The sequence below is a fragment of the Synchiropus splendidus genome, chromosome 2, assembly GCF_027744825.2.
Source record: "Synchiropus splendidus isolate RoL2022-P1 chromosome 2, RoL_Sspl_1.0, whole genome shotgun sequence".
Classification (NCBI taxonomy): Eukaryota; Metazoa; Chordata; class Actinopteri; order Syngnathiformes; family Callionymidae; genus Synchiropus; species Synchiropus splendidus.
Genome location: NC_071335.1, coordinates 15,041,072 through 15,111,222, shown reverse-complemented (window position 1 = coordinate 15,111,222; position 70,151 = coordinate 15,041,072). Strand labels below are relative to the sequence as shown.

General features: G+C 42.5%; 5 protein-coding genes across 7 annotated transcripts; all 5 read right to left on the bottom strand.

Annotated features, from left to right (window-relative positions):
• Positions 1-20,140: 20,140 nt before the first annotated feature.
• LOC128754729 (ependymin-like) lies at positions 20,141-22,360 on the bottom strand. Its single transcript, XM_053857560.1, has 6 exons — positions 22,264-22,360; positions 21,648-21,682; positions 21,425-21,559; positions 21,176-21,359; positions 20,587-20,674; positions 20,141-20,348 (listed from the first exon to the last, which is right to left on the bottom strand). The coding sequence occupies exons 1-6, from the start codon at positions 22,337-22,339 to the stop codon at positions 20,198-20,200; spliced, it is 669 nt and encodes a 222-aa protein (XP_053713535.1). The 5' UTR covers positions 22,340-22,360; the 3' UTR covers positions 20,141-20,197.
• A 1,583-nt stretch (positions 22,361-23,943) lies between these two features.
• On the bottom strand, positions 23,944-26,802 carry LOC128754662 (ependymin-like). Its single transcript, XM_053857458.1, has 6 exons — positions 26,705-26,802; positions 26,154-26,188; positions 25,232-25,366; positions 24,983-25,166; positions 24,364-24,451; positions 23,944-24,140 (listed from the first exon to the last, which is right to left on the bottom strand). Exons 1-6 carry the CDS (start codon positions 26,778-26,780, stop codon positions 23,990-23,992), a joined length of 669 nt encoding a protein of 222 aa, XP_053713433.1. The 5' UTR covers positions 26,781-26,802; the 3' UTR covers positions 23,944-23,989.
• A 610-nt stretch (positions 26,803-27,412) lies between these two features.
• LOC128753899 (patatin-like phospholipase domain-containing protein 6) lies at positions 27,413-47,191 on the bottom strand. 3 transcript variants are annotated; one of them, XM_053856077.1, is made up of 35 exons: positions 47,023-47,191; positions 45,424-45,471; positions 44,985-45,072; positions 44,838-44,920; positions 44,669-44,763; positions 44,458-44,598; positions 43,983-44,142; positions 43,811-43,891; positions 43,472-43,600; positions 43,318-43,398; positions 43,086-43,209; positions 42,929-43,003; positions 41,866-41,966; positions 41,361-41,540; positions 40,438-40,515; positions 40,148-40,353; positions 39,937-40,068; positions 39,720-39,843; positions 39,192-39,305; positions 39,045-39,120; positions 38,776-38,925; positions 38,629-38,692; positions 38,265-38,433; positions 37,494-37,676; positions 37,313-37,431; positions 36,875-37,031; positions 36,677-36,793; positions 36,504-36,573; positions 34,576-34,692; positions 30,021-30,169; positions 29,787-29,939; positions 29,594-29,710; positions 29,420-29,507; positions 29,176-29,315; positions 27,413-28,900 (listed from the first exon to the last, which is right to left on the bottom strand). In XM_053856077.1, exons 1-35 carry the CDS (start codon positions 47,068-47,070, stop codon positions 28,832-28,834), a joined length of 4,026 nt encoding a protein of 1,341 aa, XP_053712052.1. In that variant the 5' UTR covers positions 47,071-47,191; the 3' UTR covers positions 27,413-28,831. The 3 variants fall into 3 exon arrangements, with proteins under 3 accessions (XP_053712052.1, XP_053712053.1, XP_053712051.1); XM_053856078.1 differs by having other exon boundaries at positions 42,929-43,000; XM_053856076.1 differs by lacking the exon at positions 34,576-34,692 and adding an exon at positions 32,857-32,973 and having other exon boundaries at positions 27,414-28,900.
• Positions 47,192-52,601: 5,410 nt separating this feature from the next.
• Positions 52,602-55,019, bottom strand: LOC128754384 (ATP synthase subunit d, mitochondrial-like). The gene is made up of 6 exons (XM_053856962.1): positions 54,969-55,019; positions 53,879-54,006; positions 53,548-53,644; positions 53,079-53,150; positions 52,869-52,931; positions 52,602-52,779 (listed from the first exon to the last, which is right to left on the bottom strand). The coding sequence occupies exons 2-6, from the start codon at positions 53,998-54,000 to the stop codon at positions 52,648-52,650; spliced, it is 486 nt and encodes a 161-aa protein (XP_053712937.1). The 5' UTR covers positions 54,001-54,006; positions 54,969-55,019; the 3' UTR covers positions 52,602-52,647.
• Positions 55,020-56,540: 1,521 nt separating this feature from the next.
• On the bottom strand, positions 56,541-57,910 carry LOC128754478 (homeobox protein MSH-C-like). The gene is made up of 2 exons (XM_053857125.1): positions 57,472-57,910; positions 56,541-57,227 (listed from the first exon to the last, which is right to left on the bottom strand). The coding sequence occupies exons 1-2, from the start codon at positions 57,875-57,877 to the stop codon at positions 56,821-56,823; spliced, it is 813 nt and encodes a 270-aa protein (XP_053713100.1). The 5' UTR covers positions 57,878-57,910; the 3' UTR covers positions 56,541-56,820.
• Between the last annotated feature and the right edge of the window lie 12,241 nt (positions 57,911-70,151).

Genomic DNA, 70,151 nt, shown 5'->3' with positions numbered 1-70,151 from the left:
TGCACCACTGACCTTTCTACGGCGCAGACAGCACCACTGCACCCGCGGCTAATCGATCAGTGTATGAGAGTTATTTATGAACAAAATCTATTTTCCTTCTTAAATTTAGTGGGTGTGGCTCATATTCCAGTGCACTCTATAGTCCGGAATTTAAGGTCATTTGAGCCAGGGATATGTGGGAACACTGGGGCCTCCTGAACCAACCTGAAGTGCCAGATTTGGTCCGCTGACCTTATGTTTTGCATGAGTGTTTTAAAGCATGACTTTGACCTCAGTAAAGCAGATGATAATAATACCACCAATAAAAGACAACTAAAGGAACAACTGAATGTTTGAAGTGGACTCTGTCAAATGCCTCATCTCACTGAGCTCCTCAGGAGTCCTGGAAGACAAATGTGGGCCACAAAACAAAAGTGCTGTCTGATCATTCTCCTTCTTCTTTTGGGAAGTGATAAAGGGCAGCCATCACAAGACTTCAGGAGGAAGTACAGTTTAAAAAATGCAGCAGATAAATGAGACATCAAGAGCTTTCGGTGGTTTATAAAATAGCGAAAGCATTTCAAAACCAAAGCTGAAGTGGAGACTTGAAGTCTGACTTCCAAGTGACAGGGGAAGGGAGCCACAAAAGGAAGCCTTTACAAAACAATGAGAGCAGTTTCAATGCAAAAGCGGAGCGAAGCGTGATTAAGCAGGTTGATGTAATTTGCACTTCAGTTTCGCCACAGTTTCTTTCTCTCAAAATTCTAGTTAACCACATAACAAGGACAGATCCAACCGCTATTACTGTCGCAAAAAGTGTTGCGATGTGAGAGCCTGCATTTGTGATCAGACGATAAGAAGAGCATGTTCTGAGGGGTTTTTGAGAGAATATTGCGCCGCGTGAATGATAATCATTTTGCTGTTGGCCGCTCTCACATTGGAATTGAATTTTTTGCTGAGCAGAGAGGGAGTGTTTTTCTGCGTCCTCCGAGGTTCGATATGAATTCCACTGCCTAGTTGAGCGCGCTCCATCATCACAGGCGCTGTTGTTCTTCTTAATTCACACCCCAACCCCCATCTGCCCTCCAAAGGGGTTTTTCATCTGATGCTTATTTAGGTGGGAACAGTCACTTCACGTGTCAAAACACACAGCGATAAGACATTTCAGGAGCCTGCTTTCATCCACCTGATTGAATATGGGTGGTGCTTGAGCGGACCCCTAACCAGGATAATCTCTTAACCGTCCTGTGATATTGAAATCCCTCATCCTTCAAAAGCCAATATTCCAGCTCCAGATAGCTGCTGATGCAGTTTCATATCGGGCAACTTTAAAAACAAATATTGCTGCAGGCATTTACACAGCAGCAGTCAAACAGCTGTTATGAACTCAATAAAAAAGGGAGTGTTTTGATCAAATGAATCAAACCATAAGTGGCTTCACTTCACAGCAAAAGGAAACTTTCTAAAGCTCTGTATTCAGATGCAGGAGATTTGGAAATGAGTCAGATTAATTGTGTTCAACTTTGTTGTGGAGCAATCTGTGAAAAAGACACACTTCAATGAGTATTCTCAAGATCATTATTTTTGACCTTTAGAACAGCATCGCTTCATATTTAACTCACACTCCCATTCACTTTTGAATATGATTAGTTTTCAAACTTGGTTTGTAAACACGGCTGTTCCCTAGTAAAACTGCCATCCCTCCCCGTTTACAGTAAATGCTGGAAATATATGTTGTATTCTTCAAGCCAAAGAAATAAATCAACATAACTGGTTGTCTTTTATCGCAGCTTAACCCGTACGGCAAACCTTAGCGACAATTATCAGTCGACTCAACACGGCAACACGTGAGGCTCAACAACGCTACAAACTCACTGTGACATCCCATGATCACAGCGGAATAACATAAAAAACAAAAGTTACACTCAAAAGCTCAACATTTCCCCTCCCACAGGCGCGTGCAGACATTTCGGTCGCTGGTGATCAAGCCAGAAACACGGCACACGTCACTGACTGTTTGTCTATTTGGACAAAAATATGTTTTCCATGTACAAACAAACGCCTTAGCATGCAACTTGTCAGTAGCCAACTTCATTGAAGGCGAATGGGCACTTTTATCGTGCAAGGAAAAAAAAGGAGGAAAAGACCTAGTGCACCACTATGAGTGCGTGCATCCCATGGCGTTCGCCATTTCTTGAAATGGTGAAAATAAATTGTACATTTTTTTTACAACTTGTCTACTGTGCGTTCCAGTTGTGGTCAGAGCGGATCACATTACCTGAAACTGTGAAGTCGGAGACACCTCACCACTCCCATCTTTAAAGATGGCTTCCCAGTGTCGACAGTAAGTGGAAGCTGTACACTCCATTTGCTGGTACATTTTGTTTTGTACTAAGTCAGTTGTCCTGTGAAAAAGCTGTCAAATGTTTTTGCAACAATGAAATATACCAAAAGAAACAGATGCCTTCTTCTCCTATACTTCATACTTTTATATACTTTATTTCACTTGCAGACTGACCTTACATTTACCCAGCTTGCATTTGAACAAAAGCAATTGGATGTTGCCATCATGTCTTTCGACTGACTCACACCTTCCAAGGTAAATGTGTTGCTATCAACAAATACTATTGTCAACTTATCCTGAGATGTAACAAAAATACTGTGACCATGACTATGACTAAATATATAAAGCACTGTTGTTGATGAATAAAACAAGCTTAAATGGGGTTTTGAATCAAAACAATAACATGCCTAAATATTCATGGGCCTAAACAAGACAAGACTGTCATGGCTGTCTACGGGATCAGACCCAGTTGCTGAATTGTTGCAGGCTGACAGAAGACTCGGGAGAGTGGGGGGTAGATCTAACAAGGTTTATTCACAATTAGGCGAGAACACAAAAGACAAACAGGAACGCTGAATCAAGACCAGTGACACCAGATGACAGAACGGGAAATACACTCAAGCAGAAAGGCAGAAAGAAGCTCAAGCACGCACGGAATTTAGAAATATATAACAGGAGAACGAAAGAATGGAGGGTCGAGAGAGAGAGAGAGAGTTTACCGTGAGGACGCGAAGCAACCATCTGGCAGCGCTGACTGGAAGCCAGGTGTAGAAATCAGTGGAGTCTGATCAGCGGAATGGGATCCAGCTGCGCTGCAGTGAAGCTGAAGAGAGAGAAGGAACAGGAAATGGCAAACAGGAACACAGAAAGTAACAATATAAAAGCACAATAGAAACGAAACATGACATAGACGTCTATATCATCAGTGGCGTCTCACATCTAGTGCTGCAGACATTGCTTTTCAAGTCACAGCTTTATTTAGAAGACACACTCTTGGTTGCAACTTTAGATCCAAAGTTTAACTCATTTCGGTTGACTATGTCTAGACAAAACTCACCATGGATGACCGTCAAAGATTACAGTGCTCATCCATTTAGTCCACTAAAACTGGAGGAGGCCAGATAGAAAGTGATAAAATCTAAACTGATGCCTTAACACTAAGACTAGCCTCAAACTAAAATTGAAAACAGGTCACCGTCACCATGGGGAAACCATGGTGAATATTTAGTAGGTAGGTTTAGCAAGTGACCCAGTCTTGCGACTGCTGTGTAGGGCAGGTAGGAACAGAAGGCGGTTGCATAAACATGGCGGTCGGGCAGTCCGCTGGACAGGAACATGTTGCCGTGAGTGAGACAGGCACGAAGAGGAATCAGCTGAGAATCTTACTGACTGAGCGCACAATGATGATCATGCATGTGCTGTCAGGTGAGCAGGCAGATCCCGAACTGAACCCTGATAAAGGAAGCCATGTTAGAGGCTTGTTTTTTGGTGAGCATGACTGGCAAGTGTTGCAGCAGAATGAACTCATGCATAATTTACCATGCAGATCATGACCGAAACAGATGGTAGAAAGAAAAATGTCCCCTTTTCCGCGCTGTTACAGAGCAGCTCGATGGTCTTTGTCACGCATGTGAGGAGTAACGTGGAGATCACAAGGTTGTTGAAATGAATAATGCAATGCCTCTGTAATTATCTTCACTAGGTATTAATAATTTGCAAAGCTGTATTCGCTGCCTACAAAGAGAACACAATGTTTTGTGATTTTAAAGATGCAAAGTAGTGAGTACTTCCCACGTTTGGCAGTGGTCAGGGAGGGGAAGATGTAAAGCAATGTAACATGAATGGACTTTTAGAGAAATTTGCAGGTGCACGTTTTTTGTTTCAAATGTAGGTGTTAATGGTGTGAATAAGGAAAACAACCATAAACACTTGGGTTAGTCTGTCGAGCTACTGAAGAAACTTTGACAGCATCTGCCACCGGATATGACATTCTTTTCTGTTGTCTGTCTGGGGTCCATCTAATGTAGCAGGTTTACACAAAACCTGATCCATGTAAAAAAATGAAAGTATTTTTCATATTTCGCAGGGTCCAAATTAGAGTGCAGTCTTCAATTTGGATGTTAAAAAATGACAAAACAATATACTTGAAAGCTGACCAAGCAGGAGGATGGAAGCATGTCGACCAGTGACTCCTATGCTCTCTAAGTATTTTCCTGTATTTGTCCTTCAGTCCCGTACCAAATTCACAGTTGTCATTAAAGGGATCCTTTTTTTTTTTTTTTTTTTTTTTTTTTTAAATCTACTCTTTGCCACTTAATTTTACCTGGTCGCATCCTGCTTTTCACATTCAGGATTATTCTATATAGCTCATGAACGGTTTATTCCATCAAAAATTCACAACAATTAAATTCTGCATTTGCGTCATCATAAATTCGCCACTTAACTGCATGCATTTTTATTTTATTTTTTCAATTATACCGTCTTTAACAACCTCTTTCTAAGCTCTTCTCAGTAGGACCATGGAAAGCCCTCAGACACACGATGAGACGGTGTCCTCAGGATGGGTTGGGCCAAAAGCCAACACCCACTGGTGACTGTTCAGAAACGTTTCTCAGTTTGGCTCAACATTTGAATGACTCTGTGCTTATATGAAAGTGATGTATCAAAGTTGGACACTATGCAGATGATGCATTTGTGTATGTGCAGGTAACCAAGTTGATCTCACGATGTCATTCCCACAAGTCCAAGTAATAATAGTTGTCTACCGGAGGAGAGCACAATTAAATCCATGCAGCCTAAAAACCACCCTCGACTGAGTGTTGAATGGAGGAACTTGGCGACAGCTCGCCTCCATTTGGACAGGCCATGTGCCATCGTGGCTCAGCGGACGGCTGCTACTGCAGACGGTTCTGTTTTAGCATCATAAACAACTGGCCAGCGTGGCAGTGTTGTCAATCACAAGTTTTGCAAAACAAATTTTTCCCTTCAGGATTTGAGTTTGCTGAATTGTTCGGTGATTTGTTGCTCTGTTTTGCACTTCATACTTCCAGTGAGTGATCGGAAGAAAACACAGTGTGGATGTGGTACTCCATGGAACAATGTAGACAAAAGTCCCACCTGATATTCATCCAAAGCTGTAATATCACACCCAGCTCAGATCGGGACTTGGCAGCGGCTGAGTCTGTCAGTGTCACTTTGACTGGGTACCACGCCAGCTTCACTCAGAGGATGCGCTCTCTTCCTTAAAATCATTTTGGCAAGGTGATCGTGATAAATTTGGCAGATGAGTAAGAAAACCACGACGAATGGATTTCTCATTTTCTCCCACTGTAATATTGTTTCTAAAGTTCAGTTTGAAACCCTTTTGCAAACCAGCCGAACATAAATGTCTACTTCACACTGCAACCGTGAAAGGAAGCCGATTTATTTCATCATACATCATCTGAAGCAAAGGCCAGCGTCGCTATAGCATCATCTGAAACACCTTGACACTGAACCATTCAAAGAGCTCTGGCGGCCTTGAACAGGAAAAAGGCAGTTCGTAGTATTTCCCATTATAAAGATCTGTCGCTTGTCACCTTCACTTTTTCTGATGACTGACCGTAACTTTCTCATCATAAAGCGGACTCCGAGTGCAGTGGGAGGATTTCTGTGCAAATGCTAGTCAGTTTGCCGCGCACGTTCAACTGGCTGCCATGTGTCAGCGCCGAGGATTTGGCAGAGCTGTGACCTGCATATAAGTATTCTGCTACGCTGTCAGAGTGGGCTCCGTGTGCACTGCCGGTCACTGGCCTCACGTCGCGTCTGGAGCGGCACATGCTGAAGATTTATCGTGAATAGAAATGGCCCCAGCGGCACTCGCTAAATAGTTCTACATTGAATTCAAGGAATGGATACTGTCGAAAGTTAGAAAATGCTTATGGTTTCACAGCATTATTTAGTTGAGTTATTCGTTGGACTTTTCGAATTCTGCTTTTGATCATACAATCCTTGTGTGAGACTGAAACCTAACATTCTGAATCGCAGCACTAACTTTTAGGACCGCCGCAATGGAGGGATGTTTTGACAGTTTTCAGTTATGCATCATGTGATGCTGCATTCAAAAGAGTCAATAACAGAGGTTCAGTTACAGAGTTGGTCTTAGGTGATCTTAGGTGCAACAGAGTGTGGAGGAAACCATGTGGAGACCAGATGAATCTCTCAGAGAATCCTGGTGTGACACTGGGAACCATCTTTGTGAGGACATGACTGACCCTCCTTCCTCCACAGGCTATCACCTCTGATTCTGAGCCGCCCACAGTCAGCTTGGATGTTCCATCTCTTGATCCGTGTTTCCTCTGTAAATGATAAAAGAAAACAGACAAAGGAACGCTGAACCACACACTTTGGGAAGTGAACCGAGAGAGGGAAGCTGTGAGACTACAAAAACGGAGCGTAATTGAGATCCTTATATGCAAACAGGTGGTTGTTTTATGTTTTCATTTTGGGTGATTCTTCAGAGTGAGTAAAGCCTGGAGGGGGGAAGCTGTTTGGAAACCTGTCGGTTTGATGCTACTCCTGATCATCTGTTAGTGTCTCATTTTGAGATGGAAACCAGCCAAATGTTTCACGACTCCTGCAGTTAAAAGATCCTTTCACTACACACCAGACATTGGACAAAAGATATCCATGTCGGTGAGTCTCTAGCGGAAGGACCATGATGATGTATTGAAACTCTTAAAGCCCATGTATGTTCAACGTGACATACAGATCCGGGCGAAGCCTTTTGTCTGTGTGTTGCTGTTACTTCCCGATGCTTAGCTCTAATAAGACGCAAAGAAGACCTTACAATGGCGGAAATTCCCCCAGGTGTGATATATTTACGACCTCACTGACCACTGTTGGAGAATAGTTTGTCTCATTCGTGACATAGTTTGTTAAATGATAGCTAACCATTGCTCCGACAATGCTGCTGTCATAAACTTTTGACTCTGGGCTGCGCCCCCTGGTGGAGGACAACGTCAATACCAACGTAAAGAACACTTGGACGCATGTACTCAGTAACATCATTTGTAAATGCTACATTTTCGCACTGAAAGTGAGCGAATATGGTCTTTCCTGTTCTCCACATGGATCTGTTTACTACCTTCCTCTGTTCTACTCCTCTTCTCTTTGGACTGTCGGACTCTGCAGAGGAGACTATGCTGTCTGGACCAAGTTTTTCCTGGAGCTGTCTCAAGGTTGCACGTTGCACCTTGAAATCAAACTCATAGAGAGAATAAAGACACTGCGTGAGACAGCTGTGCCCTTGAGTTCCTCGATATGTTGGTATCATGACTCATACCATCATGTGGTTCACAGCCTTAATTCTGTGTTCATTCTAGCAGTCAGCCATAAGTACAAGTATTGAATCCCAGGAGCACATCACACAGTATACACTCAGTATACAGTCCACAAGTCTGGACTTTAACGTACATTCACAAAGCCAGGTATCTGATTTGTGTTTTGGCATATGCTGTTAAGGGTTACCCTCTTCATGTCTTCCTTTATCACATCCACAAACCCAGAGGGTTGTCTTTATCTTCTTTAATAACCAGGAATCTCCATTTTGGACTTGGTCATACATGTCACCTTCCTATTCACTCCTCATCAAATAGTTAAACTCCTGCATCTTGACTTTCATCTCACAAAAAAAAAATCCCATCATGGTCTATGGAGACTCCTCAGTAACCACATCTCCATGGAGACCAATCGGCGGTGATTCCATCTCTCACCGAGAATCCAGCTGTCACTCCTGCATGTCCTCCACCTTCACATACCTCTGAGACTCGCTGGTACGTCACCACACTCCCTCGCTCTCTCTGCCATAGCTCTCTCCATCTCATCAAAGACACTGCAGCTCCATCTGTCCTTCTCTGAAGGAGCTTTGTCATCATCTGCGGCGCTGGTGAGGCAGGAATACTGAATGTGGCAGATTGATGTTTCATTCTGTTTGGACCCATTGTTGCAGAGCCAGTTGGGGCTTTCTCAGTTAATATACATTTTGTCCGGCCGGCAGCTGAGACTCTTTTTCCTCCTTGTGTGATTGAGACCGACAAGAGTAAAAAAAAAAAAAGATATTACTCCAACATAATCTTACCTACGTCCTCAGAAGGATGCAATTTGGTGACTCAAAGTTTCCCACTGCTTTCACAGCCGAAGAAAAAGAGCCTAAAAATTAAATGTCAGTTATGTAGCGTCTGGCAAGTACATTTAATAACAGACTGCATAATCACCGGCTGATGTGTCCTTTGCTCCGGACACAATGTAAGCAACAGAAAACCTCAATCAAAAAGTGTAGCTGAAAGCTATTTTTTAATCATAATACGGTGCACTTTATATTGAAATGTATTTTAATTAGTGGTAGGACTTAAATGAGTTAATAACCATTAATTAATTACAATAAAAAAAGGCGTTGAAATACACGTGGCAGCTAGGATGATAACAACAACAACAAACATGGAGGAATCCCTGAACAAAAGCGAACAAAAGCATCTGTTTGCTTTGGTTCAGGGAGGTTTTTCACTGAGTTCGAACAAAAATGTAGATATTTTTTTGCTTCTGATTTTGAACGTAAATCCAGAACTCTTACGCCACCAAAAAAAGCCGGAAAAAACATAACCTGCGCGGAGTGATCAGCTGACCCACGACGCGCTTTGTTATTGTGTATAACGCAGCCTCTATATGCAGACGTGTCCCGTTAGCTACATTTACTGACTGTTTTTTCTTCATATTGAGGTGTAAAACCTTTCCTGTCTCCACACTGGACCGAGTGTCACAGGGGAGGTGCTCGCTCTCCACACCTCCGAGGCTGGAGCGCTCACTCCAGGGTTTGATGTCCTGTTGTGGGCTGGAGCTGGGACAGGGATGAGGCGAGTCTGGAACAGAGCGTGACTTGGTTTATGACTTTGTCACAGCCAAACTGCACAGAAGCGCACATTCAGAGCTGGACACGCACCGGGCACCTCTTCACTTCTGGAGAGACGTCACTCACTCAGCAACCCCTCCCACATGCAGCGGCCACACACATAGAGGAACAGCGCACCTGCAGCAGACACTCTACATTCACTCCTACAAAAGACTATTTTAAGGCTTGGAACACATTGTTTCTTTTTCCATTCATTGTAATGGGAAAAATCGATTCAGATTTCGAACAACTTGCTTCTCGCACGGCCGTCTGGAACGGACTGTGGTCGAGAACCGAGGTACCACTGTATGTTATTGGTACTGAACACATCTGCATGTGTAACTCACAATGATATTATGATATACTATGATATACACTGCTATCTGCTGTTAGGTTACAAGCTGGTGGCTGTTTTTTTTTAATCCACTTGCAGGAGCCTTGTCAGAATCATAATGAAAAAACTTGAAAACAGAGAGTCGTCATGATACGACTTCAACGTTTATGCATGAGTCCGGCAAGTTGTTCCTCTTTAAGCAATGCCGACCAGTTTCGCCTCAAATCTTTCATTGGTTTCGTCACACATTGTCCGACAGCGAGCGATCGGCTCTTCGTGGTGACTCAGCTCTGTTGAGCATATAATGGCTCCATATTTATAAAGTGCTAGCGTCACAGAAAAATGGCTGAAGCTGGAGAACGTTGCCGGTGAAGGCAACCCTGTTGGCGCTCCATTAACCTGTTCACCCCGGGAGCTATTTCCAGAGCAGGAGGTACTAGACAAACATGTCCCGACCAAAATAGAACTTGAACGGATATATGAGGCCTTACAAGTCCTTAATGGCAGCTTATTGATGGGGTGGCTCCATTATTCCCGCCATCACCTGCTCTCTCCTGTTTGTATACCACTGATAATGGCACTTGGTGCTGTTGTTTCATTTTATCTGGCTGACACCGGCATATCATGTCCACAAACATTTCCCGGGGTCAGAGATGTCCAGCTGTGTGGAGACGATTCACTCTATTTGTGCCAGAGAGGAGGATATAGTTTAGTCATTTATGTAAACACCTGCCTCCCTCTGGTTGGTTATCAGTGAAGTGTTTACGCAAGCGTTGCTGTTCACACTGCGGAGGTTTGCACCCCAGAGCCATCATTTACGGAGGGAAGAATGAACGGATGTTCAGAAAAGGTGAGAAATGATTTATACGTCAGTTCACAAATTGTGTTTGCTTCTTTCAAAGGTGGGAAATAGTACGTGATCAGGCAGTCTTTGTCAATCACAGGTGTTCTGATACGTACACTTTATTAAATGTAAAACTCACTAGTTTAAACAAACTACACAGTAGCTTTGGTAATTACTTGTACTTATATACCTTTAACTCAGCATGAAATAAATAAATATATGGAAACAAAATATAATAGTCAAGTCAACAAACAAACAAGTCAGTAGTTGTTTAAAGTTGCTGTTTTATTAAGGGGATGTGGTTTAATTCAACATTTTTATTCCTTGCTGCGGGTAAGAAAGAACACACAAGAAAGAAAAACAAATAAAGGAAACATATGTAAAGAGATAAATATCAGAGACAGAATTCCTAAGGCCACCGTAGAAGGGAGGAGCTGTGGAGAGCATTTTGTTGCTTAATAGTATTGAGAGCGACCCGGAATTTCCACCAGGAACGGGGAGGTGCGGAGTCAAGTGGTTGTTCTCGCCTCTGTCACGCGAGATTCATCAGTCGCACGTTACTTTGTGGATTGAAAGAGGCAATGTCTTTATAGAGTTGATGCTGCTTGTCATAAAGAATGGGCTGACGCCCAACGTCCAAAATGAACGACTCCTCATCCGCTTTGTCACGAAAAAACACTTCTTCTACACATAGAGTTTTATTATGAACATTTCCTGGATTCACATGGCTTTTCACCGGCTAATTTCCTGTCTGAACAAGTTGCTCTGCTGCGGTGCTGTTCGGAGCACCGCAATACTAGATGTAACCAGTTGGAAAAAATGTTAATAAATAAAATAAATGTTACCATGTTGTGTACGTGTGTTGCGTCGTCAGTACGAGCATCTGTTTGCAGCCTGCAAAGAACAAGTGTTGAGATAAAACATGAACTTAAGTGTTTGACACGTGCAATATATGCTATATTTTATGCTTTGCGTGAGATATTAACGGTTATTTTTAGTTTTAAGTAGTGTATGGGTAATGTGCAGATATGTCGTGTATGAGGGTATGATATCAATATAAGATTGTTACGTATACGTATGGTGTTTATGTACATGTTCAACTTTGTTACCCGTAATGTTACGAGACGTCATGTCATGTCATGTCATGTCATGTCATGTCATGTCATGTCATGTCAAGTTTTATGTTTAAATTTAACAGCGTGAACGGGAGCAGACACCAGTGTGGCCAAGCAGTTCAGAAGGAAGGTTAGTGCTTATGTTTGTATTGTATTTGTTGTTGTCCTCTGCAATACCACTATCCGTTAGGCTTAGTTTGGGGAAACTCACTTTTTCGTAAGCTTCCGTATGTTTTGTGGTTTCCTCTTTGTCTGCCCAGGTGTGACAGAGTTTAGTTTTATGTATCTTTTGTAATTATATTTAAAATCCTATCTGGATCTAATAGATAAACAATCCCAAAAGTTTTTTGTTGTCCTTTCCTCACAAACCCATCGCGTAATTGAAGTGAAGCCGCCAGCACTCAGCATCCAAGTGGAAATAGCCAAACAGAAACTTCCATGTACAGATAGGAAACTTCCATAAAAATGATTTAAGGGACATATTTCACAATGGGTGTGGTCTTCTTTTTTCAGCCAAATTTGTAGCTAGAGAAGTTTAACTACAACAAAATGACTGATTTACATCACACTGCAAAAACAAACAAATAAATAAAATCGTGTAACAAATACAATACAGCAAATTGCAGTTTAGCTTTGGCATTCAACAGTTGAAGTCGGTCCAACAGAGAAGTACGTTTGTGAGTCTTATCAGATTGTGAAGTCGACTTCAGGCCCACAAAGTTTCACTGGACACATCAACCACAGCCACCCATTCTGTGTGTTCAGTTAACACCTGTGTCAACACCCACACCCAGCCACTCCAACGCATGACTGATCAGTTGTTTTCCAGCACTGATGGCTCCTGACTTGAACAGGATCTCTCCCCACTAACTGTGGAACCGCTGTCCTGAGAGCAGCCGTGCGTGAATCAACAGAACTGGTCACAACATAGGTTAACCACCACCCACCCACACACACACCCACGGAGCGTCCTGGGTCTGACCTCAGTGACTGACAGGAGCGCCGGGGAATGGGCTGCGCTGGGCGGCATACTAACATCCAAGAGGAGTCTCTCCTGAGTCAAGAGCACCAGCAGGTCAGAGATAATGAACCTGCCTCGTGAATGCAGTGAACAAGACGTTTCCTGCCTTTGTGTTTGTTTGACTCTCGCAGGATTTCATCTCTAAGATGAAGCGGTCAGAAACCTGCAGTCAACGCTGCGATGACATCACGATGTCAGGTCAGCGCTGCCCGTGGCCTTTAGAGAAGAGAAAACTCATAATTCAATTGAAGGATCGGCTTTACAAATACCACTTTTTACGAGAGTAAACTGGGTTCTGCAGGTCTGGTCGTCAGGATCAAAAGTCTGTTTTGCTTCAACAAGTCAATTTCAGCTGCGTTGTTGTGTGCGTGGAGGGAATGAAACTGAACTCCACGATATCTCACTCGCAGTAAATGGAAGTTTGCAACCAAATAGCTTTCTACGTCACTCGCTCGTGTTCCTGCTGAGGGGATTCTGTCTGGATGTTTTCGCTGGAAGTAAATATCATTCACCCTGAGGGTCATGACGACGCAGATATTGACAGACTAACTTCTGAGGCGGCTCTGAATATTTCATCTCTGTGGACGGAGCTAAGTAAAACGCGAGAATTCAGTCACCAGACCTGGATAAGAAGCAAAAATAGTTGTTTGTAAACAATCCGCAGCACTAACTTCCTGGTCGGCGCTGCAGCCTTCAGGGAGTTGTTGGCTTCAATCAGTCCTCTGAGTGCTCTGGTTTCCTCCCTCAATCCATAAAAGTACTGGGATAAATCGCTGACCTTCGTTTTACCACAGGTGTGAGAGTCAGGTGACCTGTGTCCCCTGCCTCATGCTCATCTCAAGCGTTCCACAGTTGTCTGATACTTCATGTACTGTAGTAACGCTCCCATTCCCAGTGTGGGAATAAAGGAGGACGATGGTGATAATTATACATCAGCAACAACAATAACACATTCATTTAATTAGACTCATTCAATTCCGTTTGAATGGAGTCTGTGGAAGAGAGTGCAGGCAGGGACGGATCAGACATTAGAGTGTCAGCCAGTGAGAAGGAGCCTGGGCCTGGACGCTGGGAGTGAGCAGGAATATTCCGTATGGAACTGTGCTACATGCTCTTCAACGTTGGTTCAGAGAAATTTGAACACTAAATAAGTGGGAAACAATTTCTAAATGAGTAAGAAATTTAGCGCAGTGTGATATTCTGAGACGCCGCGATGGTCCTGAGGCGACCTTTGTGTCGGCTGAGCCATGTCTACTTCAGACACCTGGTGAAGCTCGGTAGGTTGGAACAAAAACTCGCGCCACCCTGGGATGAGTCTGTCTCTAACCTGTGAGCTTTACATCAGGGCTTCTTAACCTGTTTGATCTCGGGGCCCACCTTTTCCAGAACAGATGAGCCTAGTACTAGAACTGATTCATTACTCTTCATTTCATTTGAGTTCAATAACCAAATTTATTCGACTTATTCGACACGTAAACAAACCAAACCTCATCTCAAAGATTTATTGGTCAGCAACAGAACCAGGTGCAAGTCATGTTCATCAGATTTACTACAGAAAAAAAAATACACTTGATACAAGAAAATTGTTAACACTGTACGTGATGAATAACCTTCTAAATATAATAAAATAATGTCAAAATATAATAAAATAATGTCAAAATATCATAAAATAAAATATTTTATTTTATTTCCAAAATAAACCCCAAAGAAGTGTAAATGAAAGTATTGCCATAAAATTTTCTATTTATTTTAAAAACTGACTCAAAAGTTGCTTACATTACCTTTAGCATTTTTCTTTCCAAGAACTTCTCCATAGTTGTTGACTATCAGAGATTTGCAGCTGCCAAGTCAATATCATGACACACTACTGCCACCATACGTGGCTGGTGTATTAAAACTGAGCGTCTTGTGGCCCTCACCGCCCAAAGGTGTAAAACAAAAAACTTTTAGCTGCCCTCCAGGGGGCGCTCACGGCCCACCCATGGGCCCCGGTCCTATGGTTGAGAATCACTGCTTTAAATGAAATGATCAGATGAAATGTCACCAAAAATATGTGTTACGTGAAATGATCTTAACATCCATCCATTACGTTCGACCCATACCGTTTAAATGGATAAACACATTCAAGTTCAATCCATCCACCGATCCATGTAATCTGTGATTTAAGATAAAGTAATCCCCTTTAATTTGTTTGGTAAAAGTCACCCTCTGTGACAGATTTTCATGGATCATTGTGATGCTGGGGACAGTCCTGTTCCGCCTCCTCAGCAAGCGCCAACATAATCCACAGGGACTGTTGACAGAGCTCTCACCTTCCCTCCAAGTCCTCAGTTAGAATGAGCTCACCGTCTGTATGTCCTCAACTCTTGTGTTTCCGAACCTAGAACTTCTGACCAGCGCCTTCTTCAGCAGACAGCGTTGCAGGGGAGTCAACTCTTTGCCAGAGAGTGAAAGCCTCCCCCGATTTTCGGGGCTCAGGATGCTAAGTGGCTGACTAATAATTCAAATTATGGAGGTTCGGCGCCAGGCTCCTTCTGCGCTGAGCCAAATCCTAATTCAAAACTCGGCCGCATTGGCAGTGTTGATGTTTTCCTAGTGCCCACATGAGTTCCCCTCGTGGATTTTAGGTAGAATACTGGGAATGAGGTAAAATGGGTAATTCATTTGTCCAGATGGAACAGCTGGACACGACTTCAGGGGGGCAGCTGAGATTCACGCGGCGAACGTCAAGGCAGAACCTGTGAAAAATGGCACGATGCAAAACTTTTGTGACCCCTCAAACATTACCCTCATTCACCAAATGCTGCCACCTATTACGGAAGCAATACATGACAAACGCGGCCAGACAAATGACTCTTCTTTCCTCTCCTGTGAGTTTCCTATGCCTGAGTAATAAGCACTGCAGTGCTGGATTTATTCACACCCTTTTGAAAGCTCTTCAACCCTGCAATCTTGTGAGCAGTAAACAGACACACTCATGCCTCACTCGGTGTGTGTGTACCCACAGTGGCTGAGGCGCTAGCATGGTTAACAGACCAAACACTTTCACTGCAGGTTGGATTTTGAATGTTCCAGTGAGAAACAAGCTTTGTTCGAACATGAGGACAATGATGTTTTGTTCATGTAAGTTGATCAAGTCCCAAAGGTGACCCAAAGTTTTTGCATTAAAAATAATCTCACCACTCTGTAGTCACCGCTGTGAGTTTTTGACAAAAGAAAAACCCATCTTGACGTTGATGTATCTTGAGGTTCAAAAAAACAAGGGCCCTTGCTCCTACGAGAGACAATTGCTCAGGATTTTGTAAACATAAACATGTTTACACTGTTCTCTGAGTCTTTCAGAAAATATTTGTGCTGCACCTCTGTCTCTGTTGCACTGCTGTAAAACCCAGGAAGCTGCTGCTTCATTTGACACCAACAGAGAGGACGTACTGTACTGTTGGTGTTACTTCAATAAAAGTAAAACTAATGTCAATAAAGTTAAGCTCTGCCAACAGTGCCGATCTCCTGGACGACCGGAGACAAGAAGCAGCAGCTGAGACCGGCTGTGGTGTCAGAACTTTAGACATATGGGCAAAAACAACACATTTTTGAGCGCATTAATGTAAATAAAAGATGTGAGGATTTCTTGATTCAAGTTCAGAACATTGCCCAGTTTGTTTCATGAGTCAGTCACCATGCTGGACCCCATTTTCAAAACTAGTATAGGAGTGATCCTCATGTATTTTTTAAGCCAGGTGCACCACTGACCTTTCTACGGTGCAGACAGCACCACTGCACCTGCGGCTTATAGACCAGTGCAGCTCATGTATGAACAAGACCCATTTCACTTCTTAAATTTAGTGGGTGCAGCTCATATTACGATGCACACTATAGTCCGGAATTTACTGTACATTCAATAAATAAAATAAAAAAGTGCTTTGTGGTTGAAATTGAGCTATGTCTAATGCCAACCTGTACAGCTGAGCTCTGACATCAGAGCACTGGCAATGATCCGTTTAATGCCTAAGAATGTGGGAAAATCACCTGAAATGTTATTTTCTGTTATCGATTACAAGAGAAGAAAAAGCCGGCATTTAATTTCAACTGACAAGAAATATGAGCTGGTGATAAACCAGCTCTGAGACTGCTGCAGAAATGTTGAAGTAAAACTGTGACAAATTGTTGTTTATAACAAAAAACCAAAAAAACCTAAATAAATAAACAGAGGAAGCACACTCTTGGCAGGAGTGTCTTCCACGATGATAGACGATGTTGACAACTGTAGCAAAGTAAAAGTACAAATCATTTCCATTATATATAGTGGTGTCAAACATTTTAGTCCCTAAAAAAAGACTTTCTCAAATGAAGTACAGATACTCAAAATCTGGACTCAAACACAGGAACAAGAACAACAAGCTTTCCGATTGGTTGGCTCTTCCTTTTCCCTCCCTAAACTCCACTTTCTTGCCAAGAACAGTACATGCTGTGGGTGTGTCTCAACATTTAGCTCCAGCAAAAGCCCAATTTTCTACCTCCATCTATATGTGTTTTGAGAGCTTTTTCAGCTTCATCTTATACTCTCCACTTGTCTGGGACCATATCGAGTTTAAAGTTTGTTTGCTGTCGATACAAACTGAAATATTAAAAAAGATATTGGAAAGACTTCTTGCCTCAGGCGCTCTGAAGCAGCAGGATTCCTCAGATGACCCCTGACCTCAGGTTCCACGGGACGCTGTTCCAAACTGACACAGCGATGTTTCCTCTGGTTGCAGTAAACAGCTGGCTGACACCTACCTCACTGGCTCCTGCAAAAAACATCAATGATGAAAAGTGATACTTCAGTAATTCAAGCAGTCATTTTGACAGCAACTTTATACAAACAACCTCCTCTTTCTTTTGTTTACTTTGCAGGGATCCTTCTTCCTGTGTAGAACAAGACAAACTGTTGGATAAATAACACTCATGCTTGGTGGACAAGTGAGTTTGACAGACCTTTATGAGGGAATATTTATTATTTATCATCACACGACTGCACTGTGTTGGTTAATATTGAACTGATGGATCTGAGCATCTGGAACAGCTTGAGAAGTCTTGCTTACATAGCAAAAGTTGAGTCTCATGTGCAGTTAAAGATGAAGAAAAGTATTGTTTGGGGCTTCTGTCAGTCAAAATGACCTGCTTTAACATATATTTAAGCTAAAATGACCCTTCATGTTCATGTATTAAGAAGCTATAAACAATGAATTGTCAGATAAATGTCACGCACCTGTGAGTAGTTCAAGGTTACATCTACAAATCTTGGTCCATTAATTGGCAGCTCCACTGATGGCGCATGAAATATGAATAAATGAGTGGATGGAGTGAAAACAGAGTCTGTGGGGAGCTGAGCGAGCACTCTGGAGATGATATCTGTAGTCGGTGAATAATTGTGAGCAGACGTCCATCTTCCTCTCCGCGGTCGCCAGAGAGCTTCATCGCGTTCTCACACAAGGTCAGGTCCACACAGCGGAGACACACACACACACACACACAAAGAGAATATTGTTTGTTCCTTCTCCCTGAACATTAGGCGAGAACTGTGTGCCTTTCTCGCACAGATAACACCTTTTAATGCAGGTTTCCTTTTGCAACATTTATGTCATGAATGAAGTGACACAGTATCTCCACTGTGAAACTGAGCAGCCCTCACCTACTGCTGGACGTTCTGAACGCATTAACCGAAGTTGTGAGGTGACGTACTTCCACTTCTATCAAGAGTATTCATAAATTCATCGACGGAGAACTTTCCCTCACAGCGAGGGCTCAGTCGTGCTATTTAAGCCTCAGTAATTCCTCTCCATAGGAGGCGCTCATTTGCATGTGAGCAAAGCATCAGATGTGGCTGAGAAAGCCTGTAATCACTGAAGCAGCTTGGCTCGATAATCACATCCGCCGGGTCGGTGAGTAGAATTCAGCCGGATTCTCGGCTGATGCCGACTGTGGAGAGCCTTCTCCAGGGACAACAGCGCTTGTTTTTGAGTGACGGCAGAGATGTGGGAGTGAGATTGTACCTGGGCTGACGTGTTTATTCAGCATTAAAGCTACGCCTACGTATGTCAACTTCAACTACTTCCTTAAATAAAAAGCACTTGGCAACAACAAAACATGTGCTGTTTATCAGATGGATTCATAACTATAACAATGTTAAAATGTAGTAGCAATAATAATAATAATTTATAGAAAATATATTCTGGTAGTTACTTCTATTATTACTCTTTACTTTTATTCATTTATTTTATTTTGTGGTTTATTTGTTTTTATTATTTTCTATTCTATTTTATTGTTATTATTAATATTGTGTTTTGTTCATTATTGCAAGATGTATCCAAGCACTTTTCTACTTGGTGGGATCCTCACTGACCTTGGCAATAGAGCTGATTCTGATTCTGGTTGTTGCCTCTGTGACTCGGGGACTTGTACCAGCAAAGGTGTGGAAAAGTTTAATGAAAATTTCCACCTCACTTGCTTGCCCTTGTATTTCAGCAACAAAACTGCATTTCACTTGTGTTTCACTAAACAAAAGAGGAGCCAGAAATTATATATATATATTTTATTTTATTTCTGTTTTCTCTCATGCATAAAAGCACCTTTAAAATACAGTCTCACCGTCAAAGTGGCGATGGTTTGCGATTACCTTCCATCCATTCGTCCATATGCGCTCAGACGGAGCGTGACGCTGCTTCAAAAAACGGGATTAAAGCGCGAGCCAAGTGGAGGACGGTGTTTTTCGATTGAGCAACAGCACCCTCCTTTGGACAGTATTGTTACTACAATATAAAAAAAGAACTGACGTAGCGGTGGAATTTCGTCCCTGAGTCTGAACTGTCGGATCAGGAGCCTCAAGTCAAAGCGTGTTGTGGAGTGGATCGGCGCTTCCAAGGAAAAAAATGGAGCTGGTTTGACACGCGCTTCCTGAAGATCAGCAGCTTGAGATCAAAAACCTGAAGCAAAACGCTGCGACTCGCCTGTTGTTTCTGTGTCCTTGTGTGAACCGACGGAACTCTCTGCTCTAAAGTCTCTTCAGCCTTTTTGCAACTATTGTAACGCGATGTCAAAGCATTTTGAAATCGAGAGCGCCACCAACTGAACTCACTGGCCAACTACACCTTCAAATAAATAAATAAATATTTAAATAAATCTCGAAAGGGTCTCTAAAGGAACAGTTGCATAACTGAGATTAAGGAGATTTTTAAAAAAAAAATCATGAATGATAGAAAAAGGCAAGTAAAAATTGTATTTATATTTTTTCTGTATATATTTGTGAAATACAAATACAACAACAATTGGATCATTCATATTTAATTTGCCGAAAATATTGGTAGGGTTAGGTTTGGGTAATCTTCACATATTGATCTTCATCAAGCTATTCTGCTTTTATATATGATTATAATGGATACTGTTGTAGCTTCATATTGGCATTGCAATTACACATTTGAAGGTGCTGGATATTACACAAAAAATAGCATCTTTTGGATAGGAACTATTGGACCTTAAAAGTGACCCACTCATCATGAATCTCACTAAAAAGGCCTTTTTTAAAATGAAAAAGACAAGTGGTTGAAGCCATCGTGACTTTATTCTGAATCATCCGGGGCCAACATGGATGCTCTCCTGTCACTTCATGCCCTTGGCCTCTCGGACCAGAGACTTCAGAGCGGTCAGCATGGTCTCAGGGGCGTCTGACTCCTCCAGCTTGGCTTTGCGGCAGAAGAATGGAAGGATATAATCCCCAGGGTCCACGGTGCCAAGCACCCAGTTGAAGGTGCTGTAACATGAAGACAGTGAGGAGTTAGAAGACAAAGAGGTGGACACATCAGCTCAGTCCTGGTCTCCAGTCCGTCACACAGACAGACAACTTCCTGCATCAAACCTGGGCTGTGGGAGGAAAGCAGTGTCTGGTGCAAACCTACAGTGAAGACATCCAAAGATAGAGCCCAATCCAAATGCGGGGATTCCTCCAGGAGGAGCTGCTACATGGCATTGTGTGTCAACATGAGACCCACCTGATCGTATTCCATCCCTCCTCAGGGGTGTAGATGGAGTAAGCCACTGGGATGCAGCCGACCTCTGTGAAGACAAACGTGTACAGGGCTGGAGAGCGGAGAAAGGAAGAAGGTGACAGCATTAGTTCCAACAAAGACAGAGACTCAACATTTATCTGACACGGTTGTTACTCCAAAACAGAGCTGGTAAAGAGCCATACTTTGGTGTCTCTGAGTAGTAGCAGTAGTACTCCTATGATCCTAATACTTGATTCATTCTCCTTCACATTGCATTGACTTTAAAGTTCTTATTATGGTCCGCAAACATGCTCCTACTTTATATTTACATTAACGATTTATAGAATATGATTAAAAAAATTTTTACATTTCGAAAAAAACCCAAAAAATAAAAACCAAATTCCTTTTTGCCGTTCGGATCATTTACACGCAGCAGACACCTGGATCTATTGCAGTAGAGTTTTTGTTTGGCCTGCAACTTGGACTGGTCTGAGTTTAACATTTTGAAAATGGAAGGGAGAATTATAAAGGTCCAAAAAGACGAAAGAAAGGAAAAGAATGACACAACGGATGAAGACATATTGGCTCTCACCGTTGCCTGGCAGCGTGCCAAACCAGTTGTTGACCAGCACTCCCATGCCGAAGCTGGAGGAGGAGCCCATGACCACCTGAGCCAACAGCTGGGCGTCCTCAGGGACACGCATGGGTTGGAAGGTTGCGTTCAGCCGCTTCATCCTGCAGGAGAACGTCCTCCAGTTGATTTCATACATGACTTTCTGAAATGGAACCATTCCACAATGTAACAGGGGACTGGGACTTGGACTTGTGTGGCGTGTCTCACCTTGCCAAAGAGCAGCACACGCTGAATGGGCGAGGTTCCATTTCCTGTCAGGTTTGACACGGACATCTTCACCCTCTGACCGAAAGCATCGTAGGACATGGTTCCTGTCGACGCCATGAGTCCATCATCAGACATCTGAAGAGAGGTGAAAGCAGTCATGACTGACAGGGTTACAAAAGGAAGTCTGGAGATCAGAGTGTGTTTTGAGTTCAGACAGACTCACCGTCGTGAAGCCTCCATGCAGCAGAGGGGGAGACACTGTGCTCAAGAAGGAGTCAGAGTCAGGTTTGACAGTGGAGGTGGAAGCACATATCTGCCTGTTGTGCTCGTGTTCATAAGGAATCATGCAATTTCAGATCAGAATATTCTGATTCCTTTATTTTGAATATGTCTCATATCTTTACCACAGAATGGCAAGCCACAACCTAACCACATGACACAGCCAACCAATCGCTGTATTGCGTTAATATGATGCGCTTTTAATTATTAATCTTCCGGCTTCTAACCGACTTTAATTCACAAAAAAATTCAAAAGGATTAAGGTAAGAAAAAGGTTTAAATACATACTTTGAATTCAAAAGCCGCGCTATTTTCAAACATTAAATGTAACTGTCGAACAAATATTTAAAACCAGACAAAAGAAAATAAGAGATAATGAATTGCTTAAACTAATTTTTACGCACATTAGTAACAGAAATAGAAAAGTACATTTGCAAACTGAGATTTAGCTGTTAACTGTTTAGAAGCCACAGTGAAGGCAAACTGAATAAAGACATATTTAAAAGATTCATCATGAAGATTTTCCCTTGAGTGTTTCCTCTTGAGTGATCGATGCTCACCACAGGGTTTGGGGGCCTGAGCAGCACAGACGGCCACCAACAGGGCCAGCAAAGACAACACGCCGGTGGTCTTCATCCTGAGGCGCTGGGAGAGGAGTCTGGTCTGGTGCGCTGAGGCGCTGCAGCTGATATAGCTGGCTGCACATGGAGCTTTCTCACAGCTGGTACAACAATGAGCAGAGCCAAGGCAGATAAGGTGGCTCCACTGTGGCATGGAGCTACAAACTATTTCAGTTCCAATACAGTCACATGCCGTGGAGGTGAGAAGATGGTCACGACATGAACCACGAAAGACCCTGCTCTGGGGGAGGAGCTGAAAAGGGCCCTGAGACTAGTGAATTCACATCCTGGACAGTGAACAACAACTGTCCCTCACTTCACTCTTCCTCATTGAACTGGAAGATCACTGTAATGGTGGGCTTTGGTGCTGTTTGTCAAAAGATAAGAGTGACTTGGGAAAATGATCAGCTGGGCTTCCTGACGCCTCTCAGATACAACAGAGGCGGTGCAACTATACTAACAATATGGGAGGAAACCAGAGTGCCAGGCGCTCTTCATTTTAAAATAGACAGCCTAACCACACTTGTATGACAAGATGAACATATTTATATTGAATATGTCAAAAATATGTCTCAGGTTTGAGCAGTCTTCACTTATCTCATTCACCGTAGCAATAAAACTATTCTGTTTCTGATCTTATATATGAAGAAAACTGTTGTAGCTTGATATTGAAATTGCAATTACACATTTGAAGTTGCTGGATATTAAAGAATTTGATGCAACTTCAAAAACATATTTCTTTAATCCTCTCTCAAACGGATACAGTTCATTGATCCATCTGTTGTGATGCTTGCTTTATGTCCTCTACAGGCCACCATAGGCTAGGACTTCTGGGCTTCTTTCTTTGCGGCTCGATCTAAGAACGTTGTTGAGGAACATGTTGAGCATGCAGACTGTACTGTTTAACCTTCTTCTCAGTTTCTTCACACATTCAGTGTGTAGCCTCTGAACCTGTCACATCACAGCTCCCGCCATTTTGTCTCAGTATAGACGCGCATTTTGACCAGTCGTGCTAGACGTTAACTTCATCATGATTCTGGAGCTGGTGTCAACAACATGGTGCCCGTAGGCACCAGGTAGCCTGCGGAAAAATAAAATAAATAAATAAAAATAATAATTCGACATTTCATGTAATAAACATGTTATTATGTTCGATTTTTGTGATTCCCTTTTTGAGACCAGTATTTGAGAGGAATATCATTTATCATCCATTGTTTATCGTGATTTCAGAAGTGTGTACCGAACCGATGGTCACACAGTTGGAGTTATGTTTATCCAATTGTAAGTTGGACTTTTGACTTCTTTCATGCATGTTCTAAGGAAGCTTGCGCCCTCTAGCTAATGCTAGCCCACCTTGAAGATTGACTCAAGTTAACAATGTGCAACTGATGAACAATTTGCTTGACCTTTAGCTTTTCTTACGGGTGAATAATGTGTAGAATTTCTTTCAGGTTGCAAAATGTATTGACTCAGTGCAGCAGTTTTCCTCTTCTCAGCAGTCGCAGCTTTCATAAGCTGATGTTGACTTCACTGAGCAGCCAGTTATTGGAGCTTAAAAGTGACCCACTCATCATGAAAAAGGCCCTTTTTAAATGAAAAAGACAAGTGGTTGAAGCCATCGTGACTTTATTCTGAATCATCTGGGGCCAACATGGATGCTCTCCTGTCACTTCATGCCCTTGGCCTCTCGGACCAGAGACTTCAGAGCGGTCAGCATGGTCTCAGGGGCGTCCGACTCCTCCAGCTTGGCTTTGCGGCAGAAGAATGGAGGGATAAAAACCCCAGGGTCCACGGTGCCAAGCACCCAGTTGAAGGTGCTGTAACATGAAGACAGTGAGGAGTTAGAAGACAAAGAGGTGGACACATCAGCTCAGCCCTGGTGTCCAGTCCATCACAGAGGCAGACAACTTCCTGCATCAAACCTGGGCTGTGGGAGGAAAGCAGAGTGTCCTACAGTCAAGACGTCCAAAGATAGAGCCCAATCCAAACATAGGGTTTCCTCCTGGACTTCTTATGTCAACTCATCCACATGAGACCCACCTGATCATATTCCATCCCTCCTCAGGGGTGTAGATGGAGTAAGTCAGTGGGATGCAGCCAACCTCTGTGAAGACAAACGTGTATCGGGCTGGAGAGAAGAAGAAGGGTGACAGCATTAGTTACAATTCTTTCACTCTCCGACCCGTCTGACAACAGTATTTTACTCTCAAAAGAGACAGAGACTCAACGTTTATTTGACATACTTGAGGTTCTCTGAGCAGCCACCATCTTCCACTGTAGTGAGGTCACTGATCTCTGAATGAGGTGAATTTATTTTTTAAACACACCGTCCTGTACAGAGATGTGATGCCATCTATTCATCACAAGAAGGTCTGCTGAGCTGCAGTAGAGGCAGGGAACCTCTGAGGTTGTGAATTATTGAACTGCATTGCTGTCTTTCTTTTATACGTCTAATGAATGGGGTTTCATTCCCCTTCGCCTCTCAGCCCTGAAGTAGAGATCAGGAGATGGACCTGACTGTGTTTTCAGTTCCAAGGTACATGTCAGACTCTGTAAGTTTTTCAAATTAAATTATTTGCAGTTGCCTTTAAAGTTCTTATTATGGTCCGTAAATATGCGTCGAGGTCGACTTGAAAGATGAAGACATATTGGCTCTCACCGTTGCCTGGCAGCGTGCCAAACCAGTTGTTGACCAGCACTCCCATGCCGAAGCTGGAGGAGGAGCCCATGACCACCTGACCCAACAACTGAGCGTCCTCAGGGACACGCATGGGTTGGAAGGTTGCGTTCAGCGGCTTCATCCTGCAGGAGAACGTCCTCCAGTTGATTTCATACATGATTTTCTGAAAAGGAACCATTCCACAATGTAACAGGGGACTCGGACTTGGACTTGGGAGGCGTGTCTCACCTTGCCAAAGAGCAGCACACGGTCAATGGGCGAGGTTACATTTCCTGTCAGGCTCATCATTGTCATATGCACCCTCTGACTGAAAGCATCGTAGGACATGGTTCCCGTCGACCCCATGAGTCCATCATCAGACATCTGAAGAGAGGCAGATGTTTATTTCAAGCCCACGTCAAACAACTTGGTCTGAAGGACCAAAAAGCGGCAGAGAGAAGTCCATTGCTTGTCGTCTTCAGAAGGTCTCTGATCATGCAACTCTCAGTCATTCCTCCTCGCTATTGTTCATCTTCTCTGGCAAATTTCCACCACACCATCTTGTACCTCAACTCTCAGCTTTGCCGGGAAGCATCTTCACTTGCTCCTCTCTGTCTTCACAGACCTGTGGCGGAATGTAGCCCTGGTATCACCATGGATGGTGAGGTTCCTTGAGAACCTTGAGTCTCCTCACTTCCTGCTGAGATCTCACCGGGATGGGCCGTGGTCTTGTGATGCTTTCCAAGTGGGCAACTCTCTCCTCTGCTCTCTCCTGTTGTTGACTTTTCACTTCACTGTCACCATCTTTGACTCCACTATCATACCTTCTCTGTTCTCCATGATGAGCCTGCTTATGTCTGACTCCCCCTCAGGACTCCCCATGATCTCATCTGACAGGCCTCCCTCCAGTCCTGGTCAGTCTCCACCACTTGTGGAGTCGTTGCACTTGGTGTCTTCTCCTTTGACATGCCCACGATCACCCACAGTTTTCTCTGTTGTTTCCCCTCCCAGAGTCTTCAGCAGCCTCTTCTTTACTTAACTGAACTTTTCTTTTTAGTGATATACCGTCGTGGTAGTTCAGGAGGTGAAAGATGTCATGAGTGACCGGGTCAAGAATGGAAGTCTGGAGATCAGAAATATCAGAGTGTAGTTTGAGTTCAGGCAGACTCACCGTCGTGAAGCCTCCATGCAGCAGAGGGGGAGACACTGTGGACAAGAAGAAGTCAGAGTCAGCTTGTGGTTGAAGCATATGTCTGTTGTTCTCACGTGTTCATAAGGAATCCAGCTTTAGATCAAAATATTCTGAGACAAAAATGGAATAAAAAAGCCTAATGTTAATCGGATTAATGGAAAATACTCAGATTAACTTCTGATATAACAAGAGACAAACTGAATTTTTTTTTTCCTGAAACATTGTTTTAAATAAGACAGAAATATCTATTTTACTGACAAGCAAGTATTTAAATACATATTTTGAATCCAAAAGTCGCACTATTTTCAAACATTAAATGTAACTGTCAAACAAATATGCCAGACAAAAGAAAATAAGAGATAATGAATGGCTTAAAACAAGTGGCAGAAATAGAATTGTAAAATGATTTTATATATATATGACATATATTTTAAATCTGCAAATGTTAAGAACGCACAGTAAAATGGCAACCGGAATAACAGAAAACATAATGAGCAAATTAATATTTTAGCGTCACTGAGGCGACTCACCACAGGGTTTGGGGGCCTGAGCAGCACAGACGGCCACCAACAGGGCCAGCAAAGACAACACGCCGGTGGTCTTCATCCTGAGGCGCTGGGAGAGGAGTCTGGTCTGGTGCGCTGAGACGCTGCAGCTGATATAGCTGGCTACACATGGAGCTTTCTCACAGCTGATCCAATATTGAATGTAACCAAGACAGATAAGAGCGTTGCACTGTGGCATGGAGCTACAAACTATTTCAGTTCCTGTCACACACTTCAATGTTGTTCAGACGATGTCAACTTTGTGGGGGCTATCCAATAGACCCCGCTGTGGCGGAGGAGCTGAAAAGGGCTGAGAACGCATGCAGTTAATTCTCAAAATGGTTGTTAGAACTTAAGGTTTATACAGTGCATGAGCAACTACAAATATTGTCCCATACTTCACTCATCCTCACTGTAATGGTGAGCTTTGGTGCTGTTTGCAAAAAGATAAGAGTGACTTGGGAAAATGATCAGCTGGACTTCCTGACACCTTTCAGATACTTCACCAACAGAGGCGACGCAACTACAGAGGGGAGGAAACCAGAGTGCCTGGAGGAAACAGCACATGGGCGAGATCCCAAGAGCAGGCAGTCTTCAATTTACAATTGAAAGCGCCACCTACTGAGCTCTGAAAATGAGGACCAAGTCACTCAATATTCTCTGATGCTACTTAAAAAAAACAGGCCACACTTGTCTGATAAGATGAACATATTTATTCTCACTCATCCATTTCTGTTCACTTCATCTTGGCATTTACAAATAAAATTCAAGTAGTTCATCAATAAAAAGGAATCCCTCAACTATTCGGTGAGAACAAAAGCTTAAGTTAAATGCTGAGCACAGTAGTTCGCACGGATGAAAAATGAAAACAGCTGAGCAAGTGGTCCGATCAAATTGTGCACCTCATTTATGAATATATATATTCGAAGCACATCAGCAGCTAAACACATGGCGTGTGCACGTGATTTTGCGTGGGTTCGAGCACAGCGTGTCCGTATTGATGTTCAGAATTCATCCAGATTTCTGTGAACAACTAAGAGAAGCTTGAACTTCTGGTGACAGTGCAGATTCCTCCACTGCAGCGTTCCTCAATCGACAGATGAAGTTTTTTGTTTAAAGCACATGACAGATAAAAGTGCATAAATAAATAAAACATTCAAACCTCCTGTTTAAATTGACCGCATTTATACACACTGGACTCCCAAGTTAGTCTCCGCGGAGCATGTATCATAAATATTAAATAAAACTTCCTATGTTATCAGTGCATCCATTCACACCTCACTCACACTTGCTAGTCCAGCCTCTTTTCTATCCCACGTCTCATCCATCCTCAACCTTTGGCGACCGGTCGCCAGCATTGCAACACTACAACCATTTCTTTTCTCAGATCCATTTTCCTCACATGCCCAGATCTACTCTATTTCAAAACAGACTTCTTCTTTTAAACCAGACGCCTTGTTTTTGCACCCATCTCAATCTAAACTAGATGAAGGTCAACAACCCCAAAACAATTGTGTCAGGCCATTTCCCCCCGTCCTCCCAAGCATCTTCTTTCCTGGTGAACTGGCCACAAAATGATGTACGTCAGGTCCATCACTGATGATGTCCTGAATCCACTCAGTATATACTGGCAACAGCACTGCGTCCTGCAGGTGGACACCTCAGATTCAAACCTCTGCAATACTGACTGGTGATTTACATGGGATTAAAAGCAACACGTCTGTTTACCTGTGTTAATGGAAACTCAAGCGCATCACCTGCAAAAAAAAAACTAAAACACCTCAACTCAGTCTAGTCTGGTTTCTTCTTCTTCAATCATTCATTCCAAAACTTTCCTTTCATAGTTCTGCTTCACTTTCTCAACCTTCATCCAGGCAAAAAGGCACGACACAAACACACTGGCTCATCCCTGCACACGTGGCGTCTAAGACTCAGTACAGCTGCCTTCTACTGCTCTCCAGAAATGCTTGTTCCGGCCCCCTTTTTCTACCCAAAACGATCCCGCATCAGTTGTGAGACCGGTGACACTCCTCCCTGATGGTGTCACACTTAGGTGAGAGAGGATTGTGGTGGTGGTGGTGGAGGGTGTTTTGACTTCATCTCAGTTTTCGCTCAGCAGTCGGAGACTTCAGACGTGTCGCTGGTGAGAATCCTCCGCCGCCGCACGCCTCTAGCATCAGTCTGGCAAGAGAAGAACAGAGAGTTGTGCTGGGTAAAAAATGTCGTCATTTAACAAGAACAACCATAAACAGACACTGTGATCACACACACAAACTTGAACCGCTATATTTGCAGAGACATTTTATTGACTTTCATATTTTCATCAGCCTTGCGCACACTCAAATGTTCTGTTTTTAATGCAGTACACGCACACCTTGGGCATAGTTCTCAATACAATACAATACACAGAGAGGGTTAAAAACGTTTGCATCAGTTTGAATGGAGTAAGAACTTACATCGACAGACTCTCCATTTGGGCCCCAATCCACAGGATCATCGACCTCCTCCTCCACCTCCTCTCCTTCCTCGCCTTCCTCCTCTCTCACCGTGTCCATCCCGTCTTCCTCATACTCCGTCTGATAGTCGGACTCCTCCGCTGAAGGGGAGCAATTGGAAAAATTCATGAGCTCACATGGAACAGGGCAGAGGATTTGCTACAGTGTTGACAAACATGATGAGAACAAGGGAGCAAGCGATCACCTTCAGCGGAGACGTAACTTTGCACCGGCTCTATCCTGGACACGATCTCGGCGAGGTCAGTGAAATCGGCTGCGGGACAAGTGCAGGTCTGAGAGAGAGGGAGAGAGTGGGAGTCATAGCCGGGCCTTGTTATTGGTGGGAATAACTGTTTAGACAGTGTGTCCGCCCTCTCACATCAGTCCTCTTGCTGTCATTGTAGTCGGCACAACGGTGGTCCTTCAGTATGTTTGAGATGATGTCACCCTGAGCCCACGCAGTGAACAGCAGCTTGCCGTGCTCGAAGCCCACGTCCTGGTGTGGGACCAAAACAAACAACCACTTCATCATGCTGACGGGTCTCACGCAGAAACACCGTCGAGGAGCTCACATGAATCTCATCAAATTTGCCGAAGTCCATGGTCTTGAAGCAGTCGATGGGGGGTCTGATGTACTCGCAGTAAGCGCTCTTCTTCACCATCTCCAGCTGCCGCACGCACGACACGTAAGCCAGCCGCGACTGGATCTCTGCCATGTCTGGCACCTGCACCGGAACAACCATCACAACCGGGACTCGCACTCCACTGGCAGATCGACATTTCAACACATGCTTCGCAAGGCTCACTTTCACTTTTTCTGCCCAGGGATTGAGCCGTTTCCACAGCAACCACCAGCCAGAGAGACTGTCGCCGTAGTTGCAGAGGTCCGTCTCGTCCTGACTCCCCACATCGATGGCGATCACGGTCTTGGCACCCATGTTTCTGGCAATATCAGCTGCGAGGGCCAGTTATTCACAGTCATACAAATGAGCACGACAAAGGGAAGGAAGGATAACCATCCTGAAGCCTGCACAGACCCACACCAGACGCCTGTCTGACGCAGCCACTTCACTGATCCAGGAAGGTAGGCGGGTCATCACAGTTGTCTTGGGTGTCGGGTCTGTGGAGACTTTGCAGCAACCGAACCATTGATCTACTTGAGTGACATACTTTGACAATTTGGGTTTTCTTTGCCGGCCTGGTCTTCTGAGGACAAAACCTGTGGTGTCAACGTTCACCCGGGATGGTGCCAGGACCAGCTATGACATGTAACATCTCACCTTCCCATCCAACTCATCTTACTTCAGCCCTCTGCTCTTGCTTATGACTAACAATTTCTACAATGACTGATCCAATCTACATATATCTTTTTTTCCACAGAAAGTTCCTGGACATTCCCTCTTGACCAGCTACATGTGGCAGCCTTCACCTCACACTGGCCAGACGCCTCCTTCCACTTCTTGTCCGCTCATGGACACGATGGCTTTTTTGAGTCGCAAACTTCAAGGTGACACCAGTGCGTTTCTTCCTTCTCCTCACAATCATTTGCTTTGCAGGTGACGCCCTTGTTATTGAAATGTAACTTAGCTCACCCTGTTTTTTATCAACTAATCTCCAATGCAATTATTACTATTGTTATTACACTGCTATTACAGTTACTGCTTAACTGCTTAAGCCAGAGGTGGGCAGTTAAATTTGCTGAAGGGCCACATTATAAACTGTGACTGTTGTGAGGGGCCATCAAGCATAAGTAAAGGTGGCAATGACTGCGGAATGTGACAGGAAAAAATCTTAAGTTTCGGGTCCCCAAAGGTTCAATGAAAGCAAGGATATTTAGAAGTGTAAATATGACTTGAACTTTAGCTGAAATCATTATCAATCATCAAAGATGAAAGGCAATTTATTTCAAAATATATTTAGAATTTTCTTTCGACAAATTTAGAGGAAAATACATAAAATGACCAACGAAAAGGACACAAAAATTTAGTCACGAATGTGTCGTATTGACTGTAGAACTAGTACTGGCTAAAACGGAAATAGGATTAAAAAGAATGACAAGTTAAATGGTTTTAGTCTGACTTCATGAGGGCCGCAAAAACACAGGCAAAGGGCTACATATGGTCCCTGGGCCGCACTTTGCTCAGGTCTGGCTTAAGCGGACTTGCACAGTTGGCGATTTATTAATGAAAAAAATAATTCAGTCAAATTGTATAACTAACACCTCCCAACATAGATAGAACACAGGCTCTAATGGTGAGACTTCTTCATCTTCCAGCGTAATGATTCTGAAGGACACAAAGCTTCCATGACGAACACCCTGGTTACACTAGTGCAAGGACACCAAACTCAATCTACAAGCAGGGACGAGTCGAAACATGACGTGGTATGAGATGGTTTTTGGAGGCTAATTTTCACATAGAGCATCACTGTGGTGAGCACATTGTTCGCCTCATAACACATAAGACACCAGGATTCATCTCCTCCAGGCAGAAACACGCACAGAGTTGGAACATATCTCTGGGTCAGAAAGGTTCTTCTGAGCCCCATGAAAGGAGACGACAGGCTTGGCCCCTTGGACTCAGGTTTGAACAGCCACCAGGACAAACGTTTTAAAACTGCAGAGGGACCTGACTTCCTGCTTCATAGCTTCGGTATCATAACAGTGGTTACCCTGTATAAGCGTAATAACACGCAAATGTAGCATTCACTAGAGCTGCATCCTTCAGTAAGCTAACTTGAGCTATACTGGTTCACACACGCAGCAGTCTGCAGCATGTTTATGAGCTGTCGTATCCTGTGTACGCCTTTGTACCACGGGAGCAGATCTGTACGGTACTCCAGCCTCATCCTTCCCCATCTGTCACAAGCAGTTACCACATCTCGGGATTAATACTGGGATTAATTAGCACGGCGGTATGAGGGACTCGGGAGGATGAAGCAAGTGACACCGTCAGGTTGGAACAGTCAGAAAACCTAAGAAGCAGAGAAGGGAAGTCTCTGCACCAGCTGCCATCCAATAGAGACATGTCACACCAATCCGTCTTGTTCCACCTGAAGATCAATGTTTGGGCCAAAAACAATCATATTTCACAAATCTAGACGTTTGTGAAATATGACAGTTCATTCAATAACACCGACATCGGAAGATGTTTATAACTGCAAACCCAATACTGAATTCAAACGTTGAAATTCATCAGTACTAGTGACAGTCTGCAGATAAAAACACTGCAGCTCCAGAGGTTCGTCCAGCTTCTGGCTGAAATGAGATGTTTTGTTGTTTTTTTTTCCAATGAGTCAAGTCAAACAATTTTTCCATGCTCATTTCAGCATCGAAGCCAACACCAACATGAAGCAAACTCACTGATCAGTTGTTAAAACATCCGGCTGGTCGTCATCACTGAATTCACTCACTGGTGCGGATCGTTCCAATTGGAAGCCTCAATCTGGCAGCAGCCTTATGCTATTTCGGGATCAGCACCAATGACGTCAGCCATGAGACCCAGAACACACGTGTAGACTCATACTCACCAGGCCTACCGTCACTAATAGCTTCACCTAGCGCCTGAAACAGTGTAGTCTACATCCTTCCTCCTGAAGTGCTACGTGTTGTGGACATGGAGGCAGGGCACCAGCTCTACTTGCCTGGGAGGTTGTTGATGTAGCCCCCATCCATGAGCAAGTTGCCATCTTTGGGGTCACAGAGAGGCGGCAGGTACCCAGAGAGGGTCATGCTTGCTCGCACGTAACGCCACAGAGAGCCTGGCACGCCGCGGACGGAAGGAGGGAGGAGGATCACAACTCAATGGCTGCCATTACGTTCAAATACTGGATCACAGATAACAACCCTGACAGCGTAGGTGCTGCAGATGCCTGTGTGTGTGTGTGAGACACTATAAACCTAATCTCCTGAGACACTGTTGTATTTGTGACTGAAGGGTGGAAAGGAGGAACAACCATCACACACTATTATTGATCTCCAAACTCTGCTCAACAACAGTTCATTTCAATGTGATCATACGAGTCAATGGATGCATTTGCTATATAAGTAGGATCAGAAGTCGATTAGGAAGAAGCTGTTGTTGTGAGAAGTTTGAAGACCTTTGACCATGATCATGGCAGGGAGCAACCAGACTGTCCCAGTGTGAGCAGCGGGCAGGAGCAGGCTGGAGGTGGCATGGGTTGGAAGGATAAGGAGCACCACAGAGAAGAGCGAAGGTGCAACTGTGCCTGCAAACTTTTCCGATTTATCCACTCAACTTTTCTTTTGTTTTTCCTTCAAATGAATATTGTAATGGCAACAGTAGATTCCAGAACATTTTAGACAAGAGTGCACATGCGGTTTAGATACACACAGCAGAGATACTGAAGCGCAAAAACTGACATGGGTATAAATAAAGCAAGACAAGCCAGGAGAAGGGTCACGGTTCTGCTGCAGATGATCATGACAGACATGAAACAGAACCTCCTCATGCAAATCTAAAGTGAAGTCCACAGGACAAATCCTGTGAGGTGAGTCATGAGCGTGAATAGAAGGAGGGGCCCCGACTTCTGACGCGCCTGGCCCTGTGAGTTGTTGCTTCCTGTTGTGCCTGGTTGCCTTTGTTGGAGTCAGTGACTATCACCTGCTTCAGGGATCCACTTTCATTTACCAAAACCTGAGCACAAGGTGGCGCCCCTTTGTGCCTTCACTAGTTTTTTTGGCCGTCAGTTGATGTTAAAATAGCAGTGTCTACATGGGAACTTCATTCTCCACCATCTGAATGAATGTATTCCGATCGGTGATCAAATGTTCCCTGTTGTCATTATTACAAACTATATTTTGTTTCATGAATTTATCTCACTTTATTCTGATATTAACATTCACCTGGTTGGTTTTGTTGGTGGGGCTTTGGCTGCCTAAATCTGTGACTTTATTTGGCCTATAAGGTTCAGGTCAAATCGCCATGACAATGAGAGACAATTCATTTAATACTGAAGTATCACTTAATACAAAGTAAGATTGTAGTGGGAGGAGTAAGATTAGTAGCTGCACTCTACATGCGTACGATACAGTATTTGAGGGTGCGGGCAGGATTTAAGTGACTAGACAACACATACGAGGATAAAAGAGATAGAAAGTTGAAGTACAGGAGAAACTTCACTTCATCAGTGCTGTATCTGCCGCCTCGACAAGCCTGCAGTCATGCATGTCTTTGTTTAGTTTGTCTTCAGACATGCATGATGGGTTCACTCTTTTAACCTAACAGGCACATCATTTGGTCTCTCCTTCCAAACCATGGGCTCCCGATTTTCCATCTGGTCAGGGTGGGGTAAGTTAGGAGGAAGGGTGGGTTTTGGTACGCGGCATTTTTCAGATCTGACCTGGGACATTGTTAACATAGCAACCATCCACAAGCAAGTGGCCATCCTTGGGGTCGCACAAGGGAGGTAAATATGGGGTGTAGGAGGCACTGGCTCTAACATAGCGCCAGACACAACCTGTCAGGAGAGCGAGATGGAGAAGGAGGGTCACATCAAACACGAGCCTGATGGCACATCTCATATGGACGAACCAGAGAGAGACAGAGAGAGAGAGAGGAGCTGGAGAGTGAAAGGTGAAGAGGACAGAGAGGGAAATGCCACACAGAAGACGCTCCTATGACCAAATCAATACAAAATACTAACTTAAATTTCACCAGTGTGAAAACGTGATCCACGTTTTGATCCTTAGCATGAAGTCAACAGCTAAGTAGTACACAAACTAAAACTGCAAGAGACATAGAAAACATTCAACCAATTAGTTTAACTACTTGAAAAACAAAAATGACATGCTACTCAATTACTGTGTTACTTTATTAATGAGATTAAAACAAGCAAGGAGAGAAACTATTTTATCTGTCGATTTATGTGATGTCATTAGTCGATCATCTTCAAAATTCTATACGTTTGTGTGGAAGAAGAAAGAAAGAATTAAGATATGAGATGATGATGAGCAGGAGAGGAACTGACAAGATGAATTGTTCTGGAATCTACATGTTGCCATGGAGACAGGACAGGTTAAGTGTATCAGAGCTAATGCTAGGTTAGGTTTTTTTTTTTTTCCTCCTGGGAAAGGGAGAGGTTTATGGCACAGTTTGGGAAGTCAAAACAATAGAAGAACCTGAATCGATTTAGGTGACACAGGGACGGAATAGGAAATCAAAATGTGAACAAGAACAAAGAGGAAAGTCCAATAAGAATGTAATAGGAAGAATGTTAAATGAAGTACTCTGACAGCAGCATTAGCGATCAATGGGAGTGAAAATGATCAAGCAGTTAAAACACATGCCAGGATGCAAATATTAGCATTCAGTGCTGCTCTGCACCAGTCTGAACCCGTCAAACCACAAATGTGTTGGTCAGACATCAGTGTTATGGCTCTAGTTAGCAACACTTACTATAATCTTCTTAAAAGTGCAATCTATCGATGCATGCAGTAAATATAAACAAGCTCTGAAATCTAGATTTTTCATGCACAAAATCTCATTCACAAACATCTGCATCAGCACAATGAAGAATTAGTCAGGAATTTAGGGTTTTAAAGACACTGACAAATTGAATAAGCTAACGATAATCATTAAAAAAAAAAAACAGTATTTTCCGGACTATAGAGCACACTGGAATATTAGCTGCGACTAGGAAATTTACGATTGAAAAGATATTTTTGATAAACCGCGCCGCTCTTTAGACGGTAAAAGCTAGGGATGCTCCAAGAGACAGGGAGAGCACTCAGGGGAAGCAGCTGTCTTCAACCTCTTTCATGAAAGTTCCCACTCTGGACGTTTGCAAAAGTTTCAGATTCAGGTGACCAAAGAATGCTGCATCTGACACACACAAAACAGCTGCGGATTCGGTCGATTCATGTCTAAAAACGACACCTGAGAAATCTGGCTCGGTGAAATGAGTATTTCTTGGGCAATATGCTTAGCGTTCCGAATGTCACGCTCAGACCGCGAATGTTGGCGAGTGACCGCTTGTTCCTTCAGTTTCACCTTCATGAGCACAGAAAACTCTCTGTGCTCCGTCAAGTGCCAATGTTTTAATGTTATTTTATTCGTGCCGTTTTAATGCCTTTTAATGTGCATTTGCTGCAGGATAAAACTTTACATGAGTGGAAAAAAAACTGTCATGTCAAGTTGCCAAGCGGGCAGGGTTCTGACTGCAAGAAAAAAGTAGCAGCTTATAGTCCGTAAAATACGGTATATCTAAAATTCTAACAAGATGAAATCCAAAATATGTAATAATACTAACTATAACAATAATAAACGTACCATCCTGATGGACACGCATGGCTGAAGCTGTGATGTCAGTCGTGACATTAAAGTATGGGAGCCATAAATCCTGGAGACATGAAAAAACACATGATACATGATGATGAAGCATTAATGTTCCACGATTATGGTAAACAGGAGAAGATGTTCCTCTACTTCAGCGTGTGTCTCACCTCAGCCTGCTTGTCCTCAAACACCTTGTAGATGCTGGTGTTGAAAGCAGAGCCAGAAAACATGGAGGTGATCGGGTAGGTCAGATCCAGGACCTTTTTAAAAATGGAGTTCATGGCCTATGAAGCAGAAAGTTAATTTATTGACATCATTCTACAAACATATAAGAAAGAAAATCCAACAGATAAATTCAGATTTACCTTGGACCATTCTCGAGCTCTTTGTTTGGTTCGTACAGCACTTCTCTCGTCAGCGTACAGAGCACCGATGAAGGAGCCAATGGAGGTGCCGCCCACGATGTCTATAGGTATCCCGGCTTCCTCCATGGCCTTGATCACGCCCACGTGGGAGCAGCCTCTGTGGAACAAACATTCACTTGCTGAACTCATTTCATTTTGATTTATACATTTTTCATGTCAAACACAGCATTTTATGACAAATGTCACAAAAAATACAAAATATAACATCACCACCTTTTGCTGAAGTTTGATGGAACAAATTTACTACAACTGTAATAACATAGTCATGAACTAGTCATGAAGGAAATTAATGGCATTTCAACAAACATAACCACCCAAGTAAAGCATGAAATGAAACAAGCATGTGTTTGCTCGTGCTTGTGGTTCTTCTCCGCTCACCTTGCTCCCCCTCCTCCCAGTACAAGGGCGATGCTGTTCCCAGTCAGGACTCGTGCCAGTCGTGAGAAATCACTGTGTCTGTCAGCAGTTTTCTCAAACACCTTCTCGTACATCTCTCGCTGCATGGAAAACCGCCTGTGATTTAATGCACGAAAAAGACTGTAGCAATTATCCTCTTTACCAGTTTAGGTGGGCTGCGTCTGGAGAAGACCCTGCGAGGACACTTGAGGTGTAAATGTCCTGAGCACCAACTCCTCATGTTGAGCCACTCGACTGTCCGAGAGGGACCGGGACCATCTTCTTTGTGGAGAAGCACCAGCTGCTTCAGAGCTCGGACAGCTGTGTTTTCTAACATCTGCTCCAACTGGAAGGAATGGCAGAGGAAATAACAACAACAACAATAATAATTCCACAAATGTTGCCGCATATATATATATATATATATATATATATATATATATATATATATATATATATATATATATATATATATATATATATATATATATATATATATATATATATATATATATATATATATATATATATATATATATATAAATAAATAAAACACATTAAAAATGTAATATTTAAGCATTTAATCACTGATCCACTGATCCCACTGATGCACAAGACACGTGGCAGCTAGGATGATAACAACTACAACAAACATGGAGGAATCCCTGAACAAAAGCAAACAAAAGCATCTGTTTGCTTTTGTTCAGGGAGGTTTTTCACTACACAATGGCCAGGGTTTCCACTACTCTGAATGTACTTGAAATTCTTATAAGATTGAAATTCGTATACAAATATTTTCAAGAAATTAACAGAGCTATAGTTTAAATAAGGTTACCGGTATATATAGTTGATAGATAGCGCAAACGAAAAATAAATAAAAACAAGTTACAAGCGTGAAAAAAAGAGAATGGCGGTAACACAGTCGCACACTAACCTCTCCCAGGGTGGGTTCCTGCTCGCCAAGGCCCACGATCAGGATACAGTCCGCCTGGCGGATGCAGCGTTGTGTCCATGGGGTCATGCTGTTGTCGGTTTGATACAAGACGATCCTGTTGATATCTTCCTGTTGGGCCAGCCAGCCGGACAGTCTGTACTCATGGATACTGTTGAATGTGGTAGCATAAAGGCGTACAAGGTCAGTAACTGGCAAACTGGCGCCAACAGACCATAACATTTAAGGTTAATATTTAAAATGGATGAGTAAGTGAAATGAAGACAGTGTTAAGCATTTTCCTCTGACAGAGGAAACGTTCTGATCGGACGAGAAAGGAATGATGGCAGGTTAATGTGAAACCAACCTGTCCAGAGCAGACGCCCCAAGTCTTTCTCGGATGATGTCACTAGTTAACAAAAGCGTAGGGCCTGCAGGAGGAGAGAGGTGAGAGGTGGCTTATTTAAAAGCCAGCTAAGCTCCTTAAGCAGCCACCTGAAGCTTGGGGACCTACCAATGGCACTGAGAGCATGGCTGAGCTCCAGGTTGAAAGCATTGATGGGCACATCATCACACACTGGCAGCACGGCCACAGTGGAGAGGTTGCTGGCAGGATTAGTGATATCTGGACTGGTGGTCATGCTGGGCAGACTCAGGGCTGAACCTTCAAGATAACAATTGTGTGGGAAATCTGCAGTTTGACACATCTCCATTTGTGTTATGAGCCAGAGTTATTTCAACTTTACTTCATTTATAAACTTAAATGGTATAAGAACACAGTACCTGAGAATGGGCCGCGACCCTGCTGAAGATTGCCCAGAATTTTCTGGCCCAACAGATGAATCAGCCGCGTCACAACCTAAACAACAAACAGAGCTGTAGACCTACAGTACAAAGATGTTCACCAAAATAAATAGGTGGTGTCGGGACCTGTGGATAACGTCTCTTGATGTTGTTGAGCGTTCCCTCTGGCAGCTTCACAAGCTCAGTGTCTCTCACAGCATGGACAGTTGTGGCTCGGGGCTGCTTAGTTAAGGCCTCCACCTGACGTAGGAGACATTGTCATTCAACAATTGCTCTACTAACCAAAGCAAACCCTGTAAGAAAGTGTCAACTTTAACAACATGACAAACTTCCGAGCCACCTTTTAAACACTGTATCCAGAAGATTCGAAGTTTGCTCTTTGACAACAAGACAAAAAACTACGTTTTTTTCAGTAATTACAAAAAAGGAAGGAGAATATTGCAGAAAACGGATTGCAGAACTTTGGTTGTTCCCTTATTGATGCAAAATGACCGACCTCTCTATAGTTTTCCCATTCTGTTTGTATTCGTCCAACAACATGTGTATAAAAGAAATGGTTAATGGAAATGTTCTTTTTTCTTTGTCTAAAATGGCTATTATAACTCTCACAATGAACGTGCATTCTCATCTCATGAGCTTCTGGTAGAAACTCACCACTCCAATAAGATCTCCTCTTCCATATTCCCCAACAAGTTCTTTCTTCCCATTTGCCTTGCGGATAACTGAACGCAGACGCCCGTTCAAAACAATGTAGGTGCAGTCGGACTTGTCATCCTGTCTGTAATAAAACATGCAGAAAACATCTTACAGAGCTCTGACTGCCAAAATAAGGAGACAAATTTGGCTTGTTTGACCTCGAAAAGTCTCGTACCTGTAGAGGGATCGACCCGCCTCAACAGCCATCCAGTCAATCGCAAAGTCCATCTGTCGCACGAAAGGAGACATTCGGATGGCAACGGTGTGCGCCGCACTGAGGACAACATTGGGCTGCTCCCTCATGATCCTATAGGAGGGAGGACAGGACAACATGAAATATTCAAAGGTCCACTGCAACATGTTCCAACATTCGACCAACTACTCACTCGTAGAAGTCAGATTTGGAGATTTTGAGATAAGTGCAGTCCCGCATGGCCTTGATGGTGAATATGAGCGGCTCCCCGGTGAGAACAGCCAGCTGACCCACCATCTCCCCAGGGTGGGTGACAAACAAGCACACCGCCTCCTGCTTGTTGATCATCCGCTGGTAAACATGTAGGCAGCCAGACAGGACGAAGTGCAGACTCACGTCCTGAAATAAACACAGTCTCAGGAAATGTCTCTAGCTGTACTAAAGTGGACTGTTATTGGCGGTATGCTATTAGCGAGTGAATACCTGGTCTCCCTGCCGGGCTAAGACAGCTCCAGCTTTGGCATGATGCAGCGTCACTCGTCCATTCAACAATGAAGGGTCCTGGATCGTAGAATAAAAACAAATTCTAGTCTCGTCTAAATAAATGGTGGCTGCACATAATGCCAGTACAATTATTTACAACAACTAAGCCTATGACAGAGTCCCTCGAGGAAGTGTCATGTGATATTGTGCAAGGAAATAACAGGCATCAGAGAAGTATGTGACCACTGGTTTGTGAGCGAATGCTTCAGTATTGTGTTGGCGTCGTACGCTCGCCATCTGGCACGTTGCCACACCAGATGTGGCAGCACGGTGCTGCAACTTTCACTTGAGGATTGCGCACGATGGTGCACTATGGGAACAACAAACCAGCTTTGTGTTTGTGCTCATGTGAGTGAGACTCAAGTATGACACTCTTCAATAGCAGCAATGCACTGCGTCACCAGCCCCTTCGTAGCCACTGCACTAGTTTGGTGACGACTGAACGGGAGAAAGGTTCAAAACAGGCCATTTTGAAATGTGCACGTTTCCTCTTTATTTCACCTCTTTTCTCGTCTGGGGTGTCAAGGATCAAGTGAGATCATCTATTATCTGGCGGCCTGTTCTGGCTCCACCGTCATGTTGATAGCAAAGTAAAACATGACTTTTAGTCTGCATATAATGCTCCGCTCTTTGGTGAGGTGTGATCTCTCTGTGACAGACAGATTCAAGGTGAGACTAGAGATTAAGTCAGGGATCAGCTCTCAGCCCCTTCCTGCTTGCTGTTGTTTTGGAAGTTAGGGAGGAATTTCTATGAACTATGATGTTGGCAGAAGACATAGTGATCTATATTCCCTGTAACCTCCCCAGTCCTTCTGCCTCTTGGTTCCACTGAGCTCAAGCAACAACCGAGTGAACACGCTTACCTCGATTCTCATCAGCTTGAGAATCTCCTTCTGAGCTTCCTCAAACAAAGACGCATTGTATCGACTGGTAACAGGTGTGAAGATGTTGTCAGCTCCCGGTTCTCGTTCTGGATACAGGTAAATCCCTGATGGGACGTCTTCCACCATCACTCTCCTCTCGCGCTGGTCCTGGGACACAGACTGAAAACGACAGAATGGAACTTTAGTCACCATTAACGCTGTAATTCAATCAATCTAATGATAATGAATTTCAAATGTTTTATGTGCTTTTCTATTATTTTATTATCTGAATCAACTCAAAATGATTGATCAATAAGAAGAAGAATATTATATATAGTTATAGGGCTAAAAAATGCCTTAAAATAAATTATTTTCTCCTCATTTTGTTGAAATGCATCTTCATTTTTTGGAAAGGGGTTGATATTTTAAAATGGAAGTTGACACATTGCAATTTCAGCCAATTTTAATCAATGACTAGGCGACACAGCGACCACAGCGTACTGACCCGAGAGAAGGAAGGAGGCGTGTTGCCCTCTTCTGCCGAGACAGAGATGCGTCCTCTTTCATAAGCCATGTCAAAGTCTGTTCTCAGACTCTTCTGGATACCTGCAAAAACCATCATCAATTCTAATTTCTTTAGTAGCCCACGTCCTTTTCAAGATACACTGCACATGAACAGCAAAATTCCATTTTGCATCATTTGACTGTAAGATTTATGAGAGGCCATGTCAGCTATAGTCATAATGGACGGGTGAGATTCAATATTACATTTACAGTCACGAGTGGACATGGACCAGCAGAGGAGAGGAGAAAAGATAAACATAAAACGCAGTGCTTTCATTGGAGACAGATAAACTCTTTGTCAGTCTTGTAGTTGGCACATTTAATTAATCTCTTTATTTATTTACAGTTTATTAATCTTTAGTAAAGGCTTCATTTGTGGCCTCTTGATGTTTGAGATGAGATGATTTTATGATCATCTCCTGTGTTTCTTTACTATGTCAACATGGCACCGTGGTAAGGTTTGTTGTCACCATGGCAGATGGTGAGGTCAGGTGCAGACTGTTGGTCTATTGCTGCCATAACTGGTTTGTTCTCTGCTGGCAATATCGCCTGTCCAGCTTTCATATGTGGTTGAAATGATTGAGTTTTTATGTTTGTATTTGGTGAAGCGTTATTTTTAGCTCCATCCTCAATCCTCGCACCAAAAGTCAGTTGTATCCCAAAAAACGCGTCAAATGGATTGTCAATGCTGCGTGCACCCTTGAGTTTAACTACAAACATAATACTATTAAACAAAAGGAAGACGAATACACTCATGAAACACCTGAAAAAAGATGTAGTTTGCTAGAGACTAAAAACCATCAGTATCTATCAAAACTCTCACAGTCAAGACAATGTTCAAACTACTAGTTTTAGTAGGAACTTAAGCAGCTTAAGAGTGAAAATGTGTGAAATACGATTTGGAAAATGAGTAAATGTGAGGTTTACTGTCTACTGAAAACTCAAAATTCACATTTATAAGTTAATATTTTCACAAATTATTATATTAAATGAAATAATCTTACCAGCAATGTCCACAGGCATGGAGATGGTCCTGCTCAGAGTTGGACCTGATGATCCATCCTTGCCTTGTTCAGCTTCTTTTTACAAGAGACCAACAACAGAGGTATGAAACAGATGCACAACAATCACACCTGAATGTTCTATGGTCACAAGCTTCACCTTTGACAGCAGCTTCCCTTTGCTCCTCTGGTACTGTCAGACTGCCAAAACGCTTGCCATGGCGGATTGGACTAGTCCGAGTTGGGTGTGGAGAAGGAGGTGGTAGACGGGATGGCTGCATTTCCTGGACGTTGGTAGATTTATTTGAGAGAAACAACATAAATACAAGAAACTGGGGCGCATTTCCTCAACAGATGCCAGACCACATTAGCATGATGTGTGATGAGCTTACATGGCTGAAGAGTTCATTGGTCAGCCCCAGGTAGTTGTGCAGGGCCAGAACAGTCACTCGTTGCAGGCGAACCATAATAATCTGCACATGAGGGGGTTGGATCATGTGACACACAGAAAAACAACAAGTCTAACCAGTGCTGAAATGAACACACCTGCACCACTCGAACCAGGCTCTCCGGGTACTTCTCAAATATAGAGAGAAAAGCCTCCACAGGTAAGCGGACAACAGTGGAGACCTCAGCTGCCCGGGCCGACACAGTTCTGTAAGGCTTCTGATGACCCTGAGGAACAGAGAAAAGGATTGTGGAATACAATCAAAGTTACTTATTTGGCATTACTGCAGTCCAGTTTATGGGATGAGGCAGAGCTATTCACGAGTCTTAGACATTCAGCGTCATAATGCGAGAGCTTGATTCAGGAAGATTTAGGAGGAAGGCAGCTCTGCACTAACTTGATTCGCAACAGTGTGAAGTCAAAACACAAAAACACACCGTGATGACGTCCAGGATACTGAGAAGGCTGTGGACGCTGTCTCCTGGGAAAACTTCCTTCACCACACTTTCCTTTCCATCCTTAAACACCAGAACAAGTAAAACATGTCATGGAAATAACAAAGATCACAACTATAATATCGATGCTGTTGAGAGTTAGATGTCGGCGTACCAGTCCAGTAAGGCAGAGTTCAAGTTTTCCGTCTTGCACCACGTAGATGCTGCTGTCAGGTTGACCCGGCCTGAAGACGTACTCCCCCTGTTGGAACTGCAGAAACACCATGTGTTTGCACAGCTCCAGGAAGAGGGGCTTTTCGAAGTGACCCAGCACACTGCAAAAATAAAAACAGAAACTCTTTACCCCTGCTTTGGAGGGCAGTATGCAGCAGACTTTTTCCAGTTTAAAAAGGCAGTCTCCACTTGTTGTTAATGGTTGTCATAGCAATGCCTGGAAGCATGGTCTTCCTCCTCCCATTCCTTTACCACCAGATAGGATGTAAAGCAACACCAGTTTAGGTAAAGCCCGAATTCAGTTCTGAGAAAACCTGCAGCTCACTATGACATGCTATTGCACTAAGAGCTACACAGTAGAATTCAGACGTTCTTTGAGCACAACTACACAAGAATGAAAAATAAAGAGCCCCTACCGAACATTTTTGAGCATGTAGAGAACCTCAGAGGGAAGATGAGAGTTGGCCACATCGAACTCAGTGAGGTCCGCTTCAAGCACTGATGGCGGGGGCTCCTTCGCCTCCAGGACAGGAACCTCTTTATTAAAGCGCAGAAACCTAAAATAAATAAAGATGAAGTTCAGGGATCCCTTCCTTCCTGGGGAACTTTCATTTTCAGCTTGTTTACTTTTTGGCAATGTTGAGCATCTTCTGTTTCTTTTTCAGCCGGGATCGAGATGCAGAAGAAGATGTACCAACCAGAGAAGAGGTAGACTGTGAGACCTATGACAAAGAAAACAACATATTCATACAAAGCAGCTGATGGTGAGGTGATTCCGTGAGTCTCAATCACTTACTTTACGCATAATCTTTCGGCCATAAAACATGACTTTGTCCCTTTTGCGGAAGCGGTATTTTGGCGCCTCCTGAGCTTCCATATCTGGAGGGAAAGAAATCAGCATCAAGCTTTTCTCCGAAGGCAAGACAGCAAAGCAATGACTCACTGCGTAGTTTTATCCTCCGCAGGACAAAGAAGATGAGGATAGCGACAAGCACCATTACAATAGCAGCGCCGGTCACCATCCCCACCATCTGCAGGGAAAAATTAAAAAACAACATGAGTTCAATTTGAATTTGGTTCTATTAAACCACTTGGTTTAGATTGGTCTGAAGATGTGATACATCAGTGATCTAAAACTGGAAAATATACTGTACAGTGAGAGAGTAAAGTCAGTTGAGTCACACATGTGTATTGAAAGAGAGCTTCCCTTCCACATTAAACTCACTGTGGAGCGTAAATGGCAAGCTTTGACCACACTATTGCGATTGATAACTGGTGATGATTGATCAAAAATTATTCATGTAAATCGATGCAAATTATTTGATGTATCATGAAGCATCACAACCACCTAACATGCAAGCAAGTTTGGACGAGTCACTCACCATGCTGGTGTGAAGGTCTTCCTCCTCGATTATGTTATTAAATCCGTCCTACACAGACCCAGAGAACGACACTGTAATAAACATAGTGGAATACTTGGGCTGCCACTTCATATCAAACTACTCAGTGCGAGGCTAAGCCTGAACACTTCGATTCAACTGGAGTATGATGGAATGTGGCAAGATTGAATTTGCCCCAAAGGTAGGAATGTAGGATTTGGTTCCTTCTAGACTTCCTTATTTACCAGATTTCATTTCATTTGCAAATGTTTTCGTTAATGTTGCGGGTCTACTTAAACAGCCAAATTCAAAGCTAACACTAATGATAACAATAACAATAATAATTATTATTATTATTTATTTTAAACACAATTTTAAAAGCCACATCAGAAGGTCCTACGAAGGCCAGCTAATCCAATAAATCATGCTAAAAGAAATTTGACAGTACACTATTATATCCACTTACAATTTTCAAAAACAAAACAGCCTATGTTCTATTTGCTGCATTATATGTGTCTGAAGACACAGATTGGGTAGTTCTCAACTGGTCCAGCTTTAGGATCCAGCATCACCCCAAAACCACAAAGCTTCACACAACTAAAGCAAAATACTTGATTTAATGTAATATATTAAAAGGGGAAAGTGCATGTGGTTTAAACTCACTAAAGTATAATAGTGAATTGTGGTTCAATTAAATAAAAGAATATCTTTCACCCAGGAAAAAGTCATGTGACTCCGTACACATTGGAGCTAGAGAAGAGTCAAACAGCATTTAGTTAGATACTGTAGCTAAAGCACACAGCACATGGCAAGGTGAACAACAAGCAACCGAAGCTAAGATGGACATGCAAAGGATTAGCAACCAAAGCCCAGGAAAAGCAAAATCATCAAACATTGCAAGATATTTTGAACATTAAAAGAATAAAATATTTCACCGAGTTTGTCCGATAAGAAGGTGGAGAAAGATTTGAATGAGCTGTACGATGGTGGGACTGTTGAATATGTGTAGCAGATAATCATCGGAGCAAAGGTCAAGAGTCACCTCTTATCAGCGGTCTGTTAGACGTGAATGGATGTAAGATGAAAGTAATAGGCAGCTATTGGACAACGGTGATATAGTACAGACCAGGGCAAAGTGCGGCCCAGGGGCCATAAGTGGCCCTTCGCCTGTGTTTTTGCGGCCCTCATGAGGTCTGACTAAAACTATACAACTGATAAGTTGTCATTTTGTGTCCTGTGTCTGTTTTAGCCAGTACTGGTTCAACAGTCAATACGACACATTCATGACTACATTTTTGATTGTTCTTTTATATATATATATATATATATATATATATATATATAATCTTCCATGGTTGGTCCATAGTTTTATCATGATTTTATTCAAATAAAATAATTTTTATATAGTTAACGCCATATTTACACTTCTTAATATCCTTGCTTTTAAACTTTTATGGTTCATTTGGTCCATGTTACTTAAGATTTTTTTTTACATCACATTTCGCCGCCTTTCTTTTGGCATGATGGCCCCTCACAACAGTCAGTTTAGCAAATTAAACTGCCCACCTCTGACATAGTATATAGTATATAGTAAGAGGTCACCTCTGAGTTGTCTCCCTGGACCTCATGATCCGAGGTACTCTGTCCCATTGTAGCCCTGTGTCTTCATACGGAGGGTCCATCAACGGCCACTGTGAACAAAAACAACCACCTCAGTCACCCTGTATAGCTGAAGTTTACAGCTGATGACAGACCACGGTGTGCGCCACAGTACTTTGATGGATTACTCATTTATTCACGGCTTTGATAGTTGAATATCCTTTTATGCTTACTTTTAGTCACCAACGTCAGCTTTGATCCTTGGCCAGACAGACACAAGCTGGGGCAAGGAAATCAAGCTGAGTCACCAGATAAGACACTGAAGACATGTCAGGACGTTTGTTGCCAATAAGAACCTGCATGTGAATAAATGCTTGAAGTGTGACGTACCACTTTCACAAAAAGTGCCAAACTTCAGACAGAAAGTAAAAATACAGTTGAGGGCAAAAGAAGCTGGATGAAGAAAAACAACCCTTTAAACTTTAATAAAACTGAATTTTAGGGTCCAGTCTTCACTAAAGCCACATTAGGAACAATTGAATTGCACGCTGAGACAAATCAAGACTTGCGAATTTGACTCAAGGCGGTGAGTTTTCCAAACCTCTGGGTCTAATATGGTGGTAATATGTTAAGGCTCACGTGTCGCCATCAGAGGAGCCTGTTGCACCATCTCGAGTTCCTTAAATGACTTGTACGGCTTAGTGAAGCAAGTGTGTGACATAAATGAATCCGATATGAAACACAAACTAGATTTAACATTTACATCCATCCAACAGCAGGATGTCGAGTACACTAGGTCAAGCTTTTGTTGTCTACTCCAGATAAGCTCTGCGGGTGAGCTGCATAATAGATAAAACCGCTCCAGATGGTGCGCCCCATTGTGCGCCTCCATTGTCTGTCAACCCCTCGCCACTCCCACGAGTACAAGAAGACTTTCTTGTTTGGATGAGGGAAATAAAGAAAAGAAAATGTTGATCGTTCTATGGTGGTAAATTCATAATAGGTGTGTCACAATGTGTTTTGGCAAACTGACTTTTCTACAGCACGCTGTATTGGCACCCTTAAGGTCAGGCTGGTTTTCAGTCTCAATCTCCATGCTGTGGCTCAAGAGGGCATCTGAAGTAATAACAGATTCCCACAGCAACCAATTGGTTTCTGGGTGTTTGTAAATGTTAGATTGGACCACATGTCCCAGCTGAGCCTTTTGCTGTTTAACTTCCCATACAAACAGAGGACAATAAAAATGTGCCTGCAGGCTAGCAGAGAGGACGGACAGAGGACAAGTGGCATTCAATGAACTGGATCCCATTCGCTGGAAGGTCATAGCTTGGGTTTAAATCTCAAACAGAGGTTTGCGAAAGAGAGTCGGCTGGCAACATAACAGCTTGACGTATAGAGGAATTCTTGCACCCCATTCCGGACCACCATTACAACCATCACAGTGCTTCAAGATAGGCCATTTTATGTAGAAAGTCTGGGATGTTTCCATATCTTCTGAGATGTATGGATGCAGTGCATCAACCTAGTGCGGCCCGGGGGCCATATGCAGCCCTTTGCCTGTGTTTTTGCGGCCTTCATGAGGCCAGGCTAAAACTATACAACTGATAAGTTGTCATTTTCTGTCATTTTTTTTTTCCTGTTTCTGTTTTAACCAGTACTAGTTCAACAGTAAATACAACACAGTCATGACAAAAACTTCTTTCAGTTTGTCAATTTAGTATTTTCCTCAAGATTTGTGGAAAGAAAATTCAAAACATATTGTAAAATGAATTGTCTTTTCATCTTCAATGTTTGGGCCATAGTTTTATGATGATATCTATTCAAATAAAATGCATAAAAAATGATTTTCATTGGCTTCATGCCATATTTACATTTCTTAATATCCTTGCTGCCATTGAACATTTTATGGTTCATTTCGGGCTTGTTACTTAAGATTTTTTTTACATTTCCCAGTCATTGCCACCTTTCTTTTGGCATGATGGCCCCTCACAACAGTCAGAGTTTAGAATGTGGCCCTTTAGCAAATTTAACTGCCCACCTCTGACCTAGTGGGAGACCTCTGTTTCACTTTTTTCTTAAGGCACCTTTAGACTTCACGATCTGGTGTGACTGTAATGGCTTGGTTTATTTAAAACGTAATTACTATGTACTTTTAAATGATAAAAAAAAAAAATCAACGTTATTTCATTATAATGAGCACCAGTTATTAACCGATTAACCAGCATTCAACTTTGCTCAATAGATGAACGAGCTTGGTGGTTTCGGCTTCAAAAAGGAACTGCATGCTGAAGTAAATGCAGTTTTGGTTCTTTGTGGTCAATAGAAAACATGCAAAGCAGTGAAGACAATAGACTTAGTTGATCTTCACAGTAAGTTATTAATGTTTGTGACCACGTGAACTTGTTTTTTTTTTGTGCATGTGCTAAGCCACTATCGCAAGACATATAGAAGCAGTTTGACCTTGTCTATAGAGTTCAATTGAGGATCCTCAAATTAAATAGTCATTTCTTCATGGATTTGTTCGCCCTTTGTTATGGAAAAACCTTCCTGCTGATAATCAACTGCCATTGTTCGTTTTTAAATGCCAAATGCAATGAGCGCTGTTATTAAATATTAGTGGTATTCCTATATGAATAAGAGGTTTATCCTCTCCAAAATCCAGTTCAACTTGAGCAGGGGCCTCAAACCTGCGTCCGCAGGGCCATTTGTGGATCCTGAATATAGTTTTTTTGTGGCCTGCCACTGGGTGCACAAATTTTAGCCTGGGAGTGACCCCCACAGGGGACCCACTCTTTGGCCAAAGTGAGATGTTCAGAAAACACAGCATAGGTGAATTCCAACGGATGATTTTTTTTTTTCACCTTTATTACAGGGCAAAAACATGTTTACCATATTTACCACATCTGATTTTGACAATGCGACCAATGCAACCAAGACCATGCCAAACATTTCAGTGGCGACTTGTGATCTTATTTAAAGGGGCCTGTTCCTTGGCATTTGGCCCAAACTCACCAAGGCCTTGCTTCTCGTGGCACCCAGTCAATTGAATTTGAGGCCCTTAAACTAGAAGGTTCTAACTTAGTTGCACTGCCATGAGAAGCTGCAACAGAAACTACTCTCTGATCATACTATGCTTTGACCTTGACCCAAATTTGTCTACATTAACAGAATATTCACCTTGTTTAGCTGCTATTCCAATTAATAACATGGGAATATAAGAGGTTAATAATGGTCAAAAAAATCCATAAAAACAAAGTTCAGCATTAAATTTGACAAATTACTGTATATGGACAAAATGTCATAACTCTATCTGGCTATTTCAATATTGCCAATGGGTCTGTCAGAACTTGGAAGTTTGAATATCATTGGCTCAACAACAACAAGTACGAAACAAGGTATGTGGTAATGCGCTTGCTTACTGTTGGAGCTTATACACACAGGATCTAGAATGTAGCAGAGAGGGTGAATTTTTGGTTAATAACTGAGACACAGTATTTGATTTGACAATATTTGATATAAAAAAAATAATTAGAAGAAAGATCAACACTGATATGGCGACAGCAGGCTCTTTCTTGTTCAATACTTATCAGCATGGCGTGTGCACAGCTGACAGGGAGCAGATGAAGTAAGCAGATTGTGATGTTGAGTGGAACACAGAGGCTCCCTCTGGCCATCCTGTGCACTAATGCACTTTTAAATCTATAACATCAGAGGCTGAGAGAGGAAGCTGGTGCACTGGAGAGACTCGACGTGGATGGTGTCAGGTTCCATGAGGTAACCCTGCTATGTCATAACCAGCAATAGAGAAGGAAGTGTTTGGTTCGATCCCTAGATGCATATTACAACAATGAGAGGAGGCAGAAGACAACAAGGAAATGAAATAAACATAAAAACCTAACCTAGCTTACATTTACAGAGGTCATTCCCCAACATGTTGACTCTCACAAATGAAGCAGCAGATGACCTCCTGCCACCGAGCTGTGCCTCTCTCTCTCTCTCTCTCTGCAAACATACGTCCATTGTTTTCTATGGACAACAAAGCCAGTGTTGATCCACCAACCAGAACCAACTACCAATGTGGAGGATACCAATATCTGGACTGACATTGCTGCAAGTCAAAAACAAAATGAATAAATAAATCACCAGGATAATGAAACAGTTGCTTCTTATCATTACATTTTACTGTTCAATTGGGCAAACCAGTATTAAGCCTGTAACTGGATAAATATGTACACAATACATGTACTGAAGCCATCTATCTTGAGGTCGCCTTGGCTTCGGGGTTTGAAACGTGTTCATTCCAAACGCAAAACTAATGTGAGTAACTCATCTATTACAGCTCCCACACTGGTCAACTTGATGGACCATTCAAAAATACTTGACACTATGTTGGGGGTTGACTTTCTGACCGCTGGTTATGTCGTTAGCACACGACAAATCCTTGAACACGCGAATACATTTCACATGTCAAAACCCAAACACTGAAATCAATGTGATAGGTGTTTGACGCAGAGCATAGCATTAGCAGGCTAACAAAACCTAGAATAAACAGGGGTGTAGCCAAATACGTGATTTGGTTTGGGGGTTTTAACGAATGGGGGAACCTCGAGGGATGCTTTAGCACCGTAATAGAAACAGGAATATACGATTTCAACGCGCAATATCAACGGCTAACATCATTTCTGTAACCAGAGTGCACAGAGCTGGCTGTCCCATCCAAGGACGCAATTCCGCGGAGCTAACGGTTTCCAAACCGAGTATGTCAGCGGTGGCTGGACGGTTTTAGACACCAAATCTACCCCTGTTTATGGTGCACTAGAACACTAGAAATCCGAACACGAGCAAGTGGATGACCTCAGCGGGGCTCCCTGGCTTAGCTCCAGTTGTTGACACCGGGGAATCAGTTCTCGATTTGACCGGCGGTAACGCAACGAGGGACCGACACACCCAGTGAAAATACGCAACAAGGGCACAAATAACATATCACTCACATACGTAGCTGCATTTTAAAAGGAGGAGTTTTACCTGAGCGTACGGACTCCCGTGAAAGCGTCCTGTCAAAGAGCAGCTATCGGAAATGATCCGGACCGAAGAGCCCCCCCTCCAGCCAATCAATAAGCGAGGGGCTGGAGTTGGTGACCAATCGGAATCCAGCACTGACTAAGACCCTCCTCTTCTGCAAATAACTGTCATCAGTCCAATGTAGGATTAGAGCGAAAGATGCTACATTGATTTTACTGCAGTGACTTTACGTGGCTGAGAGAAGGGTCTGCAGCTGTGTCTGAATCGCCTTGTCAGGGCTTTTATTCACATATTAAAGCTAATTTGGCCGATCCTATCCAATCAATGTAGTTCATTCCATTTAAAAACAACACATCTGTTGTGTAATTTTGCCAAAGATTTATGTGAGAAGCACGTGACATTTAATGCAAGGACACAAAAAAAACACTGCACATTATCAAGGTATCAGAAGTCGAACTTACCTTCAAGAAACTAATTTTGTTTGCTAAATCAGGAACAACGTTGCCCCCTGGTGGAAAAAATGCCAGTAGTGCTGAATAAGGAACGGAAACGTGTTCAACTTAAAATACATAGTTTTTATTTTGAGGTGAATGTTCAGGAAGAAGATTACAGATCCGCAATGGGTTTGTGGGGCCAGTATGGATGCTTGACCTTGTCAAGCTTGGTCTCAGGGAAGGTGTTGTTGAAATCCTCAACTGTCATCTGGTCGAAGGGGATCATGTTGTGGAACTTTTCCAACTTGGGGGGGAGAAAAAAAAGTAATGTTCAGCATTAAGCAGCACAAATTCAAATCAATAACTTGAATGAATAAATGGAACAACTCTCACCTCCTTCTCATAACCAGCCACACGGGCCTTGGAGCCTTCAATATATTCCACTGCGCTTTTGTTCTGTTAGGAGACAGAGTCTAATTATGGTTCCTTTGTAGAGATAAATGCTGAGAAAAATATCACCCCAAACTCATGTTCAACTTCACTCAACATTAAGGCAGAGATGAAAAGAACAAAAAAAATTGTAGTTTCAACTGCTGAACTTACTGCATCCACCTCCATTGCATTGATAGCACTGGTCTGTGTGTCCACAGGCATGGGGATCTGAAGCGCTTTGAACTGTGGATAAAACATGTGTCACATTAAAGAAGACCTTATCTTCACAATAGAGTTAAATGTGGTGAGTTCTAGGCCCAGAATCATGTCAGAAAATTCCTAGACTGTAATTCAGTCATGCTTATTTCCAGGGATACCCGACACCAGCATCAGTACTCGCACCTTGGCTTATTTCGCTGTACTGGTCGAATACGCACTCATGACAGCACTTGATATAACACAAGAAACTCAACAGTTGCCACAGTTAATTCGATTAGATCCACCTGTGCGTCCACCCCCACTGAGATTGCAGATGCACGTTTTCAAGCAGCTGCTACTGGGTGATTCTTTTTCATGATCATAATTTTAAATGTGTGTTTGTCATGTAGAATTTCTGTAACATAGTGAATGAATACTTCACCTTCTTCTCAAATTCATCGACCATGCCGGCCTTTGCAACTGCACTTCTGTAATAGTTCCAGTCCAGAGCAGCAGGAGTCTCAGGCAGGGAGGCGAGCCTAAAGGACCAAGATAGTTTTTAATTCTTGGTAAAGATGCAATACAGAGTGGTCGGAGGGGAAAAAGGTAACTGGACTAGGCTCTAGCACTTAGGCATCATAGCCTCCCAAGACCAAACACAAGTACAGTTGTGAAATTTAAATCACCCACACTCCACTGGATGTTGAAAGCTGTGTACAAAGAGCAATAAAAACAGTGACACAATGATTGGGTGTTTCAAAAATGGAACTTACTTGGCAGAGATGGCGTCAGTGCGGGTCTTCAGAGCATTGAACATGCCCCTTTGGTTGGGTGGTATACGCTCAGCAAACGCCAGCCAGTCAATGGCTTTCAGGGCTACACGACGACCAGCCATCTTTTCCTTGAAAGAAAATAAACAGTTAATAGTCCTTTATGACCTCTACTGCAAGAAAACAAATCTAAAGAATACATTCCCACAAACACGTTCTCACATGTGACATGTACTGTTATGAAATGCTTTAGTTGCTTTAAGTGTGGCTGACGGTAAACACGCAAGTGATGTAGAAACATTGAGACGTAAAAAAATACTGCAGACATCTTTTAAAAATAATCTCTGCATCAAGGTTCAGGTTCAGGTGACAGTTTAAGAGTGCAAAATAGTAACGTGTATACGAGACATGCAAATACAGGTATAGTCAGTTGTGCAATTATTTAGTTTGCCTGTTAAAATGTTGCATTGACTTTCATCTGATTCAGCTTTACTGACTCTAGAGCAGGGGGTTTAAACAGAACCACAGAGGGCAGGTGCAAGGTTTTGTCTCAACCGATCAAGAGCGCACAGTTTTGGTCTGAAGCGTCTGAAGGCTGTAGTGAGTGGATTTGCCAATCTGCCATTGCTTATTTTGTTTAAGCAAAACCATTCAACCACAGCAGCGCTTTGTTGATCAAATGGAGAGCCCTGTTGGCGAGTGTAAACCTACAAGTGTGGAGTGAACAAGCTAAGCAAGCTTAATTCAGGAGAGGCCGACAGAGCGACATAACGGTCTTAACGTTGCTAAACAAAAACAAGTGTGCAGTTGCTCAAAAATGATCCCCTGAATGCATGTTAAACTTGAATAGGATCAAGCCGCAGTAAGAAATGACACTTGTCCATTTTACTTCGCGTTAGCTAGCGCAGCTAGCCTGCTAGCCAAGGTCAGCATAATCCCCGTGTCATTTAGGGACCTACATTGCAGACAGATGCAGTAAACACTTCACTTCACCTTGCACTTTTAGATTCGATGCTAACTGTTGCATATATTTACTTGAAACTTGGCTTACCAACTGTTCTATTATTATAAAGCTGCCCAGTGCTATACTCACCTCGCTGTTTCTGAAGAGTCCTCGGTGACAGAAAGCAGCAGCGGAAGTACTTCTTCTTCAGATCTGGTCTCGCGTCAGAGCTCCACGCCTCCATGATTATTACTGCCATCTAACGGGACGGACTTTTAACTACATTTCAAGGCGCAGCTCCCATACTCCGCTTTTCTTTTTAATGAAGAAGAACGTGAATGCGGTCTCTAATCTCACAGTGTTGTAATTAGAAAACAGTGCAGTTTTGTGATTTATTTATCCATTAAAATACCACATTTACCTATTATTTAATATTCACTATAGGCCCAATACTGGTAAATCAAACACTTAAAAGCAGAGCTTTTACTCTGCTCTCTTTAATTTCTCATGCTTAAATCGTGGTTTTCAAATTCAAATTTTCAAAACATTTTATTTGATCGCGAGTAACCAACCAGTATCTTAAAACATAAGCCTCTATTTGTCACCAATTAACTTTATTAAAAAGAGATCTGATGTAAAAATATATCTGCATGTTAAAATCATTTCCGTTAACCACTTTAACTGACATGGTTGTTGCCATTGGTTCTGTGTCACTATTTTCATTTTATTTTATTGTATCCACCTTATTGTGGAACGCAGTTTGTCACTTAAATGAATAGTTTCTGGACGCGTTGGTCTTTCATTCTCCTCCAAAACTGACGCATCATGTCCACATATACGGAATGAGATTAATTTTCAATTTTAAGGTTAAAAGATAATAAACCGCCATGAAATAGGATTAACATATGGACGTGAGAATAGCCAATGCCCTCCAATATAATAATAAAGGCTACATTTTGTGCGTTACAAATTCAAGATAAATTCCGACGAATGAAACTATAGTTAAACGTTCACTTCAGAAAACTGTCACCAGCTAAAATCAATGAAAAATAAAGGAAATAACGTATAAATATCATCATATCAATATGTTTGAGTCGACCTCAACAATTTAAAAGACTGAATTTTCAACATCAATACACCATTCAACTGTCAACATTTAAGCATTCTCAGCTCAGATAAAGATTCTATGCTTGAAATATGCTGAATGTACGGTTTTGATTCGACGCAAAACAAGAAACAACGCAGTCATGTTGTTTGATTCGCATCGCTGTTACAGCGAACGTATGCTTGCTTGCCTACTTAATGCATTTACAACGTAGTGCTAGACATACAATTTCTTACACGCAAATTCATTTTGGCTTCACTCAATTATGTATATTTAATGCTCATAAATTCCGCTGCAGCAAGCTTTTTTTAAAATACTAATAAAATATCTGAGGAAGGAAACAACAAAAAAGAAGAGTGTGTAATGTTTATTTACTAAAAAAAAAAAACTTTTTACACGGAAATGGAAATTGAGACAGAAGATGTACACAGTACAGATACACAGATATTTAATAAATACCAGCTCAACGCTCCTCTTCAATCGAGGACGCAGTTTATTTCATCAGAACTACAAATGATATTTACATTTACAGCAAAATATCTCAAAAAAATATCTTCAATCGCTTCTTAAAGTTAGAAACATCTATTGTGTTTTATTTTTGTAATATTCGCCCGCATGTTTGCAACATCCAAAAAAAGGCAGGGACTTTAGTGAAGGAATCAAGAGCAGGTGGAGAAACGCTAAGGCACTGACGTCTGTTAAGTACTTTTCTGTTCGCCCTGCTTCGTTAGATTATTGCTTGGATTAAAACACGTTAAGGCATGAGGGGGTTGAGGGGGTCCAAAATTCACCTTATTGCCTTCAGATGAGCGCGCACACAAATAACGGTCTGAGCTCTGGAGGTCAGTCATGTTAAAACAAAAGTGGTTTTGGTAGAAGTATGAGCGCACACCGCAACTAGGACAGGTAGTACATCCCGTAGGTGACAGGTCCACCGAACAGTCCAGGAACCGGCAAGCTGGGTCTGGGGACCGACGGCCCCCACGTTGGAGACCCCATCGGCGCTCCGAGGGGGAACGGCAGCGCGAAGGCGGACAGGACCGGCTTGGAGGCCAGTTTGAACTTCTCCAGTTCGGCCTCCTGTAGTCTCTTGGCTTTGGCCCGGCGGTTCTGGAACCAGATCTTCACCTGCGTCTCCGTCAGGTTGAGGGAGTTGGAGAACTCGGCTCTCTCCGCGATAGACAGGTACTGCTTTTGACGGAACTTGCGCTCCAGTGCCAGAAGCTGCGAGGTAGTGAAGGGAGTGCGAGGTTTCCTGTTGTTCTTGTGCTTCCTCAGAGCGCACGGAGAAGGGCTTGTGCTCCCTGGCGAGGAGGAGAGGAGGTTAGGACACCAAAAACACACTTTCAGTAATGGAATTCAATTTCAAAAAATACATTAAAGTCATGATTAAGTGTTACCGTTTTCTATTTTCCCTATTCAAAACAAACTATATACATATTTACTGGAAATCAAATTAAGTATGATGGAAATATATTTATCAATATTAAACAAATCTGAAAATAACGTATGCATACGTCATTGTGGACTTGAAAACTATGAACTTACTGTGAGGAGATGAAGTAAATGAAGAGTTCTGGAACCAAGTGCTCTGATCCTTCTCACTAAACTGCGGACTTTCCTCCCCAGAACTGGCAACGCCCGGCGAGGTCTCGGCGCACACCTTCCTCCCTGCGTAAAAAGTCCTCGTGGAGAAGTGCGCGTCCTGACCGACCGGAGAACTCGGCAGGACCACCGCCTCATCCGAGGCCGAGTAAGAAGTCCGACAGGGGGTCTTTTTGGAGATGAGCGACTCCACGCTGAACGGGAGGATGTTGTGGTGAACTTTGTATCCTTTCTCCGCGCTGACGCTCTGCGGTTCTTCTGCGTCTGTGTCCGTCTCCTCGTTCTGGCGAGGCTCTTGGGAAGGCGACCCTTGCGCTGGATTCATCGTGACACAAGGGGAAGGGGCCATGCACCTCGGTGGGCCCGTGCTGAGCGACTTGGGTCTCACGAGTGTCCAGTGCGCGTATCGGCGCTGTCAGTAGCTTTTAGGCACTGGATGGGGTGGACCCTAAAAGGGTGGAGGGGGCGGTGCCAACACGGGGATACGCACCAACCAGCGGCTGCGGTGGCACCGGCGACGCGTCGGAGCGGCGCGGTGATTGGCCCGCGCTCTTCCAAGAGAACATCAAGAGCCCATTGAAAGGAAGAAGTTAATCATACAGACCTCCTGCGGAGTGGAGCCATTGATGAAGCTCTCAAAGTAGCTCAGACCAATTTCAGCGCAATTAAGCAGTGGGGAGGACGCGCCTGACCATTTACATCCATTAGCCGGCCGCTATTCACGCAAAGACCGAGCAGGAGTCACATGTCAATATCAAAGTGAGGCTTTATTGGAGGATGAAATAAAAGAGCACGGAGAAGCTCTGATGTTGTTTTGCCAACGCACAAAACCGAAAGACTTGAAGACAAGATTGTTCTAATCCAAAAAACACTGTGGCAAATAGCAGATGGCACTGGAATTTCCCACTGAAACGTATTAAAGAAACATATTTGAGGTCTCCACTTTAGACAAGATGTTGCAGGTTTAAGACGCAAGTATGGATGGAAAGGGTATGTATTACCGAAATACAAATCTAAATCCAAACTACATATAAAAATACATATGTAAATCCAAACCAAAATACATACATAATAAAATAATAAATACAAACATCCCAATAAAAACAAATCCTTTTGTCTCTCAATTCCAACATCACATCTGTTCAAGGTTCAAGGTAACTTTATTGTCAAATGTACCGTGATGTTTGCATAGACACAATAAAGTATTTTCTTCATTCTAAAAAAAAAGTAGTGAAAGAAGTTAATATATTCAAATAAAACAAAGTGAGTTGGCAATATTGTGACTGAATAAAAAAAAGACTATTATAAAAAAATCCTTTTGTAAAGTAATTTAATCCTATATTAAATTGTAGATTTAATATTTAGTAGAGGCGGTATGTGAGGTACAGTTATGCCACTTGAGTGAATGCTCATAAATTGTCTGCATAGAGGCAAAACAATGGAATGTAATGAGAGAAAAGCACTGTGGCCGCAGAGAAATTGATTCGGGTGTTGGTCACAGAGCATTACAGCAATTTAAGGGCTGTCAGGAGGCTCACAAAGGCCTCCGTTCAGAGGCGACAGGCGTTTTCTCTCTGCAGGTCATACTATTTAATAAGCCAGACGAGTTGCGTTTGTGAGGCGCCAGGTTCCACTGGATCAAAAAGGAAGACACCTCGGGGAGAAAAAGGCGACAGTTAACTCTGCTTGTCCTTTAAGTGCGTTAGTTAGTGGCACATGTATTTCATCTTTCACACGACGGACGTTTACACACTGTTAAAGTTGAAGCAAAATTTCGCTGAATGCAACACAACAAACAGTACAAGCACTGAAGCTGATGTATTGTTATTGAGATCCATATTGATAGTATTAGAATAAAAGTTTTTGTTGTGTTACTGATATAAGTGCAACATTTGAAGAGGCTCGGACATCGCCACCCTATGGCTTGGAGGATTCAATGCATTTAATCGCTTTTGCACTTACTTGTCAGCTAGTTGATAAAATAAAATAAATAAATTATAATAAAAAATATATGTTATATACAAATTTAAATTCTATTTTGCAAACATCATTGTGTGATACCACTACTAAAAGTCTGTCATTTTTTCATTATTAAAAAAATAATAATGACAATTATTTTTTATTAATTTATCTTTCTTCAGTTTCCACTTTGACCATTATGTTTTATTATTGGGTTATTTGTCAACAGCCTTTTTTTTTTGTTGAAAGAGTAAAAAAAAAGGAAAGAATAGATTATTATTTCTGATCTAGTTTGGTTACGGATATCAGACTATTGTATTGTTCTCCTGTTCCCTGCATTAATGTAATGTTGTATTAAAACAAGAAACGTTGATAAGTATTTTACTCCTTTCCAACCTTTTATACAATTCCATTCTCTTAGTGTGTTACATAAATCAGCAACACAACCCTCAACCCTGAACAGGACTAAGCTGTGGTTAGCTGAAGATGTGTGTATCTGTAATAATTGTCTGTTCCCGGATATTTAACGCAGTAGCCTACTTTCTTAACTGCATTACCATGAATTAGAAATGCAGCAGCTGTTCTGTCCCTCTTTTGTCTCACACTGGAACTTGAGCCCGGTGGCTCCCAGATAATGCTCCACATCAAATTAGTCGTCGTCACGGTTAATTGGCTAATTGGATTTGAGATTGAATAAATTGCCATCTGAACTGGGGGCCCAGGAACCAAGAATAATTGTGTTTTAAAGTCACTTGACTGGGGTGAAAACAAAGGCCAACAAAGGCAGCTCTCCTCAGTCCCCCTCAGGTGCGGAGCTCAGCTTCCTTCCAACAGGTTGGCGTTGCAATCCTGAGTCCATGGTTCATCTTGAGTGAGTCCTCGTGTGGCTGCTTGGCTTCCTGTCTGTCCGTCTCCTCACACGCCAGGGCCCCTTGTCACCCACCTGGTTTGGGTTTGACTCTTCGGAAACATGTGCCCCCTTCCGTCCGATGATGCTGCGCGAGACAAGGCTGGGAATCAGCCGGCAGACTCACACAGAGTCCAACTCACTCACGGCCGTATCAATACACACTCCAAGTACAGTTTATCAGTCCTCCCCTGCAGCTTTGTTTGGTGTATTGACCCCTGCCCCTCCACAACCCAACCCCAGAAGACATTTCTGTAACAGCATGCAGGCGGGCCAACCGTGTCAGAAGGTGTTAGTGAGTTTGAAAGCAGATCCCGTCCTTCAAGGTCAGCGCCAGCTTGATGGGAACTGGCACCAGAAATGAAAACGCTTTCACCTGAACGTTGAGAGCCCCTTCACAAACCTCTCACACTTCGTTGAATCCACTTTTCTGGGTGATAAAGTGCAGCTGCCAGAAAAGCAGACGCGTGACTTCTTTCCCACGTGAGGCGTATCACTTTAAAATAGCTTTTTAGTGACCTTATAAGTCATATTTGGAAAACCAGAGATTGTGGGATGCAGACCGAGTAGCTTCTATTGATAACTCACTCAACTTGCATTCAAATGAATGACCTCCATGAATATATTATTTGTTACAGTACATGAAATTGTGTTTAATCCACCTGAAAAAAAAAATCAGTGAGCAGCAACAAAGAAGTGTTTTGCTGTAACAGAGTTATTCGGACTCAACTAAATGAACCAGGTGTAATGGAAGTGTTCGAAAACAAAAAATCGAAAAGCAATAATTAAAGCACGAATGTTTCAGTGCCCATCGACTTCCGAACAAACTCCTGGCACAAAACTTATTTAGACTTAAATAATTGAGCTATACAAAAACAGCATCACTCAGTTTGTTGGTAACTTGGTTTCATTCCTGTTGTTCTTAGGGTGAACTTCCATTATGGTTGATGCGGTCTTGTTTGTCACTCTGTGTTAAAGTGTCGCCATTCAGTACTTCATCAGAGTGTCAGTTTAATTTCACTGAAAACGACTAACATCACTTAAAAAGATGTTGTTGTTTTTTTGGTGGGGACATTTTCATTCTCTGGTTGATGAGCTTGGAAAACCACAAATATTACACAACATGACAGACACCGTGGGCTGGTTTTTGAAAAAGGACATTTTTTGTCACGTGTTGGACGACTTTTCCTGCAAAAATGTCCAAAAGCAAAGTGGCAACTGGGCACTGACGTAGAAAACAAACTCATTCATTCTCACCTTTTATCTTTTATAAGTGGAACACGTCCCTTCAAATGAAATCAACTGGGAGGCATCTGAAACAGCCAGGAAAATATTTTGACCTTTTAATTTGAAACAACAAGTTGATCCAATTCCGACCAGCTTCCTCCCTGCATTTAAATTCTGGTTTGACATTTTATGCCAAGCCACTTCCTTCTGCGGTATCGCGGCGCCCCGACTGTTCGGTAAAGAGGGAAATATTTTCGCCCTGCTTAAGTGGGAGAAGCAAATTGCCTCCTTTTGGCTTTTTTTTTGGACTGTAAAAAAGTAATTGGAGGACACAGACTCCAGATGAGCCTTGGCTTTTCAAGATGCAACGCAAACACGTTATTGACAGTGACCGAAGTCGATCTCACTTCATCATCTGGAGCATTGTTGGGAAGTGAAACCACAGGAGGTGAGAGTTGCTTGTGCTGTTTGGGTTTGCTGGTGTTCTGCCACGGATTCTCGAGGCAGCACTAGTGGGTAAATTAGGCTGAGGACCAGGAACTCTGCGGTCACATGCCCAGGAATGTTGCCACAATCTTGTCTGCAGCTGGAAGCCAAACAGCAACAAAGAGCATTTATGGATATCTATTTCTCCCTGTGTGACACCAGGAGTCAGGTGAAACACAATATTAGTCATTTTATTGTCAGACTCGTGGAAATAAGTGAGATTTATATTATTGTTCTGAGGAAAATATGACTTTATTTGCTGTTTGCATTGGAAAAAACAGTTTCTTATACAGCTGGCTTTTTTTATTCATAATGTCTATGCAGAAGAGCAGCAGCAAAGTGAGGCTTCTTAAGACAGTAGGGAGACCTGCCATGATATATACAGAGAGGCGTCAGAGCTGAAGACACGGATAACATCGAAAACAACCGCATTAGAAATCATAGGGAGACATAGTGTGGCAGGCCAGACTCAAATGGATTTCACATGTAGAGAGGCGAGTCAGGAAACAAATAATGCTAGAGAAGGTGATACCACGGACGAGGAGAAGGGAAGACCCAGACCAGGAAGCAATGAAATCCATGCCTGTGATCGAAGGAGGACAAGGTTGCTGTGTTATGGTGCTGTGGCATGTTTCAAACCCTGGCCTGCAGGTCCCACCAAGTCATTATCTGGGTCCCACCTGAGCCCAAGACACAGAAAAAAACAGTTCAAATCCAAGTGCAGGGAAAACTAGACCACTAGCAAAGGCTGATATCACAAGCTACCCAGCGTTCAAGACATGGATAGGGGATTATAAAGATGGAGAATCCCTAAAAGGTTGGGGGAAATTTAAGATATTATATTATGTTAGTTACATTGTTTTTCGCAAACAAAATAGTTTATTAATTATTTCATTTTCAAATATGTTTCAATGCCTGCACAAATTCATTCAAATCAAAATATTATTTGTATTATTTATTTGTTATCTTTCATTACTATTAGTATTATTATTTATTTATGTTTTTATTTATTTATGTTTCTGAGTGTATCACAGACACATTGAGTCAGATTTAAACTGAGAGACTTAATGCAGATTTTATATATTTTATTGGAGTTATGATGAACTTTCTTTAGACATCAAAATCAGTAACTTTTTTTTCAATCATCAAATGTCATTGGGAAAATGAAAAAAAAATGTAATCTCACATCTTTAAAAGACAACACACTTATACACGAATCATCAGCTAAAATAATTCTATACTACAAAACAGAAAAATCTAAATTTAATTCCATATTTGATCAAAATGGCTCCGGACTTTGAGGTGATCAAGTTCCTCCCGCTGCCCAAAAATTGTAGATATAAAATGAAACTTTGAGAAGATAAGTTCAGTGAGAATAACAAGGTGCACTCATGTTTATCAACATCATGAATTAATGAAGTCACAGACTGGTCATTTTGTATGTATCAAATGAATCAACAGTGGACCCGGAGTGTTGTTCTGCGATGGTGATGTTATTGCAGGTCTCAGAGGTCAGAACTAATGTGTGTGTTTGAATATCCAGAGATTACAATATCAAAGTCCTCCCCGTGAGAGGGCGAACAATAGAGAGGGTGGGAAGTTAAAAAAGCAGGGTCTCTTTCAAATAAACAAGCATGGGTCCTCGCTGAATAGAGCTGGAGCCCAGCAGCCGGATTGGTTCTCAGAGGAGAAAGAAGCAGCGGCTGAGCGGCGTCTCATCCTCCTCCTCCTCCTCCTCCTCCTTTTCCCGTCCCAAACAAACCGACGTAGTAAACACACACGCACCACCTGACAGAGTCGATAAAGTGCTACTTCATTTGATTTATTCATCGCACCTTTCTTTTTTATCTGCTTCCCTTTTTCCTGTGCAGAGCAGAGGGTGGACGGGAAAGTAGATGGGGGGTCCCCTTTTCGGTGCTTTTGCTTAATGAGCCTGAAAATACAATTGTACTGTTGTGACTGTGGCGGTAGCCTGCAGGCCAGTGTAAATCAGCGGTGTGAGGAAGCCCACAGGGCCGAGTCTTGCTGAGCGGACCGAATGGAGAGGTACGGAGGGAGAGGAAAATCCTGTCGAGCTGCTGATGTGGAGGAATCGCGGTGCGTTTTCAGCCCTACAGGCCCACTTGTTGCTCTGAGCCCAAAGTGTCTCCACCATTAGCATCCACCGCGAGAGAAGCCCGGACTCCTCCTATCCCGCAGCCTACTCATAATTCTAGAGAGGAGACCCTACACTGCATATGTCCTCTCATGAGCTGCTCCTTTGACCGCTCCGCTTGGCATCTGCTGCCCATGGTCCGTCCATATCTGCATTCTAATGCTCATATCCTGCTGGGATGTTAACTTTAGCCCCTCAATAATTGATGGCTTCCACACTTCAGCATCGCCCCCTTTCCTTCTCCCCACCGATTGTTGGTATATCTCTGTGGTTTGGGGGTCTTTCAGTCAACCATTGTTCTTTTATGGTGGAATTATAATAGACCAAAGGAGGGGGGAGAAAAGAGAAAGAGACGAGGGAGGAGGAAAAGACAGGGGTGAAAAGGAGTTGCTGCTGATATTTACTGAACTCTGAAGGGGGAGTTTTCTTTCTCATTCTGCAAGTTTGGCACATGCCTTCTGTTACTAAGTGGCATTGCAATGAAAGAGAACCAACACTCTCCATTCTGCGGCTCCACCAGGAGCCTCCACTTACAACCCCGGCAGCTGTTGGGCCTTCTATGGAGCTTTACACTGATCTCCACAGGTGAGCTCCCCTACCAAACAGCCCGTCTCCAGTGCAGTCAATCGACTCTCCGCCGACTCTTTCATCAGGCAGGAGCTGCTCACTTTGTATGTAGCATTCAGCGGGATGAAAGCTGCTCATTGTGTCGGAAGAGCAACAAACTCGCAAAATAATTAGAGTAGCTTCACAGCCACTGGTTTGCTTTGTGGGGACTATCAACGTCAAATTTGAAGCTCTCATTCCCCCAAATGTCACCAGGAATCACTAGTTTGTTGCTCCGATGATGTGAAGTTTGTAGAAACCCCTGTCTTTAGAGACAGAGTGTCTCAATATAGCTTAAGTTTAAACAGCATTCATTGTCATCACCTTTCTTTTCAGATGCTTTCGGTGTTTTATACTCAAATAATTACATTGTCAAACAGTGGATGATCCAAGGTCTTATACTTGGTCAGTGAGAAGAAGTGGTTCAAATGCAATTGGACGGAGAGCTGCAGAAAACATTGAAATATCTCACAGCAAATTGAGAGGAATTTAATTCTAGCGATAACAACTAGCACTGAGACAGTGCATCCACAGTATCATGTGGTTTTATAAAAACATTGCATACAGTAAAATGACTAAAGTAACTTCCATGACTAAAGAATTGTATTAGCTCATGGCAAAATAAATGATGTTAATAGTTCAAAACTATCCACAAAGTTGGGATCAAAAGTGCTGAGCTCTGCTAAGCTAAAAAAGCTTTAAGGTGTTTCCACTATTTTGTCCAACCCCTGTATGTTAACTTGTGCTATAGAACTATATTGAAGAACACCAGAAAAATCTGTCTCAATGACAGTCAAAACATCAGAAGTGAACAGAACCTCTTCACCGAGTCTGTGAAATATGACTGAGCTCACTCATGGTAGAACATTTCCTTAGCTTGTTTTGATTCGTTCATTTAAAACCACAGTAGCCACAATTTCAGTCAGTATTTTAAACCTTTCACTGCTCTCTTTAGACCAGTCCTTTAAAAACACAGCACTAGCTCAAGCCTCTTTGCAGTATGGCACCATTCACCAGTCGATATACAACCTTCCATGGACAAACAAACATAATATAGGAAACACAGGAACTGAAAACATCAGAGCTCGTGTTTACGCCGACAGCAATATTCCAAGCCAAACTGGATTATCAAAGTATACTGAGTAAGACACTGCCCTGCAATTTTTTCCAAAGCTTTAAGCTGAACTTAGTCATTATTCCAACAAGAATTAGCTTAATGTTTGGTCTGGCAGGAGATGCCAAGAAAAAGACGTATAAATATTGAGTTTCCTGATTTAAAAGAAACACTTTTAAATGTTTATAGATCTGCGACAATTGCTGCAAGCAAAGTAGAACTATTTGTTGTTATGTCACAGCAGGATTAGTGGAGAAACCTGAGGTCTTTCAGTTGAAACTAGGACATTTAAAGTTTCATCCGTAAGGCAGTTGAAAAAGACGCTCCAGAGGTCGAGGTCTGTCATCGTTCAGTGAAGTGGTTTGAAAAGGATCCGACAGTGACACTGTAGTTACACTGACACAGACATAATTCTCAAACAAGGAAGCCCCATGTGCGGCGGCAGACATCGACTGGACTTGTTCGCCGTGATCAAAGGAGGCTTGAGGCACAACGCAAATGTGATTAAACTGCCAGGTGAATCTCTAAAAGACGGTGCCTTTGTTACCAGCTGCGGGATCTTACTTTTCATAATGTGCCTTGAAATTGTTGTCAGGCTAATGCTCAGATATGGCTTTATCATGGCACATTAAATATGTATTTCCTTCTCTATTTAAATTGTATGTATAATAAAAATAAATATATAGGGTAGTAATTAGTTCAAGAAAATTGTTTAGAAATGCATTGTTGCTCAATTCTGCATTTTATTTACATTAACATTCTTGAGAAGAGAAACTTAATTTTTAAAAGCTACTAAAGAATATAGGACTCACTACTATGGCTCAGTGGAAAATGACTTTTGAATGAAGTGTGTGAATATCCTCAATCTAAATTCTTTTTCTTTTCATTTAAATCAGCGGCCAAATTCCCCCTCGCTTGTTTTCATCTTTTGGTGGCGACTGTGATGCGAGCTGTTACATATTACTCCTGAGGTGTGGTGCCTTTTTCCCTCAAAGGCCTGCACTGTTTCCCCCAAACTGCTGCCAAGCTGAGCTATCTATTCATTTGGTTACTTAAGTGTAATTGCTTCCCTTTGAAGCCCGAGAGAGGCAAATCATTTGCTTTGGCCCCGGGGCAGTAATGGTCACAGAGCCAGCGACCCCCTCCTGGTCCGGGAGCGTCAGAGAGACCACGAGAGGCCAGGTCCCATACGGAGAAGAAATAATACAGCCAGGGCCGCTCAATTTCACCTCCCTTTTCATCCCATTCTTTGAAAACTTTTATTAACAACAGCTTTCTCTCCCATACCAGGGCTCCGAAAAGGGGTTTGGGGGGGGGGGATGGCATGAGAGGATGTCCACTGTAGATGTCTGCTGGGTTCTCACTCTTACCCCTCACACACACCGCCATACACATCATCAGCGGTGACAGGTCAAGGAGGGATTGAGTACACCACCTCCTCCTTCACTCTCCCCCACGATTCACATTGCTAAACAGGGACTCGGGTTTCATACGCTACAGTCCCCGCAACACACAAGCCGGAGACGCGCCGCGGCTCTAATCAGATTCTCCTCTCAGGTTTTACCAACATGAAGTCTGCAGCTTCTCCGCACACACTTTCTCTTCAAGGCAAATAGCTCTCTTTTAAACGTACTGCAACGTACACAAAGGACCCATTTAATGTTGAAAATTACTCCAGCACTTATGATAATTGTCACAGTTCCCAGCACGTTGACATTGTAATCCCATAATAAGGTAATGGGGGCTGGAGCTGTGTACAGCACAGCGATTAGAAGGGTGCTGCTCTGAAAAAAACTCAAGCTGTCAAGAGATAATATTTTCCTTACCGGTGTGAGCAGAGCCGGGGCAACGTGTTTTTATGTCCAACAAACTGCTCTTGACCAAAACAACTTCTCAAGAACATCACAAATTTTAGTCTCACATTGTCCATTGAAAGCTCCGACCTCAGGAGCTTAGCGTTTGCCCCTCCGTGGCAGACGTTATCTTCAGGACACTCTGGAGCCAAATCGAAGTGGACGTGCCTTCATAAAAAAGCCGACCTGCTTATGAATGCTGCTTTTTACTCATATCATTTTGACTTTGAGGTTTTTAAGAGAGGAGCGTTCCCCGCAGTCGAGCCAGCTGGTAACAATTCTTGGACATATTACAAGCTGCCTTCTGCCAAATAGCATGCCTCCGGGCCACGCTTTCAGTGGGCTATAAAAGCCAATAATGCAATTCTGATCTGTTTTATCAGATATCGGAGGGTTGGCCGTGTTTATTTAAGAAATAGTTTCAAACACGAGGAAGAAACTGAATCTGTTTGGCTTTTTTTATGTACATTGCAGGACATTTTTTTAAATATCTGACCTGCTGTGCAATATTTTTGACATAAATCATTGTTATGTACATAAGAATCGATCGATTTTTAGCTTACACAATGACCAGTGTGAAAAATAAACCAACCAAGTTGTTGGATGCAATGCTTAGAAGCAGGGATTGAAGTTTGGATTGGTTAGCTGGCAACTTTCTGTGGTGCTGAACATTTGACCTTCTGATTCTGAACAGAGTAACTGGGCAAGCAGTTGAAGATGAAAGAAAAAAAGCAATAATAAAATAGACTGTATTGACGCAGCCCTCATGAGGTCAGTGTGAAACTGTTGACAACTGATATTGCAGACTGCTGAAAAACACTTTTGTTCTGCTCTAAATATAGAAGGCTTAGTGCAAGTACTAGAAAGAAATTGGATAAATAAAACAGAATATAACTATATATATATATATATATATATATATATATATATATTAGGAATAAAACAGTAGAAATTTGTGTTTTTATTATTAAGAATGAAAAATAAAATGAGAAATAATAGCAATAAATAAATAAATGTATATATATTAAATGAAGGTTGCAAACTTTAATATGATTTTGGTTTTGTTAGTAACACCAACACAACACAACACAACATGAAGGACCTCACGTAGACACAAGGATAAACACAGTTACTCATAATTACTGTTTGTTAGTCTCTGTATATTGTAAGGTGAAATATTGACCGTACTGTGTGACATATATTGTATATCGGAAGCAATGTTTTGCAAACTGGGGATGTATAAGTCATACAGACATAATTTGACTTACATAACTGCAATGTATTGGTTGAAATAATGGATGTTTATAAGCTCATAACAAAAGTGTGGCAGCAGTTTTCACAAAACCATCCCAGGTTCTGATGGATGAATAGCTAGCTCTTCGTCCACCGTCACGTCTGCTCCCAAATCTACTTCAAACAAAATCTATTGTCACCAAATGACTCAGCCTTGTCTTTATGTAAAACAGGAATATGAACCTTTGACACCTTTTTGTGTGGTACAGTGGTAGATTTTGGAGACAATATTGATGAGCTTTGATTTTTTCACTCAATGATGCTGACAATGTTAAAGAATCTTGGTCGCATAGTTTGGCTGTCAGCCAAATGACATTTCAAAAATATATTTCATTCATATTTTTTAAGCCCATGTAAGTCAACATGTGTATTACCGGCAAAAAAGAAGCCAAAATTAAGACGTGAAGAATTTGTGGTTGGAAAAGATTTGAACAATCCTAAATAGTGCAAGGTCATTGTCGACAAAGTAAAAAATATTCAGTTTAAATCAATTATTATCACAGTGTCATACAAATAAACTTAAAACAAACAAATAACACGAAAAAAAAATCCACGAATAATGCAATATCACGACAAAAAACATTTCATCTATTTATAGTTCCACATTGACCATTGTGTTCAATATAAGGGTGCCAGTTATCTATAGTGTCCATCACTGAATGTCAACCCCTTTTGTAAAGCTATTTTATATTTTGTATTTACTGGACATAGTTTTTTATCTGGAAGGAAATGATGATTCTAACTTAACTTGCCATTTTTACGTTTGCAGCAGTTGAAAGTGCAAGGTTGACCTCACCAAAGGACTGCGTTTTCTGAGGAAGCTGTAAAACCTTGTGGCGACAGCACAGTAGCTGAGTCTCCCCCCTCCCACCCTCCAGTGGTCGACCATCAACTCCATGAACCTGCACGAACCTCACAACACTGACCTTTATGTTAACCCTGCTGGGCCGTCGCAGGTTAGCAACTTCAACACAAGAGCATGGCACACCTGAGCGTCCCCAGAGCCGAGCGGCAGCATCCCAT

What these genes read in the sequence shown, in the direction of transcription:
- LOC128754729 (XM_053857560.1), bottom strand. Translation starts at nt 22,339, where the DNA reads ATGAAGACCACCGGCGTGTTGTCTTTGCTGGCCCTGTTGGTGGCCGTC. An exon ending in TGGCACGCTGCCAGGCAACG is followed by an intron (nt 20,675 to 21,175) that starts GTGAGAGCCAAT and finishes TCCGCTCTCCAG; the next exon opens with CCCTGTACACGTTTGTCTTC. An exon ending in GAGGGATGGAATACGATCAG is followed by an intron (nt 20,349 to 20,586) that starts GTGGGTCTCATG and finishes TTCATGTTACAG; the next exon opens with CACCTTCAACTGGGTGCTTG.
- LOC128754662 (XM_053857458.1), bottom strand. Translation starts at nt 26,780, where the DNA reads ATGAAGACCACCGGCGTGTTGTCTTTGCTGGCCCTGTTGGTGGCCGTC. An exon ending in TGGCACGCTGCCAGGCAACG is followed by an intron (nt 24,452 to 24,982) that starts GTGAGAGCCAAT and finishes TCTTCTCTCCAG; the next exon opens with CCCGATACACGTTTGTCTTC. An exon ending in GAGGGATGGAATATGATCAG is followed by an intron (nt 24,141 to 24,363) that starts GTGGGTCTCATG and finishes TTCATGTTACAG; the next exon opens with CACCTTCAACTGGGTGCTTG.
- LOC128753899 (XM_053856077.1), bottom strand. Translation starts at nt 47,070, where the DNA reads ATGGGACAGAGTACCTCGGATCATGAGGTCCAGGGAGACAACTCAGAG. An exon ending in CATGCGTGTCCATCAGGATG is followed by an intron (nt 34,693 to 36,503) that starts GTACGTTTATTA and finishes CTCTCCTGACAG; the next exon opens with GTTGTGTCTGGCGCTATGTT. An exon ending in CCTGGGCAGAAAAAGTGAAA is followed by an intron (nt 29,940 to 30,020) that starts GTGAGCCTTGCG and finishes GTTCCGGTGCAG; the next exon opens with GTGCCAGACATGGCAGAGAT.
- LOC128754384 (XM_053856962.1), bottom strand. Translation starts at nt 54,000, where the DNA reads ATGGCTGGTCGTCGTGTAGCCCTGAAAGCCATTGACTGGCTGGCGTTT. An exon ending in TCGATGAATTTGAGAAGAAG is followed by an intron (nt 53,151 to 53,547) that starts GTGAAGTATTCA and finishes TTTTATCCACAG; the next exon opens with TTCAAAGCGCTTCAGATCCC. An exon ending in TGGCTGGTTATGAGAAGGAG is followed by an intron (nt 52,780 to 52,868) that starts GTGAGAGTTGTT and finishes CTCCCCCCCAAG; the next exon opens with TTGGAAAAGTTCCACAACAT.
- LOC128754478 (XM_053857125.1), bottom strand. Translation starts at nt 57,877, where the DNA reads ATGGCCCCTTCCCCTTGTGTCACGATGAATCCAGCGCAAGGGTCGCCT. An exon ending in ATTTACTTCATCTCCTCACA is followed by an intron (nt 57,228 to 57,471) that starts GTAAGTTCATAG and finishes CCTCCTCGCCAG; the next exon opens with GGAGCACAAGCCCTTCTCCG.